At 41.9% G+C, this 68,063-nt stretch overlaps 1 protein-coding gene across 4 annotated transcripts; it reads right to left on the bottom strand.

The window, feature by feature from the left end:
* Positions 1–7,371: 7,371 nt before the first annotated feature.
* On the bottom strand, positions 7,372–50,735 carry LOC111140837 (tetratricopeptide repeat domain 1). Of its 4 annotated transcripts, none has more exons than XM_022493047.1 (8): positions 50,673–50,735; positions 48,865–49,229; positions 29,587–29,647; positions 27,804–27,916; positions 22,796–22,832; positions 19,555–19,703; positions 15,966–16,020; positions 7,372–8,004 (listed from the first exon to the last, which is right to left on the bottom strand). In XM_022493047.1, exons 2-8 carry the CDS (start codon positions 49,195–49,197, stop codon positions 7,871–7,873), a joined length of 882 nt encoding a protein of 293 aa, XP_022348755.1. In that variant the 5' UTR covers positions 49,198–49,229; positions 50,673–50,735; the 3' UTR covers positions 7,372–7,870. The 4 variants fall into 4 exon arrangements, with proteins under 4 accessions (XP_022348755.1, XP_022348756.1, XP_022348754.1 ...); XM_022493048.1 differs by having other exon boundaries at positions 50,699–50,727; XM_022493046.1 differs by lacking the exon at positions 50,673–50,735 and having other exon boundaries at positions 48,865–49,457.
* Between the last annotated feature and the right edge of the window lie 17,328 nt (positions 50,736–68,063).

The raw sequence follows: 68,063 nt of genomic DNA on the forward strand, positions 1-68,063 counted from the left end.
GCCCAGCATGTCCGATGTGTTTGACCAGAAACACTATCAGGAAAAAATGAGCCTCTTAAAACTTACCAGACAGCTGAGATTTTTTTTTAGACTGACCCCAAAACTTAACGTTAGTGTGCTTCCCCCGCACTGCACCCCCATTTGAGTAAAGCAGTCCTTTCGAAGGCTGCCTCTTACTCCAGAGTATACATGGAGTCTTTATTCTCTCAAACATTCTCCTGTTTCAGTTAATCTAAAATGAGTATAAAAAGGAGGCCATTGGGGGGCGCCTGGATGGATCAGTGGGTTAAAGCCTCTGCCTTCGGCTCAGGTCATGATCTCAGGGTCCTGGGATCCGCCCCGCATCGGGCTCTCTGCTCAGCAGGGAGCCTACTTCCCCCTCCGTCTCTGCCTACCAGTGATCTCTGTCAGTCAAATAAATAAAATCTTAAAAAAAAAAAAAAAACCAAAAACCTCTGCTCTACTGTACCTGAAAGGCAAGAAAGCTGAGGATTTAAAAAAAAGGAGGCCATTGGAGTCTGGCTCTGTTAGTATCCTTTTCCCCCTCAGGCTTCCTAGTAATGAAAATGGAACTAGAGAGAACCAAGGTAAATGATGTGCACATTATCCAGAAGGCCTCCACAGGACACCCACCCTGCCCCAATATACTCCTGATCATGTTGCATGCGTGTGTCCCATGATGATAGACACACCTAACAGGAGAGGGAATGAGGGATGAGACCCATGGCTACAACTTGGGATCTTTGGTGCTATCTTCATGTAAGAAAATCTAAGTTTGGATTCATGCCCTGAAATCATGTATGGAATGTGTACCAGTACCTTCCTGGACTGTAGAAAAAAGTAAGCTGTTTTCCTTTTATACCCGATAACTCATTTCTCCTCTTTCAAGTAATGACTGATGCTTCCCTCAGTGCTTTGAACAGAGCACACTGTGTTACCTTTAAGCACACCTTTCTCTAGTGATGAACATCACAATGAGATTTCATGGTCTAACAATTCCTTTGCTGATACCAAGAAGGTAATGAACCTGGAATGAAAGAATATACTTCAGGAATACTGTGCCAGAGGAAGAAAGAACTGGCCAAATGCTGTGGCTACGTCACTGTACTTAAGAATACTTCTAGGATTAGCCCTGATTTCCTTGTGAGGCACATTCGTCCAGGCAACCTAACACAAAGGAAGCCAAGTTGAGCTGCTGATACTAAGAGCAGGATGTTTCTATACAAATGACCTGCTTCTACAGACATGGTGGATTCTAACCTAAGTTCTACCAGTCACCTTCCTGACAATCACACAGCCACACTGGCCCAAGACAGGGAAGATGGAATTTTTGTACCGTAAGTGAAATGGTCTAATCTTATGTTTCTGAATTCTGTCTATAAGCTCAGTGCCCAATTCCTGTGGCTCCTGAGTGGACAGCTCAGACCTGTGATCCAAAGAAGGTGACCTCTATCAGCAGTGTGAAGTACCCTGAGTAAAGGAGCGCCTGCTGTGTCACTGCTCCAGAAAAGCACAGCCAGGGGCTTCAGTAAGACAAAGCAACCTTGCAGAAGACAGGGAGGGAGGGGATCCTTCACAGGTTTGAACGCAGCTTCTTTAACACCCGTGGAAAACAAGGCAGTCTGGAAACACTTTTGTAGCAGGAGCTGAAGCTCTAACTTTTGGTTTCTGATGCCAACTCTGCCAATGGCAAGGTCTAATCCGTGTCACACAGCCCCAGGAAAGTACCTGACCTTTCCTCCCACTGAACGTTATGAAGTAAAGCTGCAAACAGCGCGTTCTAATTTGGGGTAGTCAAACTATCCCTATAAAGTAATGTGGACTTGAGACCAACTACCAGAGACCGTGCACTAAGGCCTACGTTCTTTAAAAATATAAACCGTTCTCCCCACTTCACTCCATTCCCTGTCTTCCCGTTCCTGGCTTCCTTGAGGATTTCTGTCTTTAGTCTGTTTGAAGACTTGACTGTGTGTGGATTTCGGACTTGCCACGCTTGGAGAGTTGGAGGGCCCTGGGATGCTCAGGCAGTACAAGGTGGCGTCTGGTGAGTCTAGGTGGAGTGCTTGAGGCAGAATTCCCACCTGGGTGCGCCGTATTAGCAAGCGAGAGCTCTAGGAGCTGGGATTGAATCATGGCCCTAAATCCTTAGCTATAGGCTTCCTTGGCAGCGGGAGAGCAGGCTGTGCCATGCTTTAGCTGAGAGGGAAATGTGAGCTTCCAAAGTTTCCCCTTGAGTGAAAGGGAAAAGAAGGTAGAGTCATATTTCTAGTTCTGGCTGGTAGAACTTAACTCCTACGTGATGGAGCTGATTCCTAGTTTGCAGGCCTCAGAAGGTAAGAAAATTAGAAGATGGCAATATTCTTATTAGAGTACTCCAAGCATTTTTTTTTAAAAAGATTTTATTTATTTATTTGACAGAGATCATAAGTAGGCAGAGAAGCAGGCAGAGAGAGGAGGATGCAGGCTCCCTGCTAAGCAGAGAGCCCGATGTGGGGCTCGATCCCAGAACCCTGGGATCATGACCCGAGCCAAGGGCAGAGGCTTTAACCCGCTGCGCCACCCAGGCGCCCCTCCAAACATTTGTAAAGGCAGACTGGTAGAACCAACGAACCGCGTCTATCCACCCCTAGCTTCACCAATGGCCAGCCTGCAGCCAGGAAGACTGAGATGTTTAGTGCTCTGAAATACGAGGCCATCCTCAGAGTTTCCATAAACTCACGTCATTGGTTTCTCTGATCGTCCCTTGAAGGGTTTGAAGCAACTGTTCTGAGGCTCTGGGGTGATTTTAGCCCCACCTCTTGGGCTGGCTGGTGGCAAGTAATCCATTTCTCATTATCAGGAGAGTCAACGGGCTTGGTCTAGTGTGGATTCAGGGCAGCTCTTCACAGATAGAAGAAAGCAACCGGAAATTACCACCTCCCTTTTTGGTACAGTTCCCTGAAGGCTCAGATTTCTTCGCTGTGCATATACTTCCTCCTTTAAAGGAAAGGAAGGTGACAGAAGGACTAGGCTTGTTACTACCGTGGCACAGAGGAGGCAGACAGAAAAGGAGCAGACCCATCTCACCAAAATTGCTCCAGGATTTTACTAGGGTTTAGGGGTATGTATCAAGCACACGGTACACACTGACAGAAGTATCAGAGAAGAGTTCAAGGCCGTAAGAAATAAGGGAGGGATGAGGTGAAAGGCAGGATCACAGACGTGATCACAGTAATAGGAGCATAGAACAAAGGTAAAACCGGGCTGGCAGTGACCCCTGGCTGCAGGTCCACAGGCCACACCCAAAACACTGAGCGCCCAGGGCTCAGTGCTGCCTTTCCGGCCAACAGTGAGCTTAAGGAAGAAGTCAGATACCAGAGTAAGAGGGACAGAGGCTTAGGTCACTGATTTTTCTGTCCTAGGTGGTTTCTCAGATTGGCACTCTGGTCTTAGAGGGTTTACTGGACCCTTCCCTTTGAAGATTTTTCTTAAGGAGATTAAAGCAGCCATTCATTTGCACAGCTGTTCCCTTCGTCATTGGTCTCTTATCAATGCCTTCCTCTTTGACATTCCAACTTGGGCTGAACTGGAGTCATAAAGAAGGATTTGCTGGTCTGGTTAGCTCTTAGGATCAGACAGACAACCCTGGCAAGTGCATCTTCCCATCAGGTTTGCATTTAATACCTGCTGCCAGTTTCCCATCCCACGGCAGTCTATTCAGACCGTAAAATACCTCCAAAATGTCCCTGTCTGGTCTTCCTAAATCAGTCTGAATTCCAGCATGACAGCTGTGTGAAACGTAATTCAGCAATAGTCTTAGGGGCCAGCTTAGGGACCCACGGAGCACCAGAAATAATCACCAGGCCCACTAATCCTTCCAAAAGCAGTTCCCTACCTTCAAGGACACAAAATGTTGCAGGAAATAGGACTTTTGTCATAGACTAAACAAACATTCATGCCTTTGACTATACCTGAGTAACTCTGAAGGTCCAGTGTGTGAGGTCTTGTCATTTTACTGAAGCTCGAATGTAGGCCCAATGCCACGATGTTCAGGTCATTAGCTAGTAGGCTCGGCCACTCCCCAGCCTCCACATGTTGGCATGGTGTAATAGTCTCTATCCCTACAACCACAACAACTTGTAATCAAGATATGGCATTCTGCGAGGTGGGACAGGGAACAAAAGGATACAGGGGAAGAACCCAGGGGTAGTGCTTGTGATGGAAGGCAAACCTTGTATGGAAAGTAGTTTTCTTGGAAAAAGAAGGGGATCTTAAGAACAGAATTTAACCATAATTCAAATCCGTGATGTGAGGAAAAGGAACTAATCCACAGTGTCCTCCCCATAGAAAAAGCAGCAGATGAGTAGGACTTTGTTGCAGAAATAGTCCCAGTTTCCCAGGTGAACCTTCTGCAGGAGGCTCCAGTGAACGGAAGTCGGAGGGGTACTTAAGACACAGGTGGAGATACAGAGAACACAAGACTCAGTGGAAATGTGATGTGGGAAAAGGTGCAGAGGCTGAAAGGAGAGGACAAGGTGGGGATGCCTGGAAGTCCTGGACATATACAAATCCTTACAGATATCTAAGATGCAAAAATGAAAATTTAAAGATGAGGAGACGTAGGCTTAAGAGCCAGGTTGAGTGCTCGATACCTGAGGGAATTCCACATGGCAGCACATGATGGGCTCGATTGGTTTAAAGTGATTTTCTTTGCAAAGTGTCTTTTTAAGCTTCATGTTTACAAAGTACTGGATTCACTATTAAGAAATCCTAGCAGAGCCCTCTAAATTAGCCAGGACTTCACACCTACCCAAATAAACACACTACTGTAGACACTTAACTGGGACCCTAAACTGTAGGGTGTTGAGGCCACTCTGGGCAATACACATTGAAGTCTAGATCAATCTCCTGGTCTTGACTAGGTGAAACCCAGCTGTTGCCTTGCACTGCCTCCCACCACAGTCTTTGGAAGGTGAAAAAAATAGCACATAAACCTTCTAAGCTGACATTTGAATCACTTGCTGGGTCTTGAAATTTTGAGGAAAATGCCTAGTTTCTACTTACCTTGAGATAACAGATAATTGTTAACAAAGGAGACATTTTAAAAACCAGGGACTAATCATAGTGTACAGAATCTAGAGACTTCTGGATAGTGATGGTTTTTCACACTGAGAACACTTCTTGTAGAATGCCTTTAATACCAATTTACTATGTTTCTGGTAGAGGGGTAGGTGTTGGTGCTAAGAACATAAACATGGCCCTTACCTTCTAGGAGCTCAGGGAGGCAGACGGAATAGTAGATCATAGTAATTAAATAAAATGTGACTTATAGTCTTCAAGGAAATTCTAGAAGGTGATCCAAAATTATTTTGATCCACTGCAATATTGTTGGAGTAAGAACATACACAATATTAAACATTTCTATTCCATTCATTCTATTGTCAAACACTTTCAAAAGGTTTGTATCTATTTTTTTTTCTCCCAGATTTGCAAGTAGAGAAGTAACTGTGGTTGATTTAAAAAAAACCAAAACAACATTCTTTGGCTTAAGAGAATTAAGAAATTCACAATTAATAAAATTAAGAAAATTCACATCTAGTTAGATTCCCTTCCTTTCCTTTCCAGATGCATTAGTTGGCCCACAGTGAGATTTCGGTGTGGTGGTGATGGAGGTCGTGGTGGAGTGAGTGGAGCAGAAGGGAGAGGAAGAAGGGGAAGGCCTGAGAAGCAAAACCTCTGGAGCCCGCAGCAAGGGTAGTGTCTTACGGCAGGCACCAAGTGTCTTACGGTAGGCAAACATGTCTATCTCCCCACTCCCTTCATGAGAGTCAGAGGTGCTGACAGAGGGTCAGAGAGGTGCTCAGGGATCTCAGCCCCTGCCTTTGCCAAGTTTCAGCCATTACACTTAAAAGTCATAATCTGACAAAGTAGCTCTCAAGATGTGGTCTGAGGGCCGCATGTGGCTCAGTCAGTAGAGTACGTGACTCTTGATCTTGAGGTCAAGAGTTCAAGCCCCACATTGGGTGTAGAGCTGATATTAAGAAAAACAAACAATACAAGTGGGCTGAGGCTTCTCAGGAGTTCCTGAGACCCTTTCAGGTCTCCACGGGGTCAAAGCTTTTTTTGCGACAATACGAAGGGGGCATCTGCTTTTCTCACTGTCCTGCTGTCACGGGTATGGGCAGTGTAGGACTTTCCAGACTCTGGGACGTGATACCGTAACAGCCTGAGTGCAGAAAGATCTGAGAATCTTGCTATATTCTATAAGCCCACATATGAAAAGGATTTGCAAAAATGTAGAATAATGTCATTCCTCTTACTGAAAGTTTTTGTTTTTGGAGATATTTTTCTAAAAATATTATTTATACTAACAGGAAATGTGTTTATTTTTAAAGGAATTACTTAAATATTTTAAGAGAATCTCAGTTTTAATTTCTCATCTGGTTGACATCAATGGATATAATCCACATAAACCAAAACTCTGTTTAGACTTTCTTGAGCGTGAAGGGGTCCCCGGGGCGGGGGGCGAGGGGGGAGGAAGAGCTGGGAGCTGCCATCCTGGCACTGCCTGCCGCACAGAAGGCCCTCACTGCCGAGGCTCTGGCAACTTCTGTGATTTCACACGCACGCTTTTTTTGATTATTCGATGCCAGACTTACCACAAAGATAGCAAAGCAAAAGTAACCACGCTCTTTCTCCCTCTCCCTTACCCCTTGTTAACTTCACGAAGAATTTCATTTTCACAATCCGGACGGACGACAGGCTCAGGGCATCACAGTTAGGACTGCGTGTCGTTCTGCAGTACGGGCTTGCGAAAGGGCTTCAAGGCACAGATCAAAGCAGCACTGCGGGCTTCACGCTGGGAGGAGGCCACTGCAGCGTTCCTCACACAATGAGACGAGCACTTCCTTTCTAAGATGAAACCTGCATGTCACTGCCTTTGACATTCAAACCAGAGCAACGGGAAGTTTCGCAACGGGAAGTTTCTCACCGGCAATCATCGATGACTAGGAAAAAACCTCAACCTACCTTTGAAACCTCTGGGTTCATGTAGCCTAAACGATGACGGTTTGTTCTGAAATTTACATACCACCCTACCTGAAGGAAGCTATTTTAGGTTGACACTGTTAAGACTGATTCTTGGGCAAAGACACTCACTTCATAATGATCTGCACAAACCTGAAGAGGCCCAAGACAGTCTGTGAGATGGAGTTTCTTTTGCATTCTAGTATGCGGTAGAATGGTCACTTCTTCAAGATCATCTTCGAGGTGGCAACCAAGACTTTGGGCAGATTTGTGGACTCCGGTAACACTCAGCAACACTGCTCTCGAAGCCAGAGAAGACTTCTGCTTTAGCTGTCGTTATGGGGACAAAATTCACAAGCCAGCTCAGACTGTCACAGAAAGCGTTTATTTACCACAGAGGAAACCAGGAGCCGCCGGAGCCCATGCCCGGCAGCCTGGGCAGTGTGAGTAATCAGGGAGACGGGACAGCAGGCAGGAACCCCAGGAATCACGTCTGGGTAGTCTCCAACCGGCAGGTCTGCTTGGGACAGGAGATACTCTGGCTGGGCTCGCGTGTTATAGCTCAGGGAAGTCAGCCTTGACAAGCAGGCCTCGTCCCAGACAAAGCCAAGAACAGCCAGAACCAAGGGCAACAGCTGCACAGACACCACCTTAAAATGGGAATCAAATTAGGCTTATGACATCAGAAGTGCATTTCACCCTGATTATAAAACAAGAGGGAAAAGGGAGCACTGGGCCCTAGGAGATAGCCTATTTTTGAGATAAAATGCTTTTAAAAGTTAAATACTGGCAGGGCCTTCCCCCTTGCTAAATAGTAAGCAGCACACAATCTCTAAGCCAGCTTTACAAGCTACTGTTAACTTTGTTATCTATTATTATTTGGATTTTGAACAAAATTGATGGAGTAGGAACCAGTAGAGGAATCCTGTTTGATCTGGAAATTTTCTGTGGAGAGTCCAAAAGGTCGAAGAACCAAGTTCCCAAGATCTTTTAGTTTACCTGCAATGTAAAAGGGAAAATTCAGATAGATATGGGAAATAAACAGAAACAGAAGACCCCAACTGATCCTGCCTTATCTGATTATGAAATATAAAAAGCATCTCTCTGCAGTTAAAGCAACTGCTGCTTTTAAAACTATGAAACTTTTAGTCCCCTTGGCAATATCATCACTTCAGTACCACCCCCCACCCCGCCCCCGCCGCCATGCCTGTGATTTCAGAGATGGTTGTGAGGGAGCCCTGCTGGCTCCCTCTGGGAAAGCACAGCTTTCTGTCCAGACTGGCTAGAGAACCAAGGACACAAACCCTGGGATGAATGATGGCCAAACTGACTGCCACGGAGTTTGTATGCCTCAAGCTGGAGTTTTCAGGACTTTTGAGAGATTTATAGGGACCTATGGGGCAATATTTGAAACTAAGAGTGTTCTGGAAAATGTTGACTGGGATAGAATAATATACAGTTTTGACCCTGTCTAAACTGTTCTAATTTTTCTTGCAGGTCTGTTTCCAATGGAGAGGAGAATGGGGGTCAAAGGGAAAGAAATCCTAATCATCGGAGCTATAGGTTCTTTCCTGCCCTCCCACATGTATCAACTTTATCCCTCTGAGGCCTCCACCTTGAAGTGAAGCCCAGGTAAAGAACTTACAGACACATGGCCTTTAAATGTCAAGGCCTTTTCTAATAATTCACGGAAAGAATTTTCGGTCTCAGTCTAAGATTTAGCCCCCAGAAGCTCTCCATATTCTGAGGAAGCTCCCAGAACCCAGGCTGACCATTCTGCAGGCAGGCTTCCCAACCCTAACCTGAACACATGTGCCGGGCGTGCCTGTTTACCGAGACTCGCCGGCACAGCCCATCCCTGCACACAGGTGCCGGCCGGGGCACGGTCTCGAGTGGAAGGATGCACAGGTAGGGGCCACAGCAAGCACAAAAAGGAGGGGGCGTCCTCGGGCAAGTGGGAGTGACCCAGAGCGCTGGCAGTCTGTCCTGGGGTTGAGGAAGGAGGACGGGGAAGGGAAGCCGAATGAAATGTCACCGCTGGCACAAGCCTTGGCTCTTCGGAGTGAGTGAAGTGAGACTGAATCTCAAGACATCTTCACATCACGCTGCCCGGGAGCAATAGTGCCCCCCCCCCGCCCCCGCCCGAACCGCTAGGACTGGCAAGGCCATTTCACAGCATGATGACCACGGAGCAGCCACTGTAGAGTATCTACCCCGTGGCGTGACGGGAGCTACAGAGTAAAGCTGGTTCTTGGCTTTTGGGACGCTCTCAGTCTGGCCAGGAGACACAGACACAAGGGTGGGTGTGCCCCGGGCCGGAGAGCTCAGAGGCCCGTGCAGGGGCTGAGAGGAAGGCGTCTCAGGAGAGATCACACGCATCAGTGCTCAGAGGTACCGACCAGGAGTTACCGTGCGCTGGCGTGCCACCGCGTGTCACAGATGGCAAGGGGCCAGGCATTCAAGCTGCAGACGGAGAGGGACACTGAGGGCCTTCAGCAGGTTTTCCCTCTGCCGGACTGGCTGCAGACCCTGCCCGCCACCACGAGCCTGGCCCTTTGAGCTGAACTGATTCTGTGGAGAGGCACTCAGGAAAACATGCTTCTCCCACTGCAGGCGGCGTGTCCCCGTCCATGACCGAGCATGGTAGGGGCAGACCAGGAACTCTGACAGGCAACTGTGGCTCCTGTCTCTGCTGGAACTTTCTTAGCACTGCACTGCTGCGTGATACTTTTCCTACGGGCTTCCTCTCTCCTCTGCAGGCACCTGACAGTTCTCCGCCCATCCCCGCTATAGGGACATCCCCAATCAGTCTCTCATCCTTCTATTCCAATCATGGTTCTGCTTCTCTGTGGGCCCAACCTACACATGGGGCTATTAGTCGTTTTCCTTCCTTCTCAGCCTTTTTAACATTCCGCAACAGTTTTACTCTATTATCTTGTGACGAGAGCACAGGCAGTTCCGCTTGCTCAAGAACACAAGGGAGGGGGTGCCTGGGTGGCTCAGTGGGTTAAGCCACTGCCTTCGGCTCAGGTCGTGATCTCGGGGTCCTGGGATCGAGTCCCACATCGGGCTCTCGGCTCGGCAGGAACCCTGCTTCCCTCTCTCTCTCTGCCTGCCTCTCCGTCTACTTGTGATCTCTCTCTGTCAAATAAATAAATAACATCTTTAAAAAAAAAAAGATTATTTAAAAAAAAAAAAAGAACACAAGGGAGGCCAAGTGCCTGAGACACCTACTAGAGACACACAGTGGGAAAGTTTCCGCATCAGAAGACCACAGATTACCAGACCTGAATTTGACCCACAGTCCCAAGTTCACATGTGGGGCATCTTGCTGTGTGTGGTGGCACCACAAGCAGATGAGCTGCAAAGGGGAAGACAGCCATGCACGTGGAAGCCAAAGGTTCAGAGGTAAGTGGAGATACAGTGTGCCAGGAGAGGAGTAAGAGGACTCCTTCCCAGGGGGCAGGGAGGAGGGGAGATCTGGCAGATTCCCGTCTAAGAGTGCGCATCTGAATCACCACCCAAGGGCAGACAGGACTGTAGCCACTTGAGACGGAGGGAACGGACAGTGCAGGCAAACATGGTTTGAATAAATGCATACAGAAGGGCAGGCAAGGGCGAGCAGCGTGTCCAGTGGGGCTCAAAGGCAGGTGGAAGGGCACGTCCTGGCGGGATCCTATGAGCCAGGCCACAGGTCTCTTGTTCTTGTGCCACAGGGAAGGCCGCTGATGGTTTGAGAATTGAGCTCTCAGTTAGTAACACTGTGGCAAAGGGATGAATGAATCAGGAGAGGAGACCCTGGAGGCGGTTCTCACAGAAAGTTAGTACAGCATCACAGGAAAGAAGGCATTTATTCACTGAACAAGTCCTGCTCATAAACAGATACACAGTCACACTGAGTTTCCCTGATGCTGTTTAGAGTCAGGCTGGACGCCTGAGACTAGTGCGGCCTCCTAGTCCCTAAGACAGGATCATCTGCCAAGTTAGCCTCTCTGCCGCCCTTTGCGCTGGCTGCCACATTCGACACCTTCCCTATCTGGGCAGTACTCAGTCGGGTTTCTTTATTTCTACTTGCAGCAGATCTGGCACCATCACTCAGCCAGAACGTGTCAACGTGTCCCTGACTCAGGATCTCCTCTTGTTAGCCTAGATTGCAGGCAAAGAGAAGAGTCCAGAACTGCTTGTGTTCAGACAAGAATGTTTAGGACAAGAGATCCAGATCTGATCAATATTAGTTTCTAAGCCTCTAAGCATCACTGCGTCACAATAACCCAATGGACACATCATGTGTAACTTCTCTTTGGAGATACTCACTGTGGAGTGGTCCATTTACTCCAGGGGAGCCAGGAATGCCATCTGTTTTCACCTCAAGATCCCTGGTGTTTGGGCCCAATGGGATACAGCTGAATCCTGACACTGCATTTCCTCTTATGAGGCAGGCCCTAAGCCACAAAAGCTGTCTCTTGGTTTCCTCTAAGTAAAAAGCTTATCAAGAGACAGCACAGAATATGGAAGATAAAAATCACAGCCAAACCAAATGCCTAGATGAGCTCTCGGGTGAAAGTGGAGGCTGAAATAAGCCTGACAGAACTGTCAAAGACGCGGGAATGGTTCTCCTGAGAGGAGCTGAAGGAGTGACAACAAGGAAATGAGGCAGAAAGCCGTGAAAATATACACACTGATACTCCCTGAGGGAATGTATGGCTTCAGCAATTTTAAGAGTCAGTGACAATGTCAAGACTCTCCTGTGACCTTGGGTAAGGGAGCTGGTACTAGAACCCTGTACCCCTACCCACTCGGTAAATGGTGACAACCCACGGTGAGCTGACTCATTTCTCCAGTGACAGCTTGTCCTAATAAACACCAGAAATGGAACGTGGAAAGGAATGGCTGGCCACAGAGAGCTGTCTGCGATCTCAAGTCTAGTGCATTGTGAAATATCTGCTTTTTCTTTTTCCTCTGCTGCAGCTACAGCACAAGAGGGGAAGGCAAAATTCATGACACACTGCTTCTGCTCAGGAGGAACCGCTCAGAGCAGAGAGGCTGACCACTCCTGGCCGCATCCCCACAAAGCACCTCCATCACTCCCTTCGAGGTCCTCTCCTGGGCTGCCTGGACTTGTCCCCACACAGCAGTCACATGCCCACACAGTGCTGGATAAACTCCAGCGCGGCCCAGAAACACCGAGAGGGGTTATCAGAACTCTGAGTGCTATGCTCCCTCCCACTGCCCCCCCCCCCAACCCCCGCCATCTCCGATTCAGCAGGACGGGGATGGAATCTGAACAATGTGCATTTTGAACAAGTTCGCACGGGAAGCTGGTCTGAACAATGCATTCTGCGAACCAGCCCCTCCCAAATAACTTGCTTTTGTATCTGGCCAGCGGAATCAAGATCAGAAGCCTGGTACTGAAAACTAACTGTGGACACCTGTCTCTAGTGACTGGCGGGACAGGCTGCCTGCGCAGAGTGTCCCTCTTACAGGATGTGAAAATAACCCACGTTACTTTTCGGAGAAAGCAAACAACTGTATCTTCCACCTCGCAGTTCAGTACAAGGAGATGACAGGAGATCAAGAAAGAACTACAAACATACATGTACAGATGTTTAGCAATTCTACTTGTTTGAGATATCATGGCCAGGCCAGGATATAGGACAAAACAGTTTACAAATAATGACGACAAGTCTTCCTCCCATTCTTTTCTGTTTGCACCTGAGGTTTAGCCAGAGATCTATGTCCGCATCATCATGTGGCCTCCCAAATACACAGCTCTCGCCCTCATCTTGCTGCCAGGATGAGGCTCGGCTCGTCACCCCGTGTGCACGGAGCTGAGCCCCAGGAAGGCACTGGTCTGTCTCCCCTACAAGGTTAAGCAGCCAGGCTTCTCGAGGCGCTCCTGCGTGCGGATCAGACACTGAGCCTCGGCCCTCGGTGTACGCCAGCTGAGCTGAGGAGCTTCAGGGATTCTGAAAAGGTCTCATCAGTTCTACCTTTGAAACTGTTTTTACCATTTACCTAGGTGGACAAAAAATTTAAGGCTGTGAAGTCAAACTCAGAAATAAATTAGATATAGATACTCAGGAGGCTGTGCCTACCATCAAATCCCATTTCAAATTCTTACGTTCCTCAAACTTGCCTGGTTATTCTGATTATAATAAATGCTATACATTTGAACTGATACAAATAAAATACCACTCTTTGTTTTCTACTTTGTGGTTTCATATAAGTTTTTTTTTCCTTGCTTTTATTTTACTAGCTGTTCTAATTTGGTGTAATCATGTAAGATTTTTTTTAAAAAAAGTTCTGTAGGGCGCTTGGGTGGCTCAGTCGGTTAAGCGTCTGCCTTCAGCTTGGGTTGTGGTCCGAGGGTCCTGGGATCAAGTCCCAAGTCAGACTTCCCTCCTCAGCGGGGAGCCTGCTTACCCGTCCTTCCTTCCTGCTCCTGCTCTCTCTCGCTATTTCTGTCTCTCTCTCCAATAAATAAATGAAATCTTAAAAAATAAAAAGAAGTTCTATTTTTTTAAAAAAAGTGAAAATCACTAGATTTGAGCAAAGCCAAATAAATAGGGCATTGATTACTAACTAGTACTACCAGTCCCTTAAAAAAGGTTTGAGCCTCCCGGGGTGCTCTGTCCAGCACCACTGATCATACCCTAAGTCCTTTTAAACCTTACATTTCCTACCTTATCATAGCCACAGGGTAATCTTCCAAGAGAAAAGGACAAAAGGAAACGTAACAGCTGCTGACCGCTTTCCTCAAATCTGAAGCTGTTCCTTGTGACTACAAAGGGCTGTAGCACTAGAACTGACGGCCACTCTGGGTCTCCATGCCTGTCCTAATGATATTTCTAAATGATAGGCTAGAAAGGGAGGAGTGATATGTTTAAGTATGTTTTGCCCCCTTCATTATTCCAATTGGGATTTTTTTTTCCCCATGGAGGCAGCTACATGGCTCTTCTAACAAAAAAGAAGTCAAGTTACTTGACTTGAAAAAGCAAGTCAAAGATTATTGAACAAACCTAAATAAAAGCTCACCTTGCTAAATAATTACCTAACTTCGTAAATGCCAATAACAAGCAGTGTTGAACAGTTTTTCAAATCTTTAACTGCCAATTTTTCAGCAGAAGCCAGCGTTTCCAGAGAAACCAAAACTAAAAATCGTGCAGTCCACTGCAAAGCTTGCTCGGAATGTCTAAGGGATGGCATTATCTTGCAGAGCGAGTAGCCTCCAAGGATCTCACAGCGCATAAAGCACAGTTATGTCCTCTGTAACAGGGAGGGGAGAACTTCAGGAAGCTTTTGTGGGGCTGAGGTTCCATTCAGAGAGCGGTTTCTCCCTTTCAGGCTCTCCGATGGTGGGGAACGCCTAGAAGCAATATCTTATTCATGATCATTATACTTAGGAAGGAGATGAAGGAGTTCGGCCATTCACACTATTTCTGTGTAACAACAAACTGACATCATATTTACCACACAACTTAAACTGCTTAAGTCTGATGAGAGAATTCCTTACAGAAGCAACTGAGAATGGATTCAGCTTGAATATTTCAAACGAAGAGGACAACAGAAGTAAAACCCAAAGCTGAGGAGACAGAAACTTCAGCTCATGAGAATTTAGAGTGACTGAGCCAGCCAGGCAAGGAAAAATGAAGTTTTGATTCCATCTGGAATTGACAACGGCTGCAAGATTCAGTTTATTCCATCCCTTTAGGGTTTCATACTGGCTCAAAAAAATGGACCCAGAGAACAATGCCTATGGGTCTTCTCCAAGTCCACCACGGCCACCCCGACATCATCTCTCTCAGCATGAAACACAGCTAAGTACACATACTATCTTTTTTCTAAAACAAAGAGTCATTGTTAGAATAGTTGGAAAATGCTCTTTTCCCTCTTCTTTGAGAAAGAGCACCTTCAAAATAATTTTTCTACTCCAACATGGTGTCAAATTTAAATATGTAATTAGGGAGTGTCTTTTGGAAAAACTGGGGTGGGCTCCAGAAGTCTCCCCAACTCTAAAAACAGTTCTCAGCAGGGGCCAGAGGGTTGTGGACTGTCTACGTTTAATGGCTTCTCAATCAGCTCTGCTAGCAGAGTGATCCTTTGGAATATATGTTCTCTTTCTCTGGATATAATGCCTAAAGGCCATAAGTAGCCAACCTCAATTTATTTTAAGATTTTTCCTTTAGGCCCATGTGATTGCAATATATTAAATTCAATTCACATGGTAATTTTAGAAAATACTTGTAAGGAAGAACACAAAACAGATCTTGAGCAGGGGTATCTCAGACAGGGTAGGAGAAGAGTATGTTGGGTAGGTCTCTGTCCAAGAACTTTTCCTCCCCTTGGTCAAGCAGACTATTCATGGAAGGGCTTCTCTGATTCCAACTAGAAAATGCTTTGTCAGATACGAGAACTAACCCATGAGTCCACGTGCCCTGCACGCCACTCACAGTCTTCCGTCCCCTCACTAGTTACTCCTAATTGCTGCCCTCTCCAAACACTAAAGGAACTCTCAATGCCATTTTCAAAACAAACATTCCCTAGGTTCTGACAGGATTTTGACTTGCAGTTTCTGTATTCTAATGAAATTAAGAACTTAAGTTATTTACTCAATGAAGAAATCCAACTGTTTTCATGAAACTCATGATCTGAAATAGAGGTTAGTGGGATCCCAGGTTGAATCACGTTTGTATTCCTGAACCTAGGAAAATTTCTCAAGAAAAACAAAATAGAAGTTTCGTTTTTCAAAAGCTGACATCCTCTTTAAGCCACTCTAACCCTTCTGGAGTCAAAGACAGCTCAGACCTCGCTAGCACCATGGTAAGGCTCACACAACAAATGATGGACCCCAAAGCTATTTCTAACTGTTGTGTTCTCCTCCAGCGAATACCAAATCCTGCTGTCCCTCACCCCGCCTCCTAGCTACTAGGATCATGGGAAAGTAAGGGAAGCAAACTTACCTAACATCTCTGCCTTTAGCCTTTCATTACGTTCTTCAATCTGTTTAGGTAATCTCTGAGGGGAAAAGAGGAGAAACAAGGATTGATGAAAAATCTTTTGGCTTTATTTTGAATTTGATAAACAAGCTTAATGTGAGAGATCAGATGATGTACATATGTAAGATCCTATTAAATACAGAAAAAAAAAGTATTTGTGGGTGAGCTACACAAACACAGGAGTTTTGTTTGGTTCACTGTTATATTCCCAGTTCTTGGCACACTGGCCCAGGGAGGACCTCAATAAAAATCTGGTAAATATACAGACAAAAAAATTTCTGAAAGAATACATTCCAGATGTTTACAGTGGTGTATTTAGGTGGTGGGACTCTGGGTTACATATTTTAAATTTTTGGCTGACTTGTATTCTTTAACTTGAAGTCCTTCCTTAGTATAATCTAATTTGCTAAGAGGTGGTCAGATCAATATTGGCTATCTCTAAATGAATCAGCTACCTAGGATTTTTCAGTCTTGACACTACTGACATTCTGGACTAGGTCATTCTTTGTTGTGAGGGCAGTCTTGTGCAGTACGAGGTTTACAGCATCCCTGGCCACTAGATGCCCAGAGTACCATTCCAGTCACTGCCAACGTCCCCGGAAACCAAATCATCCCACTTGAAAACCAATGATCGAAATTAGAGTCTTATATAGCTGCTTTTAGCTCTGTAATTGGCTGTAAGTACTCTGCAATTTTAGTTTTAACAACCCAGTTATAATGATTCAAAATAAGATAAATTCTTTATGCATATAACAACCAATATAAAAGGCTCCCTCTTATAGAAGGTTTAAAACCAATGTGATAAGAATAAAGGCTACCAAGAGTTTGGCTAAGATTTTAAGAACCATTCCTTTTCCTCATTCAAATTAAAGTCAATCCTACCACCATTCAGAGATATTAAAAGTCAGGTAAAGGATTAAAGCCGGTTTCAAACTGCTTATGTCTTAATGATCCAAATCAGTTTGTCTACCATTATTCCACTTCTCAATAAATAAAAGATCAGTTATTAGTGAAGGAATTCATCTCAAGTGTAAAAACAAAGCAAAACAAAACCCAAACCACTTAGGACATTAAGGCAGGGAGATCAGTCAACATTCCTCAGGTCTGAAATGAGTGGGAAATCCTGCGTTGCAGGGGCTCAAACACTCTCAGCAGCCAGACAGGAAATGTAAACAAGGAAAGGAATCCACGTTCGGGCAGGCAATAGAGAGTGGTGTGGTCAGGGACGAAGAGTTCCAGCTGAATGCCAATAACAGCAGTTCAAGAAGGACCCAGGATGTCCACATCTCACAATTTTTAAGAGGGGTCTTAGATTTTTTTTTTTTAAAGATTTTATTTATTTATTTGACAGAGAGAGATCACAAGCAGGCAGAGAGGCAGGTAGAGAGAGAGGAGGAAGCAGGCTCCCTGCTGAGCAGAGAGCCCGACACGGGGCTTGAACCCAGGACCCTGAGATCATGACCTGAGCCGAAGGCAGCGGCTTAACCCACTGAGCCACCCAGGCGCCCCTTAGATTTTTATCTAGTAAAATCTTCCCGTTTTTAAATGTTGGTTTCAATTAAAAAAACCAAAAAAACAACAGGGGTGCCTGGGTGGCTCAGTGGATTAAGCCTCTGTCTTCGGTTCCTGCTCCTCCTCCCCTCCTCATCCTCCCTGTGCTCAAAGGAAAGACCATGTGAGGACCCAGCTACCATCTATAAGCCAGGAAGAGAAGCATCACCAAACAGCAAACCCTGCTAGAACCTTGATCATGCCTTCCAGCCTCTGGAACTGAGACAATTGCTTTCTGTTCTTTAAGCCATGTAGTCCGTGCTATTTTGTTATGACAGACCAAGCAGACTGAGACAGGCTTGGACACAGGAGCATGCCTCCCAGGTTTGGGGAAAAGCAAGGAGGTCAGTGGGGCTCTAAGAGAGTGAGAGCGAGTAAAGTGGTGGAAGTGAGGTCAGAAAGAAAGCAGGGGTCAGACTACGTGGGGCTTGGAGGGCTCATTCATCATTCCTCAATCTGTAGTGAATTGTTATAATCCACACGTGGTGCTAGGGATATAACAGGGAACAAAATCCTCAGGTATTAACAAATAATCACATAAATAAATGTGAATAAGGTACACCAATAAATAAGCGATTTAAAGAAAAATTATAGGGCCCCTTGAAGGTTTAGAACGAGGTCACCCAAGCCCAGGGACCAGGGAAGCATCAGAAATGTCTCCCTGAGGACAAGACATCTCCACTAAGATCTGGGGGTCAACAGGATTTAATCAGGGAGGCAGTGATGAAGAGGTAAAGGAGGGAAGAGGATTTAAAAAAATAAAAAAATAGCCTCTGCCTTCGACTCAGGTCATGATCCCAGTGTCCTGGGATCGAGCCCTGCATCGGGCTCTCTGCTCAGCAGGGAGCTTGCTTCCCACCCCCCCGTCTCTGCCTGCCTCTCTGCCTACATGTGATCTCTGTCAAATGAATGAATAAAATCTTAAAAAAAAAAATCACAAAAAAACCCCACACGTAACAAAAGTCTGGCTTAAATAAAACAGGTTTGTGGCTTCCTTTCCCCCTGCTGGAGGCCTGCGATCTCTGCTGTGCACAGGCGTTTATGATGGACCTCTCCATCCTAATGTCTCTCTGAAAAGTCTGGCAGTGAAGAAACCTGTTTCATGAAGCCCGTGTTTCCCAAACTTATTTGAATACCCGCTATTTGGGGGGCAATAATGCTTATACATCCGATTCTGTAGCATGTCTTTTAGAATATATGTTGCTGTGCATGTTAGAGATTAAGAGCACTGCTAAACTAGAGGCACAGATCTGGAGAGTAAAATTTTTTTTTTAAAGACTTTATGTATTTGAGAGAGAGAGAGTACGAGTGGGAGGGGCAGAGACAGAGGGAGAAAGAATATTAAGCAGACTCCCTGTGGAGCCCAGCGTGGGGCCACATCTCAAGACCCTGAGATAATGATCCCGGCTGACACTAAGAGTCGGACCCTCAGCCGACTGCACCTCCAAGCACCCCTGCAGTTATTTTGAAGGGGAGAAAATCAGTAACATTTAGCTAATTCACAAGTGACATAAAAATATTATGATATTTATTAGAACCAAGAGGATCTCTAGTGTCATGGACAAGAGTAAGTAATTTTAATAAAGATAAGAAGGCTAATCTGGAACAAATTTAATTGGAAGTATGCTGGCCATATGATAGTAAATAGAAACTTGGTGACTGAAAAGGATGGGCAGAGAACCAGAAGTTTATTACCTCTAATATCCAGACTCATTTTGGACTAAAATTGTACAAGATTTCTGTAGCCCAACAATGAAACTGAGTTCTTGTTAACCCTATGGATTAAAGGTTTACACAGTTAACACTTAAAGAATGGAGATTAAATGGTACATGGTCACAGAGGGTCTGTGACCACCACTTCAAAGTTAGGTCTCCCATATATTTGGTACGCCCTTAAAAATGTATAAAGGGAAAGTAGTTTGGTCCCAGAGGATTATTTAAGATTCAATGAGTAGCAACACAGGGAACAGAACAAAAAATATTTTTTAAAAATCAGGTTTACCATGCAAGCTTCTCTTGCTTGATGTATGGATGGATCTTTTTCTAATATGGATTTATAGTCCTCCAGGGCTTCATCTAGCTTGTCTGTTTTCTCGTACAACTCTGCTCTCCTCAATATTGCCCTGATATAGCCGGGGTTTAACTGAATTGCTGTAAAAAGAGAAGAAATCATTGTTACCATGAAGAAAAAGGGCCTATGTGCCCAGCAATATTGTGTTTCTTTATTAATCATCCTCCAAGGGTCTAAAAGGAAAAGTCATTTGTCAAAGGCCACACCTGGCACTGGCACACTTTCTCTGTAAAGGGCAAGACAATACATAATTTCCATCTTGCAGGACAGACCATCTCTGTCACAACTACTCAACCCTGCTACCACAGACCATATAGAAGTAAATAAAGATGGCTGTGCTACAAGAAACCTTTGCTTATGGAAACTGAACTTTGAATTTCATGTAATTCTCCTATGTCACGAAATATTTCGATTTCCAAGCATTTAAAAATGTAAAACCAGTTTCAGCTCGGGGGCTGTCCACAGCAGGCGGCAGGCTGGATCCGACTTGCTGGCTGTAGTTTATGAAACCCAGGTCTACACCTGAAGTCCTGTTTTCACATACCTGCCCTTTGTCTAGTTCAGAATAGGCGAGAACACAGAACCCACGTGCACAGTGCAAAAGTGAGAGAGAATTTTAAAGTACAAATTAAAGAATGGAAGGAAAAGAGTTTGCTGGCAGACTCTGCTATCATTCTTTCTTTTCTAGGCCTCAGCAACCAAGGTTATGCCTTGACTACCAAGGTTATATTTTTGGCTAAACCTTCATTGTTCCTTCAGACTTCTGTTCCAACACCTTTAGGTCACTGATGCTTAATATCCTTTCCTTTATCCAGCAATGCCTGCCCTTCTAAAAATCCTACGCCCACGTTTTGGATCAACTATACTGCATTTCTCCTACTCTTTTGAGTTGTTTCTTTTTCTGTTAGAAAGCAAGGTCATGGCTCCATAACTTTTTTCCTTCAAGTAATATACTCAATTTTTATTCATACATGTTTTCAGTAACGATTTCTTTAGTACCTAATATCTGTATCTCATGTAGCGTATCTCTGGAGTATAGTGGTAAACAAGACAAAGTTCTCCTTCACACAAAGCTTTAAGCTACTCTAGTAGGCAAGAGGAGACAGCATATAGGTATATAATTTCAGACAGTCACAGTGCTACAGAGAAAAATGAAACAAGGTAGTAAATGCAAGTGAAAGGGGAAATAAGGTAACTTCAGACAGTGGTGAAAGTCTATGAAAAGGCAGTATCTGAAGGAGACCAGCCATTTGAAAGGAGAAATATACCAGGAAGAGGGACCAACAAGAGTAAAGGCTCCAAAACAGTAACAACCTTGGCATGTTAGTGATGCAAGCAAAGACCAGATCACAGAGGCCTTGTTGGCCAGGAAAGGAACTTACACTTTTTCCTAAGTGTGATGAGAAACCACTGGAATGGTTTCAAGCAGATTAGAGACATTATCTGATTTACAGTTTTAAAGGACGTCTCCCTCTGGCTGCAATGTGGAGGACAAGAATGAAAGCAGTGAGAAAGCTGGCAGCCTACTGTAGTAGTCCAGATGACAGAGAATGCTGGCTAAGCTGGTCATTGTGGAGAGGGAGAGAAAAAGCCAGATTAAGTATATGTCTTTGAATTAGAACCCACAGGACTTGCAATTAATTTAACTATGTGGAATGAAAAAAAGAGAATAAGCAAGTGAATGGGTTGTAATGCCTTTTATAAGAATGAAAAAAGCCTAACTGCAAGTTGTTTATGGGTATGTGGGTGAGTGGACTGGGGAGGTTCCAGTCTGTTCTGGATACCTTAAATCTACAATGCTTACCAGACATCCAAGAATCTTGAGATGTCAAGTCTGCATGGAACAGAATTAGTTCCAGCCAACGTATAATAGGTAAAAAGAACTTTGCTAGATTCAAAGATACTAGCAGTTTCATTCAGGTATCAAGAAATACCAAGTATAAAGAAAGAAAGCCAACAGAGAAGGTGATTAATTAAAGAAAAAAGGATAGGAATTCATGCCAGCATAAGTAGGACTAGATAACATACAGAGTACCTACTAACTCTTCAATTCTCTGAGAAAGTATTATCCAAAAGATGGAAGGCTGAAAAAAAAAATTCTAAAAACTAGTAATTTCCTAGAAACTCAAGAGTAAGATATAAGGAAAGGATGATTATGTGTGTTCTCCAAACCAAGCTGATCAGAAAGGAAAGACAATGGTCTGGGCTATCAGGAAAACTCTGGATAAAAACCCAAACCAACCAACCAACCAACCAACCAACCAACCAAAAACCAAAGAGATCCTATGGCTGGGAGCATCTCTATAAGTTAGTGGGATGAAAAGACCGTAATAGAATTCAGGAATCAGAGAGCAAAGTCTTAGTTCACTGTGTGGAACCTGAAAAGGTAATTCAAATGATGGCAAGTGGGTCTGGAAGCATTACTGCATGTGAGGGGAGTACCAATTCCCTAACAGAAGCTGCCCCTCACCGCAGCTGCCCCTCTCTATGAACACACAGATACAGATGCCCTAGTAGCAGCTAAGATCTTCAATTTCAATTCCCATAGAAAGTAATTTAGACACTACAGGAAGTGAACTCTGTTCCACAAGCTTCTGTTGCCAAGGCAGCTTTGAATTTTTCTTCACATACTTACTAATACAGGATACATTGACAGAACTATCCATCCACATGCGTGTTTATGCTAAGATGACTACTATATAGCACCTCTAAGAAGGCTTAACTATAAAGCTTCTTTAAAGGTCCCAGAGCGAGGGTATACACATACGCAGTTGACCCTTGGACAACGCGAGGGTTAGGGGCGCTGACCCCAACCGTCGCACAGCCAAAAATCCATATACCTTTTGACTACTTCAAAACTTAACTACTAATATAGCCTACTGTTGACCTCAAGCCCTACCAGCAACAAACAGTTGATTAATATGTACTATGTATGTTCTATGTTTTACATACTGTACTCTTACAGTAATGGAAACTAGAGAAAAGAAAATGTTACTAAGAAAATCGTAAGAGAAAATACATTTCGGGTTCTTTACTGTATTTATTGGGGGAAAAAAAAAGCCATGTATAAGTAGATCCATGCAGTTTAAGGGTCAACTACACACACCTGACTCTTTGTCCAACTGAGGTAATGCTCTTTTATATAACATGTAACAAGACTAAAAAGTTGTACCTTTGTTGCAGTCACTGATGGCCATCTCTTTCTTGTCCTAAAAGGAAATATAACATTAATATGTGACACCCTAGTTCAATCTTAATGGCTCAAAGGCTCAATGACATAAGCTGACCATTAATAACTGCTCATGGAGATGCACGATGCTCTTCAAAGAAATCACATGGAAACATGCATGTTATTTACAGTAAGCTTAAATTCAAAATATGGTGACAGCTCTGATGTGCAAGCCTCCTAGCAACAAAGTATTCAAGTAGTTTCTTCCTAACATCTTTAAAGACTGTTGGAATTGACCTATTATATTGTAAGGTACTTCGCATTAGAATGCTGATACTGAGAGAAAGTTATGATCAATAAGCAGGGCAAATGAGTGAATATGAGTAACTGTTCATAACTCTCCTCTTTGGCTAAGCTGTTATATTATCACACCCAGGGTGGTATCTTCCAGAAAGCATACAGATGGTTCATTATAGACACACAGCGTGGCTTGTCATTAGTCTCGGTTACAAATCTTTTTTTTTTTTTAAAGATTTTATTTATTAATTTGAGAGAGAAAGAGAGAAGTAGGGGCAGGAGCAGAGGGAGAGGAAGATAATCTCCAGTAGACTCTGACGCTCAGCTCAGAGCCCAAGGCAGGGCTCCATCCCTGGACTCTGAGATTATGACCTGAGCTGAAATCAAGAGATGGATGCTTAACTGACTGAGCCACTCAGGCAGGCCTTGGTTATAAATCTTAATTTAACCACTGATGAAACAAAAATACAAAACATTTCACGAAATAAGATATCTAATTTACCTCGCTGAATCTAGAAGCAAGGCACGGTGAGAAAAACGATGGACATCTAAAGAACTAGACTGTAATTCCAGCTCTGACATTGACCTGCTATTTAGCCCCTCAAGCTCTAAAGTGTCTATTTTCCCCAAATTAGAAGTTTTCTACAATATTACAGAAATGTTAATTCAAATAAATGTTCAATAGGGGAGCCTGGGGCTCAGTGGGTTGAGCATCCAACTCTTGACTTTGGTTCAGGTCATGATCTCAGGGTCATGAGGTTGAGTCCTGCATTGGGTTTCATGCTCAGCAGGAAACCTGTTTGAGATTCTCTTTCCCTCAGCCCCATCCCCTCTCACATGTGTGCACACACCCTAATAAATAAATCTTTAAAAAAAAAGGAATAACTGTTCAATACTCCCATAATGGCTACTGTAGAAAATACTAAATATTTTGCACAATACTTTAGAACAATGTCTATCAAACTGAGTTTCAGACTTCAATCAAAATTCCAGGATGGGGAGTGACTATCTAATGGGTAGAGGGTCTCTTTCTGGGGCCATGGAAAAGTTCTGGAACTAGACAGTGGTAAATGGCTGAATACTGTGAACATACGTAATGGTACTGAAATGTACAGTTTAAAATGGTTAAAGTGGTGAATTTTAGGTCATAACAAATAAAAAAGGTTTTTTATTTGTATAAAATAAATTTTATTTTACCCATAACAAATAAAAAAGGTTCCAGAGTCATCTGCGAGGCACTGAATATAGTATATCTCTTCCAATGTTCATCATTAAAAATTCACATATTACAAGCTCTATGAAGTCCTATAGTAAAGAAATCTGTATAACTTCGGGTAAGTCAGGATTTTCTCAATTTACCATATTTCTATAAATCTAAGACACATAATTTCATATTTTAAAGTCTTTAGAATAGGATTAAATCTTTACAACTTATGTGTATACTTGTGGTGATATTCTCTGGGCCCTTAAGAGACCACTAAGTTGCAGTGCAGCTTATCAATAATCAGCTTCCGCAGATCAAGTAATTATGGTATTTTACCACAGAATCCTTTGCGGTCACAGTCGCCCTCAGGCGTTATTTGCTGCTAAGAGTGGTAGTCTCCAAAGGGCCATGTATAAAAAAATCAGAACCTATTTGCTACCCTTTCATAACTTATATAAGATACACATACCATAATGTACACAAAACTTTGGGCCTACACTTTTAGGGCTTTGTCTGCTCTTGTGTAGCCTGGCTTGGAGCTGAAACTCTACCTTAACTCCAGTTTGCTTTTTCTTCCCAGATGTGAAATGTAAAGCTTGGTCAGGGTCACTCAGTCAGGGATGCTGAGCCTGCAAATGTGCCTTCAGAAATTCTTCTTAAAGCAGTTAACCCACCACTTCTTGAAAACCTCAGAATATGCTCCTTAAATCACTTTAGTGCATTAATCCTGGAAGTATTCATGTCTCTAATTATAGAATCTTCTTAAAATATTAAGAGTACAATTTAAAAGAATAAAACAAAACATGCACCAACAAACCTATCTTTCATATAGGAAATAGTCATAAAACAACTTCTTCTGAGTTCTTCTCAGATGTGAAAGACCAGCAAGACCATACACATTTTCCTAACTTAAGAACTAGTCGATTATGCTAGCTCAACCCAAGCAGTATCAATAACTTAGCATCCATGGAAACAAAGATTCCCAAATCTCAGGAGCCAAATGGCCTTTTCCTGAAATCGAAGACATCCCTGATCTCATTTCATAATGAGTTTCCAGTCTGAGAACGTGACAAGATATCTCTAAAAAGTAAAAGCAAAAGATTTTTTCCAGCTAAGTGTGAATTCCGATCAGTGGTAGAATATATTAATGAATATTGTTCTATGTAAACTTAAAACAAGTATTTTATTTTATTTTTTAAAAGATTGTACTTATTTGACAGAGAGAGCAAGTGTGGAAGGGGGGAATGGCAGAGGGAGAGGGAGAGCAGGCTCACCACTGAGTGGGCATTGACTCAGGTCCCTGGGTTCATGACCTGAGCCGAAGGCAGATGCTTAACCAACTGAGCCACCCAAGCGCCCCTGTATTATTTCTTCTAACATAAAATGTCTGTTTGTATACTCTAATTATTTCTTCTCCCATTCGATATGAATCACTCTAAAAATACTTCACCTTAGAAACTGAATCCAATAATAAAACATACAAAAAGAACCAAAAAACAAAACACAAACCCTTTCCTGATGTGCAGTCATTCAAGTATTCCCTATCCCACCCCTTTTAAAAAAAAAAACCTGGTCATCAAAAATGACTTTGGTAGAGGCTCTAGAGAATTTCAGGCAATAAGAGAAAGTGACATAATAAATACCTGATATAAACAATAAAAAAAAAATTTAACCCAATTGTGACCTTGCTTTGTGGTTGCTTAAAGGTATGCTAAATAATCTCTTCTTTGTGCTTTGGATATAAATAGCCATATTTAAACAAATGGTTTCCCCTCCACCCCCTGCCAAAATTTTACATCATTTCAATCCACTGAAATTGACTATGTTGACTAAATAGGAATAGCAGACAATCAGCAACAAATCTAACTTTTATTTTATTTTTTAAAAAATATTTTATCTATTTGAGAGAGAGAGAGAGGGAGAGAGTGCCTACAGGCGAGCACAGGAAGGGGGGAGGGTGGGCCCAGAAGAGGGAGAAGCAGGCTCCCAAATGAGCTGGGAGCGGATGTGGTGCTCAATCCCAATAAATAAGGACAGGGTTAAGGTATAGGCAGGGAGAAGTAGGGGCCCCTGGCTGGGCTCTGACACTATTCTTGGCAGGCAGAAGTGCTAAACCAGAGTGAACAAGAGATAAGCAAACAGACTACCTGGCCTCAGGTGTTAGGAAGCACTTTTCTTTGGTGGCTACACTATCATAGAAAATGGCCAAACCTCAAAGAATTAAGTCATTAAGGATGTTATCAATAGTCCATGCTCAAATCAAGGAGTCACAAGAAGCTCAAGGCTACAAGCTTCCCAGTTCTCAATAAAAGACTGCCACTAAAAGCCCGCAGTGAGGCCCTATCAGGACCTCTCTCCCTCTAGAGAGCTTCTTCTTTGCTTTCTGCTCTCACGTTCACTTAATGAACTTTCACTTTGCCCTTCTGTGTAGGCGGGATTCATTCTTTGACTCCGTGAGACAAGAACCCTGTGATGCTGTGACACCAGGACCCTGAGATCATGACCTGAGCCCAAGGTAGACATTTAACCAGCTGAGCCATCTAGGTCGCTAACTTTTAGGACCAACAAACCTAACTTTTAGTACCAATGTTGTACAAAACCAATACACCTGAACATTAGCCTTCATTAACTCGGTTCTCAATCCTTTGGAAATATAAAATGCTCTTGAACTTTCCCTGATACCTGTTTTACATTTAGGGGCACCCCTCATCCCAACTGTTGGACATTTCTCCCTGTGTCCACACTTTTGGCAGAGAATCAGAATCCTAGCAATAAGCATTTCAAGTCCAGAGTTTTATTTATTTATTTATTTATTTATTTAATTTTGGGGGGGGGGGGGATTTTGTTTATTTATTTATTTGACAGAGAAAGACCCAGGGAGAGAGGGATCATAGGTGGGGGAGTGGGAGAGGGAGAAGCAGGCTTCCAGCTGAGCAGGGAGCCCGATTCGGGGATAGATCCCAGGACTCCGGGATCATGACCCAAGCCGAAGGCAGACACTTAACGACTGAGCCACCCAGGCACCCCCAAGTCCAGAGTTTTCATCGGGGTTTCTTCTCCCTTTGAGTCTTTATTGAGAATTCCAGAGACCTAAATTAAGCAGCTGCAGCTCTTCTAGGACATGCACTACTTGGCTTTTTGCTTCATTAACCTGCCCTAGTTTGGTGGAGACTTTGTCAGCCTTTCTCCATGAAGGCGTTCAATCAGCCACTCTCATAAGGAATGTTAGCAGTAATCTGACTCAGTTTTTTTCAAAATACTTTCCTATCTTCCCTATGCCCTTTACATCAGGGAAATACATGTGCAGGAAAACGGAGGCAGCAACTTTAAGCCCCTTTTCTTTTTAAAAAAGATTTTATTTTTAACTAATCACTATACCCAACATGGGGCTCAAACTCACAACCCCGAGATCAGAGTCACAGCCCCTCTGCTAATTTGAAACAGAATCTATCCTATGAAAACACTGCAAGTTCATGTGCTTCTTAAAAAGAAAAGGTCAAAGACACATACCTGTTTCATCCTTGCAGCAGCTCTATTTGAAAACAGAATAGACCTGTCTTTCTGGAAGCAGGATGGGCACATCTGAAGGGCTTGACTATAAGAACTCTCAGCTTCTGTATAATCTGAGGATAAGGTAAAAGTTGAGAGGTCATTATGATTTTATTCCTGGTATTATTGTATTCGATAGTATCTCAGAATGCATAGCTTTCCATTCACAGAACAAAGGTCTCAAGTAGAATGTTCTGTATGTTTAACTTTCATTTGGCTTATCAATTTAGTAAGGAATAATGAAAGGGGATTAGAGAACTGGACAGATGAAAGAGACTAAAATCTAGGATCAATGGCTTGGGATAAAGACAAAAATTCTATGTACGTATTTTCATTAAAGATATGCTTTCATCCAGTCAAGCTGGCCAAAACTGCTTCCTTAAAATGTCTGGAGACATATTTTATGGAGCTAAGAGCAACAATGTAAAAATCAGTAGCTGGCTAAAGACCTTAAAAGAGAAAATGGTGATAAATTTATTTACTCACTGTCATACACAGAATTATGGTCGGGGTACTAAAAGAAAATTGCCTGTTCATACCTTTCTCAGGTCTGAAATATTTAACACTAAAATACAAAGAGATAAGCTTTCAAAATCAGAACCATTAGTACTTAGGAAAAAAAAAGTGATGATTGCTAAACCAGATATAATGAAAAAAATTTTAAATCTAAAAAGTAGGGGATAATGTTACTACTCTTAGTTTTCTAAAGCATATGCATTTTTAAAAAAGATTTTATTTATTTATTTGACAGAGAGAGAAATCCCTAGTAGGCAGAGAGGCAGGCAGAGAGAGAGGGGGAAGCAGGTTCCCCACCGAGCAAAGAACGCAACTCGGGGCTCGATCCCAGAACCCTGAGATCATGACCTGAGCCGAAGGTAGAGGCTTAACCCAATGAGCCACCCAGGTGCCCCAAGGATATGCATTTTGATATATTTCTTCTTCTTCTTCTTTTTTTTTTTTAAAGATTTTATTTATTTGTTAGAGAGAAAGCACAAGTAGAGGGGAGCGGGAGACAGAGATAGAAGCAGGCTTCTGGCTGAGCAAGAAGCCCTGCTGTGGGGCTCCATCCCAGGACCCTGGGATCGTGACCTGAACCAAAGGAAGAGGCTTAACCGACTGAGCCACCCAGACGTCCCAGTTCTGATATGCTTCTAAAGCATATACACTTTACATATGTGATAGAAGGTTATTATAAGATCAAATAGTTCCCATAAATTAACTGAATGAACACTAATTATTCTTAAGCAAATATAAGAAACACAGAAGGACAAGCAGAACATCTCTCTATTTAAGGCAGCCAAAGAAAAAGGCACATGAAAGACTAAAGTACAAGCAAAACACTTTCCAGGCCATGCTAGAACCACTGGGCCAGTTTTCACAGCATTGTTCCAAGTGAGGAAGGGGGACCCTGCTTTTACATCAAAGAAACAAACAGCCTCTTAATGTTCCAGATTAGTTTTCCAAAGCATCAGCTGAAAAGTCTGCCCTACCTCTGGTTCTATAGTGGAGTACATAAAAGAAAAAGTATGCAGGTGCCAAGAGACACAGTGTAATTGGTCACCGTTAGGTGCAGGTTATCTGGACCCGGTGAAAAATCAAATTCCAAGGCGTTGGGAAGCAACAATGTACTGTTAGCAGTTTAGGTTCGCTAGCTGTTTCCAAATATTTTTGGTGTTTTGTCACACTCCAAGACAGAATGAGGAATCAAGATGACCAGACATCAGTGCTGATATAAGTGTCTTACCTCCTCTCTTAAACTGCGCATTTCCCTCCTCCTTTAGTCTAGTGCTCTCTTCTCTTCTCTTCTGCAAGAGATCCGACAATTACATCATTTCCCACAATATAAGAGAACAAAAAGGTTAGCTTTTGTTAGGCTACTTAATAGGCAGCAACTTGACTTTTGTTTTTTTCAACTTGACTTTAAGAGCTGGGTCAGTTTTATCTAAATCTCAGACACAGAGAAGCATGTGGCCATATGGCTAATCATCAATTGCATTCTTGAGGCTTAAAACACAAAACCTAGGTTTCCTATGTTTATATCTTTTGCATGGAATAGCAATTTGGGTATCACTTAATTTCCATTTACTCAAAATGAAACTAAACACCACGCCCACTGGCATGTACACCATCATAAATTCAAATTCTGAATCTGCTACTTATTTTTTTTTATAATTTTTTATTTTTTATTAACATATAATGTATTATTAGCCCCAGGGGTACAGGTCTGTGAACTGCCAGGTTTACACTTCACAGCACTCACCATAGCACATACCTTCCCCAATGTCCATAACCCAACCACCCTCTCCGGAACCCCCTCCCCCTGGCAACCCTTAGTTTGTTTTGTGAGATTAAGAGTCTCTTATGGTTTGTCTCCCTCCTGATCCTATCTTGTTTCATTTATTCCTTTCCTAACCCCCAACCCCCCCACGTTGCCTCTCAACTTCCTCTTATCAGGGAGATCATATAATTGTCTTTCTCTGATTGACTTACTTCGCTAAGCATAATACCCTCTAGTTCCATCCACATCACCGCAAATGGCAAGATTTCATTTCTTTTGATGGCTGCACAGTATTCCATTGTATATATATACCACATCTTCTTTATCCATTTATCTGTTGATGGACATCTAGGTTCTTTCCATAGTTTGGCTATTGAATCTGCTACTTATTAAATGAATGATCTTGGACAAGTTCCAGATCTTTCTAAGCCTTAGTTTTTTTAATCTAAAATATGAGGTTTTATAGTTTTATGGATTAATGTGATAATATACATAAAGCTCCTAACACAGTGCCTGGAAAATAAGGGTTCAATAAATATGAGCTATTACTTTTCTGTAAAATAATTTAAAAAAGGAAGTGGTGGGGCGCCTGGGTGGCTCAGTGGGTTAAGCCGCTGCCTTCGGCTCGGGTCATGATCTCGGGGTCCTGGGATCGAGTCCCGCATCGGGCTCTCTGCTCAGCGGGGAGCCTGCTTCCCTCTCTCTCTCTCTCTGCCTGCCTCTCCGTCTGCTTGTGATCTCTCTCTGTCAAATAAATAAATAAAATCTTTAAAAAAAAAAATAAATAAAAAAATAAAAATAAAAAAGGAAGTGGTTTATGTGGTTTCTGTCATGTTGAAGACAGTCAGTATGTTGGCAGAGTGCACTATAGGAAGGGACTTCACCTGTAGGGTCAGAGCAATAATTTTGTTCAGGCTACTACTGGGAAGTTTGAAGAAACCCAGATACATCTCTCATTTCTGAGCTTCTTCTAACACTTCTAACAACTCAGACATTCATACAGATGGCCAAACACCCATCATACTCAAGGGCAGGCAGAATGAATGTTATTCTGACAAGCTACGATGGCACCTGCTGAGTCCCTGTGTGCTTTCTGCCCTGAACATCTTAGCAATATGGTCGGCACAAGCAGAACTGACACAAGTGACTACTACCTGCCTCCTTTTCAAAGAGCTTAAAAAAAAAAAAAAAAAAAAAAGAGAGAGAGAGAGAGAGAGAGAGAATCCAAAAATCTCCACCTTCTTTCTTAAAGCTTCCGACTAAATAAAAACTTCAAAGGAAGGAAATATAGATAGCAAGGTATTTCATGCACAGGAGAAGCTGGGAGCCTAAATGATTGGTACTCTTAAGATTAGCGAACCAAAGTAAAAATATATCTCTGTAGATTTGTAGAAACACTGTTAAGACAAGGGTGTTTCCCAAATGCCTTATTTTTATATTCTGGATGATGAATCTCAGTAAAGAAACTAAAAGGTAGGTATAAAATGAATCTCATTTTTATGGTATCTACCATGTGCCAGATGTACAGCAGATATAGTAATTCATTTTTATTTTTATTTTTTCATTTTTAGCTAGAACATATCTGGAACAGGGCTATCCTAAGGGAATTAAAAAAAAAATATGGGTGGTGCTGATGAGAATCAAAATATAAGACTATAGTCACATTTACTTAGTACTACTTAGGACAGAGGTGCTTAGATCATAATGTTCTCTGCTATCAAGATTGCTGGATGCAAGCGAAAAGACTGTATCTTAGGTAAAAATTGGGAGGGAAGAGGCACCTGGGTGGCTCAGTCATTAAGGGTCTGCCTTTGGCTCAGGCCATGGTCTCAGGACCATGGGATCGAGCCCCACATCAGGCTCCCTGCTTGGCGGGAAGCCTGCTTCTCCCTCTCCCACTCTCCCTGCTTGTGTTCCCTCTCTCACTGTGTCTCTGTCAGATAAATAAATAAAATCTTCAAAAAAAAATTTAGAGGGAAGATTCACTAGAAAGATATTGGGGCTCACGGAATCACCTGGAGGCCTGAAACACAGGCTAAGAAAAAGGGCAGGACTCAGGCAACTCTGTTAATCAAGAAGCAAGAAAGCATTCATTATCTTTTATTGGAAGAATATGCCCAAGACAGGGCTGTAATAGTAGCAAATAAATCCTATTTCCTTTTCTTTGCCCCAGTTGAGATTCAAAGTCTTGGTTAGAAGCATCCAATGAGGGTACCTGGGTGATTAAGTTGGTTAAGCATCTTTCTTTAGCTCAGGTCATGATCCCAGCGTCCTGGGATCCAGCTCTGCATCAGACTCCCTGCTCTCTCTCAAATAAATACAAATCTTTAAAAAAAAAAAAAAAGAAAGAAAGAAAAAGCATCCAATGAGTCAAGCGTAGCTCACAGGCCTTGGCTGTCAGAGAATGGAATGAGGAACATGGAACTGCCCACAAACAAGATTACAATGCAGGAAAGTTCCTCCAGATAGGAAGGGAAGTTGGATGCTAGAAGCCAAGAAAACCCTATAACAAATCCAGTTAAAAGTTATTTAAAGAAGATGTACAGATGACCAACAGACACATAAAAAAATGCTCAGTATCACTAATCATCAAGGAAATGCAAATCAAAACCACAATGAGACATCACCTTATACCTGCTAGAAAGGCTAAAATAAAAAAGATGAGAAGTAACAAGTATTGATGAGGATGTGGAAAAAAAGGAACCTTTGTGCATTATTGGTGAGAATGTAAATTGGTACAGTCAGTGTGGAAAACAGTATGGAGGTTCTTCGAAAAATTAAAATTAAAAACATCTTATGATCCAATGATTCCACAATTGGGTATTTACCCAAAGAAAAGGAAAACACTAATTCAAATAGATATTTGCACCCTTATGCACATTTACTGTAGCATGTATTTACAACAGCCATGATATGGCAGCAACCTAAGTGTCCATCAAGAGATGGATGCAGGGGCGCCGGGGCAGTTCAGTCGGTTAGGCATCCGAATCTTGATTTTGGCTCAGGCCATGATCTCAGGGTCATGGGATAGAGCCCCACGTCAGGATCTGTGCTCAGTGGGGAGTCTGGTTTAGATTCTCTCTCCCTTTCTCTCTGCCCCTCCCCCTGCTCATGGGCACACTCTGTCTCTAAAATAAATAAATAAATCTTAAAAAAAAAAAAGACAAATGGATAAGGAAGTTATTATAGATACATAATGGAATATTATGCAGCCACAAAAAAGATGAGATCTGCCATTTGAGACGATATGCTATTTCACTTATGCTAAGTGAAATAAGTCAGACTGAGAAAAACTAATAACATATGGTTTCACTCGTAAGTGGAAACTAAACAAACAAAAACAAATGAATACACAAAAAGTAGAAACAGACCTATAAATACAGAGAACTGCCAGCTGCCCGCAGGGAGGGGCTGGGGGTTGGGCAAAATGAGTGAAGGGGAGCAGGAAATAAAGGCCTTCGGTTATGGCGTGAATAAGTCATAGGAATAAAAGGCACAGCCTAAGGAATTAGTCAATGATATTATAACAGTGATATATGGAGATGGGAGCTACACCTGTGGTATACACAGCATAACAGATAACACTGAGTTGCATCACTATGTTGTATACCTGAAACTAATGCAGCATAGCGTGTCAACTAGACTCAAAAATAGTGATTTCAACCCCAAGGAGCCAAAGCAACCCTTACAAAGAAAAACAAAGCCGGAGGCACCAAGGTCCCTGATTTCAAACTATATTACAAAGCTACAGTTATTAAAATGGTGTGGTATTAGCATAAAAACGGATGCATAGATCAATGGAACAGAATAGAGAGGCCAGGAATAAATCCATGCATGTGCCATCAGTTAATTTATGACTAAAGAGCCAAGAGTATACAATGGGGAAAGGATAGTCTCTTCAATAGATGGGTTTTGGGAAAACTGGAGAGCCAGCCACACTGTAAACGAAACTGGACCACTGGGATGCCTGGGTGGCTCAGTCAGTTAGGTGGCTGCCTTTGGCTCAGGTCATGATCCCAGGGTTCTGGGACTGAGCCCTACATCGGGCTCCTTGCTCAGCAGGTGGCCTGCTTCTCCTTCTGCCTGTTCTCCCCTGCTTGTGCTCTCTGACAAATTAAAAAAAAATTCTCTTTAAAAAAATAAAAAAATCCTGGACCACTGTCTCTCATACTATACACAAAAATTAACTCAAAAATGGATTAAACTTTTTTAAAAAAGATTTTTATTTATTTATTGGACACAGAGAGAGGGAACACAAGCAGGGGTAGTGGGAGAAGGAGAAGCAGGCTTCCCACTGAGCAGGGAGTCCTATGTGGGGCTGGATCCTAGCACTCTGGGATCATGACCTGAGCAAAAGGCAGATGGTTACTGACTGAGCTACCCAGGCGCCCCTGGATTAAAGACTTTAACATAAGACCTGAAAACATAAAAAATTCTAGAAGAACACATAGGCAGTAAGCTCCTTGACAGGTCTTACTGATGATTTTCTGAAACTGACACCAAAAGCAAAGGCAACAAAAGCAAAAATAAACACATGGGGCCACATCAAACTGAAATCTTTTGCACAGCAAAGGAATCAACAAAATGAAAAGGCAACCAACTAAACAGGAGAAAATATTTTCAAATCATTTATCTGATAAGGGGGTAATATCCAAAATATGTAAAGAACTCATACAACTTAAGAGCAAAAAACCCAATCTGATTAAAAAATGGACAGAAGATGTGAATAGACATTTTCCCAAAGAAGACATACAGATGGCCGACAGGTTTATGAAAAGATGTTCAATATCATTATTCATCAGGGAAATGCAAATCAAAACCATGATGAAATGCCATCTCACACTTGTTAAAATGGTTATTATAAAAGAGACAAAAAATAACAAGTCTTGATGAGGATGTACAGAAAAGGGAAGCCCTGTGCACTGTTGGTGGGAACGCAGACTGGCACAGTCATTATGGAAAACTGAAAGGAGGTTCCTTAAAAAATTAAACAGGGGTGCCTGGGTGGCTCAGTTGGTCAAACATCCAACTCCTGATCTCAGCTCATGTCTTATTCTTAGGGTCACTAAGTTCAAGTCCATGTTGGGCTTCATGCTGGGCACAGAGCCTACTTAAAAAAAAAAAAAATTAAAAATAGTAACATATGGACCAGCTTCTGGGTATGTATGTATATATGTATGTATGTATTTTGAAGAATTTTATTTGATAGAGAGCATAAGCAGGGGGGAGCAGCAAAGGCGAGGGAGGACGAGGCTCCCCGCAGAGCCGGGAGCCGGACATGGGACTCGATCCCAGCACCCTGGGATCATGACCTGAGCTGTAGGCAGAGGCTCAACCAACTGAGCCACCCAGGCACCCAGCTTCTGGGTATTTAGCTGAAGAAAATGAAAATACTAACTTGAAAAGATATATGAACCCTTATGCTCACTGCAGCATTATTTACAACAGCCAAGATATGGTAACAACCTAAGTGTCTATCAGTGGATGAAAGGATAAAGAAATGGTATAGCCATCACTTCCAGCCTCCTTCTAGCTGCCGTCTATCCACCTAAGTCTCAGCTGGTCTGCCTGAGATCCTCTGAACGCCAACCCTAATCCCCTGCTCATTCCCATTTCCAGTCCAACAAGATGAATGAAACTCTCATGACCAGGAGAAACTCACCAAACTCTAAGTGTGCAGTGGTGGGAAAGGAACAGCCTGATGAAAGAAAGTGGCTCAGGAAACAGCTACGGCAGATGATAAAAAAACTTCAGTTTGCCTTAAAGAAGTTGGGGTAAACACTATCTCTGGTACTGAAGAAATGAATATGTTCAAAGAACACTGATCCACTTTAACAACGCCAAAGTTCAGGCAACCTGGGAAGTGAACACCTTCAACTGTTCCAGCCATGCTGAGACAGCAGCTGATAGAAACGCTACTGTCTCACACCAATTTCGTGAAGGCAGTCTGACTAGTTTAAGAAGACTGGCTGAAGCTCCGCCCAAACAATGTGTGGATTTGAAAAGCACCACTTTTCCGTCAGAAAGGAGGAGGATGATGAAGTTCCAGATCTTGTGGAGAATTTTGATGAAGATGCCAAGAATGAAGCAAACTGAACCGAGTCAACTTCTGAAGGTAAATCTTAAAAGAAGTTATTGGGAGCTGCTATTTATCTTATTTTATTTTAAAGATTTTATTTATTTGAGAGAGAGGGCACACCTAAGCAGGGGAAGCGGCAGAGGGAGAGGGAGAAGCAGGCTCCACACTGAGCAGGGAGCCCGGCATGATCCAGGGGATCATGACCTGAGCTGAAGGCAAATGCTTAACTGACTGGGCCGCCTAGGCTCCCCAGCAGCTATTTTATATTATGACTATTTTAAAAAATGTTGTTTATGGATCTGATAAATCTAGATCTCTAATATTTTTAAGCCCAAGCCCCTTGGACACTGCAGCTCTCTTCGGGTTTTGCTTCTATACAATTCATTCCTTGCAGCTAATTAAGGTGAAGAAGCCTGGGAATAAACTTTGAAATAAGGTTAATAAAGTTCTTTGCCTAGTTAAAAAACAATATTGTGCCGCATATGTACGTACAGTGAATATTACTCAGCTATAAAAAGATGAAATCCTGCCATTCGCCATAATATGCATGGTTCTTGAGGGCATTATCCTAAGTGAAACAAGTCAATAAAAAAAAAAATAGCTTATGATTTTTCTTAAATATGGAATCTAAACAACACACAAAAAATCACAAGCTCATAGATACACAGAACAGATTGGCAGTTGCCTGAGGCAGGGTTAGGGAGTGGGAGAATGGATGAAAGGGGTATGAAAAAATAATATTAAAAAATTATAAAATAATTTCAATTAAACTTAAAATCCTATAAGTAATAGCAAATTCTTTGCCAATTTTAAATCATACACCCATGCCTAATTGACCAATAATGTTCTAAAAGTGAAATGAAAAGCTAGTTTGATGTTAGAATATATATTAATGCCATGTAGCATATTAATAAATTAAAAGAAAAAATTACATAATCATAAAAATAAATGCAACATAGGTCCTAAAGGTCTTTAAAATACTTAGAAAGGTTATTTCAAAAACAAAAATTTTTTTAAACAACTCATCAAGTTACTAGAATTTATTATCTATCCTTTAGGAACTTACATTCTCCCCTATTTTAACTCTAATTTCAAGCTACTTTCTGTTCTATAATCTATTCTCCATTGCAAATTCATCAGAAATGTTTTACGAACACAGATGAAGCACTCAGATCGCCAGATTAGACTTGTGTGTGTGTGTGTGTGTGTGTTTGAGTGTGTGTAAAGAGTTTAATCATTCTTTGGTAAATTTAGAACATTAAAATACCAGTAGGCAAAGCTTAGATCCAAGGTATACCTGGAAGGAATTACCTGTAATGGCCAGTCTGAGCAGGCAGCCTGGGAAAAGTTCAGTTTCTCTTTCTCCCTATTTTTTTTAAATTAATTTTTTTATTTGAGTGTAGTTGACATACAATGTTACATTAGTTTCAGGTGTATGGAAGTAGTGATTTGACAAGTTTAAATGTTACACTATGCTTGGTGTATTTATAACTAGGACTAAGAGTTGAACTGGTAAAGGGAAGAGGTCCTGAACATATTTCTGAAGCCAATTATTTGAAGGAAGGCATTTTATTTTTTTTGGCTGACAAATCACAATTCAGTGGCTCATTAAGCAGTAAACACTGGAAAAGAGCTGCTGTTTCCACAGATTGTGTAAATTGAGGATTAATGCAATTATCAATATCATGCTGAACATCTCCTTGGAAACAGCTAAAAATAGCACTTTTAAGAGAAAGCTGTACTATCTCCCAGCTGTACCAAGAGACTAACTTGATCCCAGTACAAAGACTAGGGTTTATGCTGCTGCCGGAACATTCTCTTTCTCCAAAAGATGGCATGCATACTGTGTAACGTCACTGGAACCCAAAGACAGATTTTGTAGGAGTAAGTGTAACTTAGCATGCTAAATGCCAAGAGTATACACATGTAAATGAGCTGATAGTGCTGACATTCAGCAGCATTACCAGGTTCAAATCGTTCCTGGTTCTGGTCTAATGTGGTTAGGAGCCCTCTCACGTCTCCACAATGTTTTAAGTAATCTCTGTGCCCAATGTGGGGCTTGCACTCACAACCCCAGAGATCAAGAGTCGTGGGGTCTAGAGACTGACGCAGCCAGGCACCCCTCCAACAATGTCTTTTAACACACTCCAGAGGCCTCACAGAGAAACATCTGCTCTAGAATTACATTTCCATAACAATAGAAACCAAAGAAATTTTACAGGGCTCTTTTACTCAGTACTCCTCCCCATCACTGAAAACTCAGGCAGAAATAGTGGTTTTATTCTGCATTATAAATCATCACAAGAGCTGTCAAGAAAACCCCAGAGAGACAATGCTCTTGATGAATAGAGTTTATTTCAACAGTTACTACCACAACTGCAAACTTTTCAGCCTGTAGTTCAAAATTTAATATAACCTACATCACTATAGCTTCTTAAAATCTGTATTCACATATATTAGCTCATTGTTTTTGCAAGGCAATTCTGAGATATAAGCATCAAAGTATTAAACTACCCATTTTACAGGTAAGAAAATCAAGATTCAGAAATCTCTTCCTTTCCTTTCTTTTTAACACTACACCAAAATTCTATTCCAATCTACTCAACCTTATCTCTTATTACCACCCAACAAAAGTCCCTCCTCTAGACAATCTGATCTCTTATGGCCTCTCAACACCCACCCCCTTATCCTTCATCCCAATCCTTTGTTTATGCATCCCTACCTTGGAATGCCCGTTTCTCTTCTGTAACTTCTTCCTAAATTCCCAAATCAAATTTTCCTGCTTTCAAAGTCCACCACAAAGCCTATCTCCTCCCCAGAGACACCTTTTACTTCCTTCCTTGCACAATCTTTCTTTGAACACACTGTACATTAGTACCTCTAATTTGGGGATTCAATTCTGTCTCACATTATATATATTTAAAAAAAATGTGTATATATATGCAATAAAAATATTGCACAATGTTTGGAATATTACTTAATGCTTAAATAGTTTCTTAGGTATAAAACACTGTGCAGCCCTTAGACCTAGCAAGAGGGGCCCCTGGCCAGGCCCTCAACTAATTGCACATTTCCTCCCATGGAGCCGTTTTAGACCATGCTCTGGGGTTTCCTGCCTGAGTCTCCCCAGCTGACTTCCAGGAGCTGCATTCATCTTTGCCTGGGTCTCCCCTCCTAAGGGTGGACTTCGCTGCCAAATATATATTGTGTTCCAGGTGCAATACTTTGTACTATGCCTGCTCCAACCTTGGAATCAGCCATTTCTCCAGGGAATCCTGGATCCTTTTGATGGGGAATGAATGGTATTTAGAAACCAAGATCTGGATGCTAGTATGTTCCCTGTTACTAGCAAGTCACTGCTTTTAGGCCCTCTCCATAAGAAAGGCAGGAAATACATCTTTTTTTTTTCAAAGATTTTATTTATTTATTTGACAGAGAGAGATCACAAGTAGGCAGAGAGGCAGGCAGAGAGAGAGGAAGGGAAGCAGGCTCTCTGCTCAGCAGGGAGCCTGATGCGGGACTCGATCCCAGGACCCCGAGATCATGACCTGAGCCGAAGGCAGCGGCTTAACCCACTGAGCCACCCAGGCGCCCAGGAAACACATCTTTAAAAAAGGAAAAAAAACCCAAATCTCATGAGCCAAAAGAATACATACACACGGAATCTTGTATGTATTCATACAAGTGAACACCACTGGATTCCTGCTCACCATTTCCCACAATGAAAACCCTGGTTCCAATAATAATATATTTACTCATTTGCTCTATCCTAAAATCAACAAAAAAGGTCTGAAATTACTACATGAATACCATTACCTATAATGAACCTATTATGTAAAGTTCAAAATTTCATTGCAGTTCTAACTTTAGCATATATCCTACTCAGGGTTAACAGTCAAAGTACTGTATCCAAAGTTACTGGAATTGTTTTCTCTATGTAATCAACTTGATATAGTTATATTAATTTGCTTCTATGTATAATCCATTTTAAGGCTTAATTTTTTTCCTCATCTGTTCTGGTTTAATTTTAATATTTTAATGTGTAAAATACTTACACAGATCAAAACTCAATACTGGGTGGGACTTCTGATGTGGCAAAATGAGGAGGTTACCAAATCCTCTATCTAAAAAGCAACTATAAATTGGACAAAATGATCAAAACCAACCACTTTGGTGTCCCAAAAACTGACTAAAAGCTTATAGCAAAGTAATACTCATGAAAAATTACTGAACTTTAGGAAACAACCATGAAATCTGTGGCTTATTTGCCAGTGACTGTTCCCCTTCTCCCTCCGATCACGTGACACTGTGGTTCTGGAAGGTAGGCCGTGAATAACCAGCAGTTCCACTGTTTGAGGAGGCTGATTTGATTCAAAGCAGAAGATGAAATAACCCATGCCCAGTGGTGTTGTCAGTAATAAGTAGCAATCTGAGTGGCAAGCAAACAGGGAAGGTCAGAGGTTCTACTGATCTGTGGTTACAGCCAGGGCTGTATCATAAATCTATCAGCAGCTCTCTGCTTCCCCCTGCAGTTTTGTAAAGTAATTGCTACAAAATAAAACAAGTCAAGCACTGTGGCCAGAGATCAACTACGGTAAGAGTCAAAGAGAGTGTTAAAAAAACAACAACCCCCCTCAAAAAACAAAAACAAACAAACAAAAAAACCCCACCACCAACAAAAAAACCTACATACTTGCTAAAGGGCTGGAAAATGGAAGCACATGCAACAAAACTTTGCTGCTTTGCTCTTATCCAGGTGAGATGAGAAAATCACACATTGAAAGGGCTGGGGGACGCCAGTCCCTTATCATTAAAAAGGAAACAAAAGCTTCAGTTTTGTTTTCTTTGAAATCAGACGTGGATGCCTTACACATACAGAACACTTGTTCTCTTCACAAGTCACTTTTAGAAACCATCTAGGGGGCCTGGAGGGAAGATCTCTGGATTTAAGCTGTATTTAGACCCTGACCTCTCATTAAGTCCTGTATTTCTCAGGAAAGACGACTGCTCTATGAGGAACTAACCTTGGAAATATTTCCTTCTCAGCTCAGAAAATTCTATTTGTAAAACTCAATTTAAAAGACCTTACTTGGGGCGCCTGGGTGGTTCAGTGGGTTAAAGCCTCTGCTTTCGGCTCAGGTCATGATCCCAGGGTCCTGGGATCAAGCCCCGCATCGGGCTCTCTGCTCAGCGGGGAGCCTGCTTCCTCCTCTCTCTCTCTCTGCCTACTTGTGATCTCTGTCAGATAAATAAACAAAATCTTTAAAAAAAAAAAAAAGAAATGTTAAAAGACCTTACTTTAGTGCTGTTTAAATTTTGTCCAACAAGTCTATTTTAGACCCCAAGCACAGATGAGGGTAAAAGAAAAACATCCCATTTGTAAACTATTCTTCTGATGTTAGATGCAGTCAGTATACTGGTTACATTTGTGTTTTCGAAGCTTGGTCGTGTGTCAGTCTGGTTTTCTGTCTCTCAAAGAGTGCCACAGTTCCACCTATATCAAAATGACCCCGGATGCTCATTAACAAAGCAGATTCCTGGCTGCCACCTAACAAGTCTGTGCTATCAGACACGTCTAAGGACTTTGCATGATTAATATATTTCCTGTGATTCTTAGATATGATAAAGTTTGAGAACCACTGATCTATATAAAGTGATCTTCCTTAATAAACACAAGGAACATCGAATGTCACTCTGTTGACAGTCTGCTTGTCCCTCTCCCTCTAGTTCTCCCCCTGCTCTCTCTCTCTCTCTCAAATAAATAAAATCTTAAAACAAAACAAAACAAAACAAAACCAACAACAACCCACTAACTTCCAAATATTTTGGAGTAAACATTTAGGAAATACTATTTCCCCTGACTTAAACTCAGGTCAGAAATCTAAGGTCCCTTCCAATTCTTAAGTTCTAGGATTTTATTTGATCACTTGGCAATAGTGTTCATTAAAAAAAAATAGTTTTTGTTAAACCCAATACTAGTAAACTCTAAGAAATTAATAAATGTGGCAACCTTAGTTCAAAAGAATGCCCATTAAAAATGAAATAAAAGGGAAACAAATCAGAAAGAGTTTTCTCTTAAGGTTAACAGAATATGCAGGCCACTACAGAGAAGTCACTGAAAACTCTCTGGAAGCGACTAAGAGAATGTTCCCTGCAAACACGCTCACTGTTACAGCAACACTGGAAACAATTATAAAAATAATGCAAAAAGGTAGCAGAAAGATAGAAATCAAAAGGATTAAGTACTGTGGGAGTTAGGAAAAATGAGAGGTAGGAAAAGAACTGATAAAGAACTCCTGCTCCAAACCAATACTTCAAGAATGGTTCCTGGTTAAACATAAACAGTCTTGAAGGAACGAACAATTCTTTGTTTTCAGAGACTAAGGAAAAGGTCTTAAAATCCCAGAACCTTGCACTCTGAGTACATGTTCACCGAACAACAGACTTTTGTATCCCTCACTTAAATGGATCTGTATGTGTGCCTATCTGCAAATGAACACCATGTGTAACAACTGGCAGGAGGCAGCAAACCTATTAAAATGACTACATCTTCATTTTGGCTTACAAATAAACTTTTTTATTTACAGCAAGAATTAAATCACTAGAGCCCTAATGAACTCAAAAGTCCCCGTGTCTTCTCTGTATTTATAAACGGTATCACCATCTACCCACAGTAGCCAAGGAATTGTGTTATATACTACTTTCTCCCCTTGCATGGAATAGTTCCCTCTCAGACTGTCACACATTTAACTCCTTTTTCCCTTCCAGTCTTTGCTGATATACCTCTCCAGAGAGGCCTTTCCTGACCAATCCAAAGTAGTCCTTCCCATCCTTCCAATCCCACCCCTCATCACTTCATCTTATCATTTTTTATTTATATTTTAAATTTTTAAAAAATATCTCCCAGCTATGAGAGAAGAGAAATCCTCTTGTCTTGTTTACCACTGTATTCTTAAGAGCCTCAAACAATGTCCGACAAATGGAAGAAATACAAATATTTCTGGAGTAGATAAATGAATGAGATAAACTGTAACTTGTAAGATCAATTACTGGCCCTTACGGCAGAGATAATCACACCATTTATTCAACAGCTATTTGATGAAGGAAGATGATGCGCAAGACAGAGGTCCTCAAACTTCAGTGAGCATGTAAGAATGACTAGGGAGGCATACCTGGTTAAGCGTCTGCCTTCAGCTCAGGTCATGATTCTGGAGTCCCTGGATCGAGGCCCACACTGGGCTCTGTGCTCTGTGGGGAATCTGCTTCTTTCTCTGCTCCTCACCCCACTCACGCGCGCTCTCTCTCTCTCTCAAATAAACAAAATTAAAAAAAAAAAAGAAACTACCTAGAGAATATATACCTGAGTACTGAACTCCATTGTGACAAGTAGCCCATAAAAAGTGATTCTATAATAGGATCGACAGCACCACAATCCAGTATGTTCACAGGTCCCCATACTGTAAAGCATCTTTGCATCTAATATTATAGCAACAATTCTCATGTGCTACCAGATTTGTCCTTTACTTCAACCAGGCTTTTAATAATCACTTACTTGCTTCACAGATCTAGTACTTTTCAAATGTTTGCTGAAATCCCATTCCTCTGGGATTGGGATGACTATGTCAACATTCAAATTTTCACAAAAGGTTAAGATATACACACACATATACACAGTACTTTCCTTAAGAGATTTTGCCTGTTTTAAAAAATCTTTACTGCCAGGCAACCCTTTTGGGTCCCCTCCCTCTTTGGGAGCTTTGTACTATTATCACTCAATAAACTTGACTTTGCTGCCCACCAAAAAAAAAAAAAAAAAAAAAAATTCACTGCCTTCCTCCTCCATTACTCTTGTTTTTGTTTTTGCCCCTCCCCTCCGCCTCTCCATTATTCTTGATTTATGAGTTCTGCTGAGAACTGGAACTCTTCCTGAGCCGGGATTATCTTCTTAGCACAGGGCAAGTCAAGGCAGCTTGAATGACAGGCTTTAGCTATTGATACTTGATTCTTCCTGAAGAGAAACATTTACCAATACACAGATCCTATAATAACATTTCTTTCTAAATCCTCAAAGGTCAGCTTTATATGCTTCTTGGTAAAAAGTTCATGCTGGTGGTAAACAATCAATTTTTATTTATTTATATTCTTAAAATGGAGTAACTTGTGTTGTTTATTTAACGCATGTTTACTGTAAGAAAAAAAGTGGGGAATGAAAAAAATACGTGAAAGGGACTAAGAGGTAAAACTTCCAGTTATAAGCCACAGGGATGAAAAGTACAGCACAGGGAATACAATCAGTAATAGTAACTTCGTATGTTGACAGTTAGTAAGCATTATCATGGTAAAAAATGAGTAACATATAGAATTGTCAAATGACTATATTAAAAATCTGAAACTAATACAACACTGTATGTCAACTATAGGTCAAAAAAGTGTATAAATAAAAATTCGTCAATAATCATATCCTATATCAGTCCAAACTTTTCTGTATGAACATATTTTCACATAGGTTTTTAACTTAAAAGGAAACATCACTGACTATAACCTGCTGGAAAGGAAAAACATATCTTGTGTGTCTCCTCTACTGTCCAAACTCACATGGAACACTTCTGTGACCCGATGTGTAGGAGTCTCCCCCGCACCCAGCACGTCCAACTCTATAGCGGAAACCAGCTGCCGTCCTGCAACTTAACTCAATTTGGACATGATTCACCTGAAGATAGCGTCAGATCCTACAAATTAAAGGCTCGGTGCCACCAGACTGGCCCTAAGGCCACCCCCACTACTTCAGATGCTAACTGCAAGTCCAGGTTACCAGTTTATTCTAAAGACTGTAACTCTGGGAACAGGCAGAAGGGATGTATAGGACAAGGTACATGGGAAGAGGCCCCAAGCTTCCATGCCCCCTGGGCGTGTCACCCTCCTTGCAACTCCACATGTTCACTCAGTGTGGAAGCTCTCTGAACCTTTCTTTTGAGTCTTCAATGTAGGTTTCAGTACATAAGCATGACTGGTCAAATCACTGATCACAAGTGATTAATTCAACCTCCAGCCCCTGAACCCTCCCCGGAGGTGGGGGCAGGGTAAGGTGGCACTGAAAGCCCCAAACTCTGACAACCAGACCTCATCTTTAGGGGCTTTCCAAAAAAAATCACCTCATGGTGGTTGAAAGGGACTTGTTTTAAATAACAAACTATACTCTTATTAGGCAATTCCAAGGGTTTTAGGATCTCTGTGCCAGGAACTGACAAAAACCAAATACATATCTCTTATTATAAGCCATATTATCACACCTGTTTAATTCATTTAACATTACAGACATTTTTTTCCCTGTCCATATTAAGATTTATCTTTCTTTTTAATGACTGCATAATATGCTTCCATGTAAAAATGGCAAAATTGTTTAAAGTAATAGCCTCTGTTGAACATTATTTCTAATGTCCAAAATTATGGATGCTGCAACACATTTTTATATATATCTGTACACATCTCTAGCAACTTCCTTAAAATAAATGACCAAAGAGAATCAGAGGTTTAGCTGTGCTGTCCAATATGGTATGCACTAGCTACATGTGACTATTTAAATTAAAGGAAATAAAAAATTTTAAAATTCAGTTCCTCAGCTCTACTAGTCACATTTCAAATGCTCCAGCTCATGACTATTAAAACATGATAGCTGATGGCCAGTAGCTACCATATTGAACAGAGTAGACACAGAACATTCCCGTCATTGTAGAAGGTTCTATTGATGGCCCTGGCCTAAAGAAACATCCGTATAAAAATTTGACACTTGTATCCCACAGAAATGACACAGCACTTTAAACTCTCAAAATTAGTACATGCACTCCTAGTCCTCTCATTATTGACATCAGATAAATATACAAGACACGGTGCTTTAATTTGCACTAAAGGATTATTAGTGGGGGGCGCCTGGGTGGCTCAGTTAGTTGAACCTCCGACTCTTGGTTTCAGCTCAGGTTATGATCTCAGGGTCATGAGACTGATCCCCACATAGGGCTCCACATTCAGCACGGAGTCCACTTGATGACTCTTTCCTTTTGCCCCTACCCGCTTGGGTGTGTGTGTTTATGTACGCATCCACTCTCTCTACCTCTCCCCCCAAAATAAATAAATAAATCTTAAAAAAAAAATTATTAGTGAGGCTGAAAGTCTTCACATTTTTGGCCATTTGTGTTTATCTTATTGTTGCTGATTATTTCAATTTTGTCCTATTTTAAAAGAATCAAAGGTATCCTGTTTCAGATGGCCTATAAAACCAAAACATATGTGCGCTGAAGAGACATTTCTTCATCTGTTCTGCTTGTTTCCTAAAAACTTCATAAGATATTTATCAAAACAGCATAAAAATATCTCATAGAGTAGACCCACAATTAGGTAAAGGCAGTCTGTACTCTCAGAGGTTGTTTCCTTAGTGGAGTTAATATAACAATGGCTAATACCACAGCACATTGTTTCACAGCATATTGTTTCACAACAATATGAGATATTGTTATAAATTTTCAAATTAAGCTATGAAAAACATAGGTTTATATACAAATATAAAATGATTATATTTGAAACGTGATTTACACAAAAGTTTGGGACAGAAAAAAACAACCTATCAGGAAAGAGAACAGTGGGCCCTTGGGTTGGTAGGGGTGGAAGAATGGAATGAGTGGTGAAGCACAAAGGGAGGTTCTGGAATGATGGAGATGTTGTGGATCCTGATAAGGGTGAGTTACACAGGTGCATACTGTAGTCAAGACTCCCTGAACTGTACATAGAACTTGAACAGCTTCACTATATATAAGTTACATCTTAATTTTTAAAAGGAAGAAAAAAGTTTAAAAGGCATTGTGCTATTTAGAATATTCAATTTATAGGTAATAAAACTATTTTATTTATAGAACTTAAAATATTATTCCTGACCAGGAGACACAAAGTTTTGACTAAACTGGGGAATGGGAAGCAGAGCCAAACCACACAACTGTCAAACCAATGGCACTGTAGAAAATTCAGTATCAGGGCAAAATATATTAAAAAATATAAAATATATTAAGTATTAAGTATCAGAAAAACAAGCTAACATTTTAACACAGACATTTAATCAATGTTTCTAAAAAGTCTGCACCAGTGAAATGAAAGCCGAACCAAACGCTTCCTGGAAAATCATCTCCCTAATTATCAAAGAGTATATGATTTAATTTTCTGAGCCATTTCTGCTGAGGTAGTTTAGGAAACTGACTCATTTTTGCCTTTTATTCTTCTCTTCTGATGGCACACATTAGCACAAAAACTAATACATGCATGTTAAAACTAACAGACTTACAGACTTGAAAATGAAAAATGCCTAAGGAGAGACAAGATGCTCCTCTCCATGTCACATTACCTCCCCACTCCCACTGTTAATAATGCACATTAGTATCTTGGCCCGTTACCCAAATAGCATACTCTGTTTAGGAAGTGAGTTCTTCAGAAGCCTAAGCTACAGATCTCATTCAAGTTCTTTGAGACAAGCTCAGATATTATGGTAACTCTTCAGATGACCTTGCTTATGAGATGAGAAGGAAGGGTATGTGGGCGGATACCAAGACTTCTGTCTCCAAAAGTGAAGGCTTACCCAGTTAAGGATGTGGCCCAGGGGCAAAGAAGCAGGAACGTGTACATTGTATTAGTGTACCTGCTTTGTAGAAAGAACTATTTTTGCTATTAAATTCTACATTACACTTTAGATTCAAACAGATCTGAGTTTGAGAATCAGTTCTACCATTTATTAGATGTGGGATCTTAGGCAAGTTACTAAGTTTTGTTCTCCAGTGGGGAATGCTAACAGCATGTCTCAAGGCTGTGTTGTGAAGATTACATGAAAACACAAATAATTTTTTAAGCTCAATGGCTGGTACACTATAGGTGCTTAACAAAAATAACTACTATCACACACAATTCTGTTCCTCAAGAATGTTATATAAATAACACAGGCCCCAGTCACTGCCCTCTGCAACCAAACTACCACTACCATATTCAGGTAGTCATTTATCGCTATCAGAGAATTAACAAAAATAGGCAGCATATCATAATTCTAAAGTCTCACCAGAAAATGTCCCTTACAAGAATTTCAGTCTGTAATGGTTCAGCCAACCATCAGTAGAGTCTTTTTTTTTTTTTTTATTTTAAGGGCTGGGGGTGCAGAGAGGGATGGAGAGAGAGGGAGAATCTTAAACAGGCTCCATGCCCAATTTGGGGCCTAAGCAGGGCTTGATCTCACCACCCTGATATCATGACCTGAGCCAAAATCAAGAGACAGACACTTAAATACTGAGCCACCCAGGCGCCCCAAAAGTTTTTTTTTTTTTTTTTTTTTTAAAGCTAGAAGGTATATATGGGGGTTAGAAAACAAAATTATATAAAACAGACATAAGAACTCAAAGCTGACCAAAAAGAAAAAAAAAAAAGAGAGAGAGAGAGGAAATATTTGTTAAGCAGAGACTGAATGCTTCCCCGCCATGCTACTGATTTATCTGAGTTCCACCACTACTGAAGTGAAATGGACACAGATGGGCACATAACTCTTCACCAGAGATATGACCCAATCTATGATACTGTGGCAACCACATTTATTCAATTTAAAAAGCAGTTTATGTGGCAGATCATGCACAATAAATATTTACCTGTTTCTCCTCATCTGGCATGTTTTTTTCCAGTTCTATTAGGTATTCTTCATCAAGTTCAGAAGAATTCATATTATCATCAGGTTTGTTCTCAACCTTGTCCGCTCCTGGCTCCTCCTTCTCAAATGAGGCACTAAGGTCATGAAAACACTCCTCCTCCCCCTGGTCTTCCTGGGAATGAGACTCGACATCCTTGAGCAGCTTGCTCTGCAGATGGTGATCTTTGGGACTGGAAACCGGAGGGGTAGCACACTCTGCTCCCTGGGGATCTGTAACTTTCAAACCATTGAAGAGATCCTCTGGAGCCCCACAGTTTTCTGACTTCTCCCCCATGCTGTGTCAGTGAGGGAGGTGAGGCTGAAGCTCTGGGAAAAAAGAAAATGTTAGGTAATGGTGCTTATGTAAATATCCAAATATCCACCACTTTCCAAAAGTCTGCCTTATGCTACTTAGCTTTTAAGATATCTACGTTAGTATTAACAGTTTTCATAAAAGTGAAAATCCCCTTCAGATTTCTTTCAATTGGTAAAAACAGATAAATATTAATGTAGGTTCTTCATAAAAGCTAAGTAGTATAACTCCACCTTTTGAAAAGGGGGGCGGTGCATGTGGATAATCTTTGCTTTAGGCCATTTCAGCTTAGGAAAGGTTTGACACGATGCTCAACTTTCAGATAGCAAGGGAAACCTGTATTTGAAAAAAAATCCTATCTATTACACATAAACTTCTGCATCAAAACCCAAAATACACCCTAATTTTCTTTCACCGAAATTCATTATAAAAAAAGTTGGTTATCGTAAGTCCATAAATAATGCCAAACATTTTACTGACATTCCTTTCAGAATTTCATATAAGCAAAAAAGAAACGGTTTTTTTTCCCACCCTCCCACCCGGAGATGGGTTTTAACGTGGCTCTTCCTCTTTCCACCGCTTGAATTTTGTCCGGGTAGCAAAAAAGAGGATAAGCTAAAACAATGGCGAGAAAATGAAACAGCCCTAACCTTTATTCAGAATTAAGAGCCAGGTCGTAAGTAAAAAAATGCCGGCCTGCCTTTTCAGGCCGTATGAAGCTCAAGCATACGTTTTCGATGGGGCTCAAAACGCAATCGGTGCCCAGTGATCATCAACTTCACCCAAATGTGTGCTGTAGAACCAACGCAGGTTATAGTGAACGCAATCGGTGCCCAGTGATCATCAGCCTCACCCAAATGTGTGCTGTAGAACCAACGCAGGTTATAGTGGGAGGAGAATTCTGGCGCAGCTGATCCTACTCAGGATCCCCGTGGGGGTCAGACTCAGACACTAAAAGAGTGGTTCTCAACCCTGGCTAGACAACATAACAAACACTTGGACGCTTCAGCAAGTACTGCTGCCCGCATCTTATTCTCCACAGATTCTGATTTGTTGTTCTGGCCTAGGCCCAGAACACCTGTATTTTTTAAAAAGACATCACAGGTGATTTTAATGTACAGCCCATTGAAAACCACTGCTGTAGAAGCTGAGTCAGACCGTCAGCAGCCCCGCCCCTCGCCCCTCTGGTCGCAGCAAAATCACGCCAACGACCCCTTGTGTCGCGACAAGAGCCCGAATTCGTCCCAGCTCGTCCCAAGAAAACTTCAAACAGCAAGATCTTAATACTAAGATTCGCCTCCACAGCAATGTTCTATTTCTCCCTGCCCCCAGGTCTAGAGGAAGAACGCGAGTTTGAGGCACCCAGAGTACGGAGGGGCCACCCTACGTTTCCCAACAGTTCGTCCTGTAGCTGAGTCTCTCACAACCAAAGCGGACAATCCCACGTAGCTACTCACAGCTCCCCAGTCCCTCGCGTCCTCACCTTCCCAGTCTCCGGGATCTTCTATTTCCGCTCAGTCAAGTGCACTTCCCTCGACACCAACCAATGGCGTTGCCGTTGCCAAAGCATTCTGGGAAGTGTAGTGGAACTCTCTGGGAGAGAGCGCGTCGCTGTCGCGTTGTGTGACGTCAGTGTACGGACTGAAATGCCAGTGACGGTTGTCATCTTGGGTTACGGCGACATTCTTCATTACTCAGCACAGAAGAAAGAGTCTTCCTCCATGCTCTTAACTTTTACTTCTTAACTCTGGCCTCTTATGCTAACAATGTATAGAGGAATCCTGAAGCATAAACCTTGTCCAAATAGTTTTTTTTTTAATGGTCCTCAAAGTGTGCCTTTCCAGAGGCCCATTACTAGATCAAAACAGTTTTCATCATAATACTAAGTTAATTGCCTTTCCACATCCCTTTCAAGAATACAGTGTTTTCCAGAGGCAGTGTCATGTGATCGCGCAATGTATTAAACGTAGAAGGAGCTATCAGAATCTAGCAGTCTTCTATTAAGCCAGATATTTGCATAAATGCAAAACAATGCCACTCTTTTCACTACTCGGATTTTTTGTTTTGGAAAATACAGTGATTTATAAAAAGATTACGTTGGCATATAATAGGTGTATTGTTATATTAAAGTAATAAATATTAAATATTTTTCAGATCTAACTTCTTTTTTTTTTTTTTTTTTAAGATTTTATTTTATTTATTTAACAGACAGAAAGAGAGAGAGTGCGCACAAGTAGGCAGAGTGGCAGGCAGAGGGAGAGGGAGAAGATTCCCGCTGAGCAGGGAGCCCCAAGCAGGGCTGGATCCCAGGAACCTGGGATCATGACCTGAGCCAAAGGCAGAAGCTTTATGGACTGAGCCACCCAGGCACCCCTCAGCTCTAACTTCTAATACAATGAATACTGATAAGTATAACACACACACAAACAAAAGCTCTTTGTGGTCTTCACTAAAATTAAGAGTGTTAAGGGATCCAGAACCAAAAGCCAACAGTTACCCAACGCATTCATTCAAGAAATGCTTGTTGAATCCTTATTAGACTCCATTAGATTCCCATGCTGGGAATATAGAACTGAAATATTGGTTGAGGTAGCCAGATAGGTAATCAGCAATAACAGCAGAATAGTTTTATGTAATTCACAGAACGTATTGTAGAGATAGCTGAGAGGGGCTTTTTTCAGGAAGGGTATCAAACTTTTTTTTTTTTAATTTATGTCTAAATGAGGTTATGCACACCCTTGCATTTTTGTGTAAGTCAAAACATCTTATATACAAAAACCATTAAAAGTATATCAGAATTCTGGAAACTTTTAATATTTAAAATTTTAAAAATATGGCAGGAACTTAAAAACTGTTCAATAGTTAGGTTTCTTATGACCTTTAAGAAGTCTGGTTAGGGGACGCCTGGGTGGCTCAGTGGGTTAAGCCGCTGCCTTCGGCTCAGGTCATGATCCCAGCATCCTGGGATCGAGTCCCACAACGGGCTCCTTGCTCAGCAGGGAGCCTGCTTCTCCCTCTGCCTCTGCCTGCCACTCTATCTGCTTGTGCTCACTCTCGCTCTCTCTCTCTCTCTCTGACAAATAAATAAATAAAATCTTTAGAAAAAAAAAGAAGTCTGGTTAGGTGCTAAGAGATAGAAACTTCCAGTTATAAAATAAATAAGTCAGAGATGAAAAGTACAGGAAATATAGCTAAGGAAGTATAGGGAATATAGCTAATAATATTGTAATAATTTTGTATTGGTGATAGATAGGGGCTACAGTTATGTGGTGAGCACTGAATAATGCAAAGAATTGTCAAATTGCTATGTTGTACACCTGAAACTAATATAACATTGTATGTCAACTATACTTCAATAATAATAAAAAATAAGTCCTGTTAATTAAATTCTGGTATAATAGAAAGGCTATGAATTTTGGAGCAAAATTGATAAGTAAATAAATAAACGAGTTACAATGTTGGCTTTTCTACTTTACTAGCTGTCCAACTTTAAATGATAATTCTAGTAACTAATATTTACTGATTATGTGTTTATTAGGTGTAACATGCTGTAAAAAATGCTTTACGTGGATTATTTGATTATTTGAATTCTAATTCTGGCTCTGCCACTTGACTAGCGGTGTGACTTTGATGTAAATTACTTAATGCTTCTAAACTTTGATATATAAATTTGCCCCACGTGTAAAAATTGTGTTAGGGTTTCTCCCCCTTTAGTCTGGGAGAAAGAAATGATATAATCTAGAAGACAAGGTGCATGGGGATTGACACATAGTGTTTAATGAATGTTAGAGACAATAACAATATGTGACAGGCCCTGTGACAGTAGCTGGTTATGGGAAACCTAATACGGCACTGCCCCTACCCTCCCCATTCCGGGGAGCTCATTGTCTACTGGGGGGAGAGGGGAGATTGGGGATAAGATAAAAGCACTACTGAGCCTGAAGGAAGAAGCAATCCCCACTCTCTTTTTTTTTTGTTTTTGTTTTTGTTTTTAAACCATGAGGAGCCAACATCCAATTGGCCTTGTTTGGTAAGTCTTCACTAATAAGATATTTGAGTTATGTTGTGGGAAGAGTAATAGTTCATTAAGAGGAAAAAAGCCAGGGAAGGCTGAGGGACATCCTAAAAATCTCAGGAATATTTTTGGGAACGATACATAGTTAGATGTTGCTGAAGTATAGGATCACAAAGCAAACAAATTTTTACAAATGGAAGTCCACCCATCAGAGCCTGGAAACATGGAAATTTTGTCTTAGTGCTCATAGTCACTATGTAAAAGGAAAGAAATGTTTTCCATCTAGAGGGCTGTTCTGTTGTTATTTTCCCAGGGCAGAGACCATGTCTGTCTTGTTTCCAGTTGTACGAGGTCAGTGAACATCCTGTTATCACATGGTTGAGTGATTCTCTTTCAGGAATTTATGGCCAAAACGTTGGGTAACTCGGGGCTCTGATGAGTTGTATAAAAAGATTCTGAGACTTCTGGAATCATCTTATAGGATTATTGTAAGATTTAAATGGTGTCATATCTTATCTAAAACACAAGTGAAGTGCTCGAGATAGAAAAAAATACTTGAATATTAACTTGAATACTTGAATATTAATGGATGGTAAGTTCTCAATAAACATTTGTGGTCATTGCATTACTATTATTAATGAAGTTCTCACAGTATTAGCAATATTATGATCAATTACTAAGAGTACTGGTAATTTGATTAGTGGCATTACTCATGATAATCAGTATTAATAGTGATAATATTTCTGAAGTTTTTATTTACACCCTGCAGACAGAGGACTGAGCCCCTATGTATGTTGAGGGAATGGAAGCTGCGTATGAATGAATGAATGATGAATGAATGCTAGGCATCATATAAGACCTTTGTGTGTACAATGATGAACCAGGAGAATAGCAGAGGAAACATTTACTCTTTGCTTTTCTTTCTGGAACAGCTGGGTTAATTCTTAGTGGCATGAGATGATACAAGGGAAGGAGTCTTATACACACTGGCACAACAGAATTACTGTCCAATATAGTGGTTAAGGGGATAGGCTTTGGAGTCAGACTTCCTTGGTCTGAATCCCTGCTCTCCCTCTTAGCAGCTGTGTGATCTGATCTTGGACAAGTCACTGAACCTTGATATCCATCTCATAAGATTTCATGAAGCTTATTTTTTTATTTGAAACAGTTTATTTATTTACTTATTTGAGAGACAGAGAATGATCAGAGGGGCAGAGGGAGAGGGAGAAACAGATTCCCTGCTGAGCAGGAGCCTGATGTGGGGATCAATCTGGGGACCCCAAGACCATAACCTGAGCTGAAGACAGACTCTTAACTGACTGAGCCACCCAGGCACCCCGGTTTCATGAAGCGTAAATGAAATAACAAACCTAAAGCACTTCCTACAAACCCTCATACAAACTTTAACACAAAATAAATTGTTTTGTGGAGAATCTGCAGGCAGAGATGGAAATCACTCCTGCCTCCCCTGGCGACTTATGTATACATCGTGCTAAACTTTTGGAAAGCTCTGTGCATCTACTCTCCCTGGAGCTAGAGATTTAAATCCATGCTTGACTGACTCAGTCTCTTCTGTGCCCAAAATGGATATATTCATACCATGGGGCTTACTGAGTGCAGCTTTAAAGATAAAGCTTTATGTCCTGGGATCCTCTGAGTCCTGAACTCTATTTTCCACATTCCCCCAGAGTGGGGGACGGGGGGAGGAACTTGCCAAAGCAAGGTCTGGCATCCAGGAATAGCCAGGGATGCCAAAAGAATTCCTTGAGGATGAGAGGTATTATATAAAATACATAATTAAGATGTAGATCATGTATTTGTATAGTGTTTCCAAAGGATACTATTGCCTTTTATTTTTTCCCAGTTCCAAACTTCAAACTGAGATTTTTGATAGGAAACATAATCAAGCTAAATTCTGTGCATTTAAATTTCTGGGTTTCTGTTTTCCCTTAGATGAGCATGTCTAAGAGCAATACAGTGTGAGTCACATATGTAACTTTCTATTTTCTAGTAGCAGCATTGAAAACAGTAAAAGAAGGGAAGTTAATTTAAACAATATTTTCTTTAACCCAATGTGTCTAAAATATTCTCATTTGAACATGTAATCAATATAAAACTTAAGAGAATCTATTTGGTTTTTCATACTAAGTCTTTGGGATCATGGGAATATTTTACTGGCATAGCACATCTCAATTTGGACGTTAGGCTTTCATCAAAAATACTTGAATCAGAGTTCTTAAAATTTACAGTTACGTAGATTCACAAATCCACGTTTTTTTCAAATATACTTCCCAATGACTGAATCAAATATTCATCTTTTAAATTTTATTAAAATTAAATAAAATGAGAAATTTAAGTCCATGGTTGTACTAGCCACATTTCAAATGCTCAACAGCCACGTGAAGCTAGGGTCTACTGTATTAGGCTCAGACTTTCTAGAACATCAGCTAACTAACATTCATAGGGAACTTGTATGTGTCAGGGGCTGTGCTCATTATTTTACATTCGTAATTATAGGTAATCCTTACAATGACCCTGGCCTCCTTCACTGTTTTTTTCTTGTAATCCCTTCACCATGCAGTAACCAGACTGATCTTCAAAAAGATGAATCCTGGGGTTCTTGTGTGGCTCAGTCAGTTAAGAGTTGAACTCTTGATTTTGGCTCAGGTCACGATCTCTCAGCCTGGCATGGGGTTCTGTGCTGGGCGTGGAGCCTGCTTGAGATTCTCTCTCTCCCTGCCTGTTCATGCTCTCTCTCTCTCTCTCTCAAAACAAACAAACAAACAAACAAACAAACAAACAAACACGAATCTTGTACAAGTCTTAATTGTTTGCCTTGACTTCTCGCTCTGATTAGAACAAAATCCAAAATTCCTTATTATGATTCATAAGGCCCATGAAATCTGGTCTCCACCCACCTCTCTGACCTTCTCTTGTGGCCACTTTCACTTACTATACTACTTTCTGTTTTTTTGACTTGAAAAGGGTCAAGGAACAGTATTTGCTTCACAACAGTATTTGTCCCATTTCCAAACCTCTGTACTCAATATTCTCTCCGTCTGAAAACATTAAAAGCCTTTCCCGTGGTTTGCTCATTTTTATTCTTCAGGTCTTCCTTAGTATCACTTAAGTAGCTTACTCTATTATGTCACCCTGTGCTTCTCCTTTATATCATTCATCTTGTCTGTAACAATCTTGAGTATTTACTTATTCCAGTATTATAACTCCGTTTACTAGACTGTCAGAACTACAAAAGATTTGGCTGTCTTTTTTGCTGTGAAATTCATAGAGCCTAGCACAGTGGCTGGCACTCAGTAGGCAATCAAATATTGTATAAATGGATGACATTTGGTAGTTACCATTATTACAAATAAGACTGAGGCTCAGAGAGGTTAAAAGTCTTCCCCAAGGTCACCCAGCTAATAGAACAGAACAAGAACATGAGGCTGGGTCTAACCACAAAGTCTATGTTTTTCTAAAGAAGAAAAGGGGTGAGGAGATAGAATAAGCTTAACTGCAAAAAGGTGTGATTTTGAAGGTGGTTTATATCTATAAAAATACATATGGGTATATACTTGGCAGGAAAACTCAGTAGTTTTTTAGTGTCAAGCAAATGGCTCAGAGCCTGGCTAAAGATGAGGCCTTTAATACTTGGGATGGATGGATGAAGGTCCCATATAAAATGGAGACTGATTGTCTTGGAGTGAGTCATCCAGAAAACTGCCAAGGTAAGCATCCTGCACCCACTGGCCTGACTGCCCAACCCCCCTTTGTCCTCAGCCTTGGTCATTTGGACCAAGAGAGGGAATTTGTGCCCGAACCACAAATGGAATGACTGACCTTGCACATTTTTTCTCTCGGGACTCATCAGCTAGACCAAACAATTTTTTTTCTGAGTTAGGAACCATACTTCCAACCTCATTGTGCTATATTAAATTTCAATGTCCACCTAAAAGATGAAAGCACTGTATTCATGATGTACAAACCTTTCCAAGTTCAGAGAGCCAATTTTGATCCATCAGATGGCAAGGACAGGAGTCAGAAGGAAGAAGGGGATGTTTGTTGAGTGCCAACTGAGTGTCAAGCACTGTGCTGAACATTTTCATCTGTCATTCCCCTCACTGAATCCTCCCAGGTTCCCTTTGAAGGGTGAAGGAAACCATTTCACTCCAGAAAGGAGAACAGTTCCTTTGTCATCCTCTGTTCAGGTCAAGGCAGAGACAGTTGATACTTGGACAGCTAAGTAAAGTATAAATTCCTCAGCAAGAAGCTCAACCCAGGATTCAGATCTCAGCTTGGAGGACCCTGCTCTGGGGCCTCCCATTTTTTAAAAAAATTTTTTTTAATTTTTATTTTTTAAAGATTTTACTTATTTATTTGATACACACACACACACAGATCACAAGTAGGCAGAGAGGCAGGCAGAGAGGCGGTGGGAGGAAGCAGGCTCTCTGCTGAGCAGAGAGCCCAATGTGGGACTCGATCCCAGGACCCTGAGATCATGACCTGAGCCAAAGGCAGAGGCTTAACCCACTGAGACACCCAGGTGCCCTGGGGGGGCTCTCATTTTAAAGAAGACACTTCTAACCTTACCCTACCACTTCAGTTACTCTCTCACAGTACTCCATTTCACAAATCATGGCACGTTAAAACAATTATTTTCAATTATTTTACTTACCTCTTATGTGTGTCGCCCCCCTTTTTCTCTAGAGAGAAAGTATAGCATTGTTTTAGAGCAGAAGTTTGCAAACTTTTTTTGGTAAATGGCCAGGAAGTAAATATTTTAGACTCTCTGAGCCATACAGTCTCTGCTGGACCGCTGTTGTCACATGAAAGCTGCCATAGACACCATGTAAATGAATGACAATGTCTGTGTTCCAATAAAACTTTATTTACAAAAGCAGACATTGGGCTGGACTTGGCTGGAGGGCTGAGTGTTTTTGAACACAGATTGTAGTGTCACACTGGGCAAGACTGAATAACAACTCAGCCCCTGACCAGCTCCTTAACCTCAGTAAGGTTCTAATTCCCTGTCTGTAACATGGGTATAATAATAATACTTTCCTTCTAGGGTGATTGGGAAGCATACATAAATTAACATGTGTAAAGTACTTAGAACAGAGCCCATCTTTAAGAATGTTTAATGTTAATCAACATTAGCCTTTACATTTCACAAGGGCAAGGGCCAAAAAGTAGGCAGCCAGGAAACACTCATCAAGAAGTGAATGAATGAATGATACTCTATTAGCCTCAGAATGAAAAGCAAAACAAAACAGGGTTTACTCTCTGTTGATTTCTTTTTAAAATAGAAAGTAAGGGGCGCCTGGGTGGCTCAGTGGGTTAAGCCTCTGCCTTCGGCTCGGGTCATGATCCCAGGGTCCTGGGATCGAGCCCCACATCGGGCTCTCTGCTCTGCAGGGAGCCTGCTTCCTCCTCTCTCTGTCTGCCTGCCTCTCTGCCTACTTGTGATCTCTGTCTGTCAAATAAATAAATAAAATCTTAAAAAAAATAAAATAGAAAGTAAGTTTTTCTTTTTCTTTTTTAGTAGCATAAAAATTTTCCCCAAGTCTAATTTCTCACTAGGTTCTCTACATAGCTCAGACCCCAGCATCAGACTGAAATTCTCTCCAAGCCAGAAGAAAAGGCAGCTTCCTTTGTGAAAACTGAATATTCTCCCCACATCCCAGAGTATGTATTTCTACACCTCCTCGGGAAAATTGATCAAAGTACCAGCTTGTTTAGGAAGAGACTTTTTGGCTAAGTACGTTGTGTTTTTGAGTTTAAGACTGTGAAAGCACTCAGTACTAACCCAACCATAATTTAAGGTCCTTTCTAAGATATAACTTAATAAATAAGGTATTTGTAGATCTTTACTTTGCTGTTTAAAACATGAATTATGGCTGCCTTGGAAGGCTTCTTGGATGAATAAAAAGGTAATAAGTATTCACAGATATTTTAAAGGCACAGCTTAGGAAGGAAACCAACTTTCTCAACTTCCCTGTTATTTGTCTAATTATCCCTAAGTTTAGAGATGGCAGAGGAGATGACTGGTTGTTCCATGACTTTTTTTAAACCATGGTATGTTGGCTCAAATATTTCAAAAGAGTTTAAGATAATTACAGCTGTATGACCCATTTGTGAAGTCTCATTTTTGTCTCCTTGTGGTCTTAAGTAGCTTCAACCAAGTGCACTTAAGGTGCATTTCCCCCATTATTATTGAATTTTATACCAGTTCAAACCCAATCTGGCACTAGAAAATATATGGCTCGAGCGGGACACTTATCCAGGAGTGATAGAAAAACATCAGTGTCTCTGGAAAATAGGTTTAAAGTTGGATAATTTCAACACTCAGCACTTACTTAGCATTTCAGAGAGTGACCCTGAGTCTTGAACACCCATAAGCTTTGTATTTGAGTGTGCTTACTGTAATTACTTCTGTTCTCCTAACAGCTCTGAGCTAGGCAAAATATGCACTATTCCCATTCTACAGAAGACAAGACTGAGGGGATTTGTTCAGGATGGCCATGATAACTAGTGGCAGAGTTTCACTTACAGATGGAAGGACATAGAAATCTCATAGTTTAGGGGTTCTTTACCTCATTTGTTCTAGTCTGCTGAACCCTGTGAACCCCCTTTTAGAAAAATTTTTAAATGCATAATACAAAATATACAGGGTTATGAATAAGATAAATTATATTGAAATACAGTTACTGAAATATTAAAAAATAAATTTTTGTGATATACATATGTTATATATGTATATAGTTAACCCATTAAATATAGCAGGTATAATAACTATCATAATTTTGCGGTGGTGATGAGCATAAACAATATTTTAACATATGTAAAACAACTATAATACGCTATAAAAAGTCTGTAATTTCTTTTGCTGAAGAAGTCACAGATTCTTATATTACTGTGGTCTGTTGCCTACAGTGATAATAAAAGGAAATGTTAAAATTCAAGTAGGGGTCAGTGAATACAAGAATGTAATATTTTTCCCCATTCGAATTCCTAACCCTCCCCCCTGAATATTATCCATGGCCCTATAGGGGTCTGTAGACCCCAAGTAAGAACTCTTAACTCTAGCCCAATCCCTCATAAACAGATGAGGAAACTGAGGTCCAGGGAGAGAAAGAGATTTATCTGGGATGACTTGGCCATGTACTAGCAGGGACTAAGCTAGAACCTGGAGTGAGGGCGCCTGGCTGCTCTGTCAGTTGAGCATGCAATGCTTGATCTCAGGGTCATGAGTTCAAGCCCTACATTGGGTGTGGAGCCTACATTAAAACAAACAAGCAAACAAACAAACAACTAGAACCTAGGGGTTGGAAAGACCTTCCTCACGGGGCTGTTATGAAGGATAAACACACTAATATATGTAAATACTTTGCACAATATCAGACATACAAGAGCCATTTTGGAGAAAAGAGTGTCTAAGTGACACAGCAGAAGCAATCAGATGGGACTTTCTAGAAATCTCCTTAACGGGAGGACAGAGCCAGCCCTTTGACCTTGTGCTTTTGCCCTCGTCCCTTTCCTATCTGGGAGTGGGAGAGGGACATGATGGCCACATTAGAAGGATGGTACAGGCAAACACTAGAAGGGCCTTTCCGGGAAGTATGGGGAGGCCACACCATCCCTGGATGACCTACCTCCAGACTCCCCACATGAGAGAGAAACGAAATCTTATGAGTATTCAAGCCTCTGCTACTTATGTTCTCTTATGTGCAGCCAAACTCACTCCCTCACTGACAAAGTCCTCTTTCTGGCTGGATGACAGAGTCTCTCCAAGCTCTCCTCTAGAAGAGCCCCAAGCAAGGTTGCTTGGTGAGGGTTCAAGGCTGAGAGGACTTAAGGCTGTGTCTGGCTGGATTTCAGGTGCACAGAAGGAGGCAGCTCTTACTACCTTCACTGTTCCAGGGCCCCACGGTTCAGTGTGCTTTCCGGCAGATTGGCTCCGAGCTTCCAAACCACACACAGCCTCACCAGCCCACCCCACCCTCCCGTCGTGGCTCTGCTACACAGGCCTCCAGGTCAGCCTTGATTTAATTCCTATCATGTCTCAGCGAAAGGAACACTTGATGAAAAATGCTGACAGAGACAAAACACCTAATAATTAGTGGCTAGCAAATACAGACATGGGGGCAATTAGGTGGTTTGTATAAATTCAGGGACGAAGGCAACTTCTCCATATTCCTCAGGTTTCTTGCATCAGCCCCTGAGAGTGGTTCCTGCCAGCCGTGCTGACTTTCCAGGAAGAGTGTGGTATGAGAAGTGATTGGAGGGGCTGTGGGGAGGTTGAGAAGGGCCCTTCAACACCAAATACCGCCCCTGCCCCACTCCAGTGGCCCCTGTGCTGTATCTTCCCCTCCCAAAGCTAGGGGGCTGGTGGCAGTCAGGGTGTGCGGAAGCCCATGGGCCTTGGTGGGGGGGGGCGATGGGTAAAGATGTGGTTGGGGTTCTCAAAGAAACGCTTGGCCTACAGGCTTGTCACAGGACAGAGCTGTTTCCCCAATGGGTCCTTTTTCTTCCCTTTGCACTGATGGATTGGGGGGACCGAGTGGGATGCTAATGTCTGCCAAAGCAGGCTTCCTTCTGTGTGGGGCCTAGAAGTGACGCCCGTGGCTCTCTGCACTCCGGGCTGGTGGGGCCTTTGTAGATGTGCTGGGCAGGCTAACACTTGGCACTCCTTCCAATTAATATCCTTTTATCATCATTGTCTTTTAAAATAACACCATTTAGCAGCACCTGGGTGGTTCAGTCGGTTCAGTGTCTTACTCTGGATTTGGGCTCAGGCCATGATCTCATGATTGTGAGATTGAGGCCCACATTGGACTCCATGCTGGGCATGGTGCTTGTTTAAGATTCTCTCTCCCTCCTCTTCAACACTCCACCTCCCTCTTTCTTTCTCCCTCTCTAAAAAAAATAAATAAATAAATAAAAAAAAATTAAAAAATTTAAAAAAATAGCACTGTTTAAAAAATTCGGTAGAAGGGCAGACCTAACTTGGAATCCCAGTGCCATATCCCGGAAGTGACATTAACAACAGTGTGCTCTGCATCCTTTCAGAAGATTTCAATACACCTTTATGGACGGAATTATGTCCTCCTCAAATTCATGCCGAAACTCTAACTCCCAATGTGACTGTATTTGGAGACAGGACCTATAAGGAGGCAATAAAGCTTAAATGAGATGGCAAGGGCGTGGCCTCACTCCAGTAGGACTGATGGCCTTAAGAAGAGGAAGAAACACCAGGGATGCATGCTCGCTGAGAAAAGCCCATGTGAGCACAGCAAGAAGGCGGCCATCTGCAAGGCAAACAGAGGCTCTGTAGAAACCACGAAGATGTCTTGATCTTGAGATTTGAGCCTCCAGAATTGTGAGAAAATAAATTTTTCTGTGATATTTTGTTATGGAAGCATGAGCTGACTAATACACTAACTTAATTATATAAAAATATGAGCAGGACAATTCATCAAAATATGAAATATGTGCTCAATCTCTTTATTTCCCCCTTCAATCAGCTTTTGAAACTCCTTGGCTCAGGGATGGCTAATGTGTACCTTCTCTTAAGAAGTTTTGTTTCCATTCCCATGAATACATCACTAAAATAATTGTTTGCCCACATTCGCCCCAAAAGCAAATTGTCAAGTTTGCCCTGTAGATGTCATTTAGTGAGGATGAGGAAGAACTGATTTTCTATAAATAAAAATTCATAGAATCAGATAAATCACCCAGTAGTGCCCCCTTGCACTGGTAAAGCAGAACTACTGTTCCAAGAAGAAATCCAGGAGAGCATCTCTCATTGTTTCCGAATCTTATTCTCTTTTTCAGTCTCTTTTGTGGTTGTTCTGAACTGGATGACTTTTGGGGATGCAGGTTAAAGGGTGCAAAATTAAGATAATGAAACAAATCACCCAGTCCTCAGAAACAGGCCCAAACTATGCATTGTTTGGTTTCAGAATTTCAGCTACGGTGAGGTACCCATTGACTCTGTGAGCTTAACATCAATTATTTGCGGCGTGTTCTTGTTCTAGCCCACCCATATGGTTCAAGTGAACCAATCACTCTTTACCGGCAGGCACTTAGGAAGAAAAGAAATTCATTATTTTCTGGCGTGGACAAAAAGGAACAGCAAAAAATGGCATCAACTGTCTATCTTTCATTCTCCTGTCTCCTGACTTCAGGGCAGAAGACACCCAGGGACTGGGGCCTATTTTGGTGGGGAGAGCTATTTTTTGGATGGAGTTTTCTTACCCAGAGTTGGTGGCTTCTGCTGGACCAGTGTCAGAACTTTGATCTTCCCTCTCATGTCTGCGAGAGTGGAGGACAGGGTTGGTTGCGAGGAATGGTGCTGAAGACCAGGATCACACAAAGGAGCCGTACAAGGATGTGGCAAGGACCTCCACCTATGCCTGAATTCCTTGTTTTGTCCCTCAGACTGGAGCCAGCTTCTAACTGCCCATCTCTTGCACATTTGTAAACACGACTATTCTATCCTAGGAGCTGAGTTTAATTAGTGAGGGCTTTCTTTCAGCTGGGCTCCGCTAGGGGGCTGTACAAAGTTATATTTTGATTTGTGACATATTTTGAGCCAAAATACAATCACTGTTTGAACACCTATTTTTTTATTTTTAAAAGGAGCAGAAGCATTTGTATGAGAATGTTCCCAAACACAGGCAGAACTATGCTGTGATATGCTCTATGCTGTGATTACCAACATTTTGTTGACTCTAACCAAACATGTACAGAGTTAGGTCTATGTTAGCAAAGAGTTGATTTTTTTTTTTTTTTTAAATCTCCAAGAACTATCTTCTGGAACAGGAATGAGACCAATTCTACGAATTCTACGAATTCATCCTAGTGACGTTTTAGCATTTCTTCTAGAGTCCCCTCTCCCCCAGGAAGCTACACAGCTGGTCAGCCACTGAACCCTGCTGTCTACTCTAAAATCCCAGGGCTTTCAAGTCATCAGTCTGAATGAACTGGGAAACCTTCACAATGTTTTCTCTTATCTAGGAAGATTTTTCTGAAGGGTAAAGCACAGACAGTTGTTTTGTTATAACTTAAAATGAACAGCCCTTTAGATCTTAGATATAGAGATGGTATTCATTTGGGGGCTTCTTAGTAATCACTGCTCTGAGGGTTCTTGGAATAGAATGGAAGACAAGAAAAAACTCGAGTGCTCGCAGAGTTATCTTGACCTCACTTCTCCTGGGGACTGATCCTGCCAGTGGCATCCTCTTGGGAAGATAACTAGGACTAGTAATGTGAGCCCAACTCATGAAAATCTCTTTCTAGAAGATTCTTTCATGTCTGAAGGGTGAGGTAGGATTTTTGGAGGCAGTGTGATTGACCAGGCATTCATTTTGCTGACTGCCATCCCTTCCTCTGCTGGGCCCTTCTATGATGGATTCACAGCAGAGTTCCCCATTACCTACAGGGTCAGCTCAAAGAGCCTTGGACCAGAAGCCAGCTCCTGTCTGCTCAGCTTTAATTTCCAAACCACAGACCTCCTTGGTTCACTCTCCTTGTTCCGTTACAGTGACACAGTGACAGCATGGGGGAGAATGGGGACCGGCAAAATCTGAGTCTAAACCAGAACTCTGTCCACAGCCTATAATTTCTCAAGGTCTGATGAGCTATGGTTCCTGAGAATTAATAGCAGTAATTGAATAGTGTACTAACCATCTCCCAAAACCACAGTCAATAGTATATCCACATCATGATTTTTGCCATTTCTGAGGTCCTCTATTACTTATGTAAATTGAAACTGATTTCATCACTTAATAAAATTTGTTTTAAAAGGAAAATTTTATGTCATCCGCATAGTTAAAACACCAGTGCCACTTGCTCTAAAGAGAAGTGTTCAGTAAAACTGAATACAGTGAAAACAGAACAGCATTATTAAACTGGAATTCTGAGGTGGTCTGCTGAGAGCTCTGCCACCTCTTTACTTAAAAAAAAATAGGGGTCTGGGGTGGTGGGGAGAGATTGGCAAGTGTGAGAGGGGTGTTAAGGATTTATGAGCACTGAAGTGAGACTTCTAATATCACATAATCAAAAGTAAAAGAGGCTGAAAAGAGAGTACTTTCTCATTCTGTGGTTCAGTATTACGGCCCATTCAGTGTTTTGCTTAAATCATCATGAAGTGGGCCCAGGGCAAACCACCTGAGCACTTACAGCATCTTAAAAAGTAAGGAGCAGAAGGGCATAATGAGATCGATTTCCTTCTTGCATAGCTGAGGGGAGACAAGGGTAGAACAGTTCATCACTTCTGTTTTTCTCTACTGCAGACCATGCGTCATTTAACACCCTGTACATCTTTGTACACATGTAGCACTGTCTGTAGGTCAGGGGCCTACATGTACTCCTGAAAGGACGTTCACTTAAAATGTTTTAGGCAGGGGCACTGCGTGGTTCAGTTGTTAAGCTTCTGCCTTCATCTCAGGTCGCGATCCCAGGGTCCTGGGATCGAGCTCCACATCGGGCTCCCTGCTTAGCGGGAAGCCTGCGTCTCCCTCTCCCACTCTCTCTGCTTGTGTTCCCTCTCCATGTGTCTCTTTCTGTTAAATAAATAAATTAAAAAAATCTTTTAAAAAATGTTTTAGGCATTGCCAAGTTGCCCTCCAAAATATCTGTACTACCTCACACCCTCCAACCCCGGCACTATATGCGTTTGTCTCTGTCTCTACACGCTCAGTAGATGATCAATGGAAAAAAAATATTCCCTGCTGTGCCGAACCCAGGCCACTCTGCACGTGTTTTTTTTTTCTTTCTTTCTTTTTTTTTTTTTTTTCCTAAGGACACAGTAGCCAACCTGCAAGGTTGTGTTCTGGGAATTTCTCCCTCCAGGAATGCCTTCCCTTCCGCTCCATTTGCTTTTTCAGATCCTTCAAGGTGGGCTGCAGTACTCCCCTCTTCAGATGCTCCTGCCACAGCCTCTTGGCCTGGAGGCCTCTGTGCCGTCCAGGTTTATCCAACTGCACGTTCCACACTTTGCCCAACATCACTTAATCTGGAGCTTTTTGGATTTTCCCACCAAAATAGCCCTAACCTCAGGGTGAATGTATACCTGGGAAGCACAATTGCAAATGGCTAAAGGGAGAGGAAAATGTCTTTGAAGTTTCTTATTTGATCTTAAAATTCTAGTTTTATATTGAAAATGTTTTTTTTTTTTTAAAGATTTTATTTATTTATTTGACAGATGTAGGCAGAAAGGCAGGCAGAGAGAGAGAGAGGAGGAAGCAGGCTCCCTGCTGATCAGAGAGCCCGATGTGGGGCTCGATCCCAGGACCCTGGGACCATGACCTGAGCCAAAGGCAGAGGCTTTAACCCACTGAGCCACCCAGGCGCCCCTTGAAAATGTTTTAAATCTCGTCTCATCCAGTAAAATCGATGCTCCGGGAGATGCCCCGCGTTTGTCCTCCAGCGCTGTGGGGCCCCTAGCACACCTCCACATAGTCCAGGTAGAAAAAAGCAGGCTGGGCTTTAGCCTCCTTTGTAGTCTCCAGGCTCTCCAGGAACCCAAGGAACCCAACCTCTCCCTCACAGGGCGGAAGTTCAGTACATCACTGTTACTTGCACTTCCTGCCTCTTTGACTCGTCTCCTCCTGGAGAGGGGAAGGACCAGTCACACGGAGACCCTCAGCAGTGTAAACGGTTGTTGAATGTGGAGTCTCGAATCACTTTTAGAGTGTGATGCCTGCTAAGATGTGCTTCCTATTATTAATTAGTAATTCCTAATTAGTTTCCTATTACCGCTGTAACAAATCACTACAAACTTTGTGGCATAAAACACTAAAAACGTGTTCTTTTACATTTTTGGAGGCTGGGATCTGAAATTAGTTTCACTGGGTTAAAGTCAAGGTGTCAGCTTCCTCCTGGAAGCTCGTAGAAGAGACTTGTCTCCTTGTCCTTCCCAGTTTCCAAAGGCCGCCAGTGTCTTCCGGCTCCCCTTCTCTGATCTTCAAAGTCAGCTGCGCTGCCTCTCCAAATGTCTTTCTGTCCTAACTCAGATTTCCAGAATGCCTGGATGGCTGAAACACCTCTGCAGGGCTCAGAGGAAGCGGACGAGCCGGGCAAGCTGAATTGCGAAGGAGCGTTGTTCTTTTACACTCGGTCGCTTAGGCGTGCGGGACAGCAGGTGGCGCCCGGGTCCGCCTCAACGCCAAACTTGTCCCATGCGGAGCACCTGCTCAGGGAAGGGAGCGTGGAATGGTCTCCGTCACTGCAGTGTCTACAGAACTGTTTTCCAGTCTCCGCACGTACGGAGGAAGGATGCCTGGCTCAGGGCGTCCTGGAGCGGCCCCGGGAGGCTTCGTCCTCTGCTGTGCGTGGCTGGAGACGCCAAGGCACCCGCGCGCTGCGCTCGCAGGAGAGACCCGCTCATGGGCTGGGCACTGCGCTCTGGTCCTGGGCCGGCGATCCCAGCTCTGTGCAGTGGCGGTAAACGCCAAAACCTGATGCCAAATATTATTGTGAGCCTGCAAAAGGAGCAGATTGAAATCTCTTGGCGTGATTTAAACTAAAGCATGAAAACAACTGCTGTTTGATTTCTGGAAATGAGCTCCTGGAACTTCTTAGGACACTGCCCTTTCGCCTCCAGTCCTGGCTCTTTCCTCGATGGAGATTCTGGGTCAGATGAGAGGCTCACTTTCTCTGAAGCCATCCTGAGTTTAAGGCAGATGGCAGGCATGTCACCCCTGGAAGCCACCCCATCAGGACTTAGGGAGAGAGGAATTGGCTCGTTCAACTGGGTGTTTAGCAAAGTGGGTCCCAGCAGACAGTAGACGTATAGGGGATCCTGAGGGAGTAAAACCTAGTCCTG

The sequence above is a fragment of the Enhydra lutris genome, unplaced genomic scaffold, assembly GCF_002288905.1.
Source record: "Enhydra lutris kenyoni isolate GAN:26980312 unplaced genomic scaffold, ASM228890v2 scaffoldscaffold5, whole genome shotgun sequence".
NCBI classification, from domain to species: Eukaryota; Metazoa; Chordata; class Mammalia; order Carnivora; family Mustelidae; genus Enhydra; species Enhydra lutris.

Bases quoted from the DNA above. Each gene is read 5' to 3' on its own strand.
- LOC111140837 (XM_022493047.1), bottom strand. From the start codon at position 49,197: ATGGGGGAGAAGTCAGAAAACTGTGGGGCTCCAGAGGATCTCTTCAAT. The intron at 27,917-29,586 runs GTAAGACACTTA...CCTTATCCTCAG, and splicing joins TGCGCAGTTTAAGAGAGGAG to ATTATACAGAAGCTGAGAGT. The intron at 16,021-19,554 runs GTAAACCTGATT...TTTTCCCCTCAG, and splicing joins AAGCAAGAGAAGCTTGCATG to AGATTACCTAAACAGATTGA.